Source organism: Chlorocebus sabaeus, chromosome 11 (genome assembly GCF_047675955.1).
Source record: "Chlorocebus sabaeus isolate Y175 chromosome 11, mChlSab1.0.hap1, whole genome shotgun sequence".
In the NCBI taxonomy this organism is placed as follows: Eukaryota; Metazoa; Chordata; class Mammalia; order Primates; family Cercopithecidae; genus Chlorocebus; species Chlorocebus sabaeus.
In genome coordinates this window covers 8,483,971-8,556,059 of record NC_132914.1, presented here as the reverse complement: position 1 = coordinate 8,556,059, position 72,089 = coordinate 8,483,971, and the positions used below count along the sequence as shown (strand labels likewise).

General features: G+C 37.8%; 2 protein-coding genes and 2 pseudogenes across 2 annotated transcripts; 1 reads left to right on the top strand and 3 right to left on the bottom strand.

The window, feature by feature from the left end:
- The first annotated feature begins 19,632 nt into the window (after positions 1–19,632).
- Positions 19,633–21,324, top strand: LOC119622678 (salivary acidic proline-rich phosphoprotein 1/2-like). The gene is made up of 3 exons (XM_037995118.2): positions 19,633–19,696; positions 20,640–20,675; positions 21,035–21,324. Exons 1-3 carry the CDS (start codon positions 19,633–19,635, stop codon positions 21,322–21,324), a joined length of 390 nt encoding a protein of 129 aa, XP_037851046.2.
- A 15,875-nt stretch (positions 21,325–37,199) lies between these two features.
- Positions 37,200–39,865, bottom strand: TAS2R14 (taste 2 receptor member 14). Its single transcript, XM_007967657.3, has one exon. The coding sequence runs from the start codon at positions 38,999–39,001 to the stop codon at positions 38,042–38,044; it is 960 nt and encodes a 319-aa protein (XP_007965848.2). The 5' UTR covers positions 39,002–39,865; the 3' UTR covers positions 37,200–38,041.
- A 6,911-nt stretch (positions 39,866–46,776) lies between these two features.
- Positions 46,777–47,706, bottom strand: LOC140712833 (taste receptor type 2 member 20-like; annotated as a pseudogene).
- Positions 47,707–51,082: 3,376 nt separating this feature from the next.
- LOC103218604 (large ribosomal subunit protein uL30 pseudogene) lies at positions 51,083–51,881 on the bottom strand (annotated as a pseudogene).
- Between the last annotated feature and the right edge of the window lie 20,208 nt (positions 51,882–72,089).

Below are 72,089 nucleotides of genomic sequence, written 5' to 3'. Positions count from 1 at the left end.
AAGTACATATTATGAGACTTATTTACTTTTACGCTTTTTTTTAGCAGTTTTGCACCTGTATCTAATCGCCTACCTTCTCTTTATTTGCTGTGCTGTACTGTTTTTGCTCATGTTGAGGATAATTTTTTAACTTCTTAAAAGAAATGAGAATAAAACATTTAGGTTCACTGAAGCAGTTTGGAGAAGGTAAAAATTATGACATTTTTAAACTTAGTAAAAGTTTTTTATAAATCCATCTGAATTTGATATCTTGTGTATATTTTGATAGTCCATTCAAAATCTTTGAAATTGTTGATTCATTAAAGTTTTTTACTACTACTATAAATTTTTGTTGACCTGTGCTTTTTAAAAACTTGGCAATTTCAATTGAGTTTTTAAATTTTGGAATAAAATTATTTAGAACATTGATTATATAAAGCTCTGCTATTTAGTATTTTCTACATTTCATCAACTTTTCTGCTTCTTGTATTTCTTGATCGATACTATCAGACTTTTGTATTTCCTAATCTTTAAAAGATTTTGGTTGTGCTACCATTGTCTGTTATATTTTGGTTTTCTATTTATTCATTCATTCATTTATTTATTTTCTACTTTTATTTTGGTTGATGTTCAAAAGCATAATTACTGCCCTCCAGACATATTCTAACTTTTCCTTCTGCTGAGTCTATGACTTGGAGAAATTTACTTAACCTTTCTATCCTTTGGTTTTTTGTTTGTTTGTTTAGATTTTGAGACAAGGTCTCACGCTGTCATCCAGGGACTGGAGTGCAGTGGTGGAATCTTGGCTCACTGTAGCCTTGTCCTCACAGGCTCAAGTGATCTTCCCATCTCAGCCTCCCTAGTAGCTGAGACTACAAAGGTGCACCACCATACCCGGCTAATTTTTGTATTGTTTGTAGAGGGTGGGGGGTGGAGGCAGGTCTCACCATATTGCCCAGGCTTGTCTTAAACTCTTGAACTCAAGCATCCACCTTCTTGATCTCCCAGCATTCTGGGATTACAGGCAGGTGCCACCGGACTCTTCCATGCCTCTGATTCTTCGTAAACCAAAGGGAATGAGACTGTTTTTAGGAATAAACATAAAATAAGTAGCACACATAAACCACCTAGAACAGTACCATATACTAAGTAAGCACAAGGTACTTATTAGCTCCTTCTTAACTGCTTCACCTTTCTTTGGATTTTTCTGTTCATTTTCCTTAACTCAAGGTGACTATGTGCCTCATTCATCTAGAAAACTTTTTTTATAATACTTGTACTAATGGATATGAATTCTTAGCTTTAGTTGGTTTTCTCATTTTGATTGTGAAAAGCTTTTTCATTTCTGAGTTCTAAATATTTATCTTTTATGTAGAAATGTTTATCTTTTTCTTAGATATAGAGAATAGCTAAATTTTCAAACTTTTTTTTATTGATTTAACATTTCAGTACCTTTATGCATAATATTTATTCCATGGAGTCTGTTCTTTGTTACAGTGTACACAGTTTAGATGTATAAATGTTTCGTGTGTATTTGAATGTTTGTGTCCAGATTTCTGTCAAGTACAGATTTCTACATAAAAGTATTGAATTAATTTTTGCTAATTTAATTCTTAAAATATTCCATATCATTCTTACTTCTGCTTGATATGGCAGTTTATGAAGTGTGTCTTACATTCTTATTATTTGTGGATTCTTAGTTTCTGCTTGTGAGGTTTTTGCTTTGGCTTTATCTATTTATGTAATGCATTGTTAGGATGTCCAAATTCATGATTATTGCATCTTTTCCATGATTTTTTTTTTTTTTTGAGACGGAAGTTTCACTCTTGTTGCCCAGGTTGGAGTGCAAAGGTATGACTTGGCTTAGTGCCACCTCCATCTCCCAGGTTCAAGTAATTCTCCTGCCTCAGTCTCCCAAGTAGTTGGGATTACAGGCGCACACCACCACGCCCAGCTAATTTTTTTATATTTTTAGTAGAGATGGGGGTTTCACCCATTAGCCAGGCTGGTCTTGAACTCCCAACCTCAGGTGATCTGCCCGCCTCGACCTCCCAAAGTGCTGGAATTACAGGTGTGAGCCAACACACCCAGCCTTCAGTGAATTGTTTTATTCTTACTACTCTGTAATCACCTGTCTTTAACTGTTACTGCTGTTTACTGTTAATTTGTCTGATCTTTTTGTTTGGGTAGCATGTGATTATTAGTTATAATTCAGTTAGATATGACAAATATAAACAAGTATTTGAATATAAGCATGTGGAAGAGTATCTATCTTTCACATAACTAAAAAGTACATGGGAAAGCTTTTGTGGCACAAATTTTCCAAGGGAATAGAGTGATTCTATCACTGACAAATGATAGGATAATAGATATGATAATAGATATTAGGCATAAGTACCAGTCACTGTGCTCATTAGTACATGGTAGATTCTATCCATTTATTTTCTGTCACTGTGGTTTTCTGCTTTAGCTATGCTTCTTAAAAGCAGAACATAGTCGTGTTTTGTTTTCTTATTTATTCTCTGTCCTTTGATAGATCAAGTACATTTATTTAAATTCATGGAAATTTCTGATAACATTGAACTTGCTTTTACTGTCTTATTAAAATTTTGCTAGTTATCACTCTCTTTTTTTCTCTCTTTTTTTGCTTTGAGATTGAATTGATAAGTTCTTTTTATTCATTTCTCCATCTATTCTCTGTTTCTATTTTTATATTACAAATTGTCCCCCAAAATTACTGGCTTAAAACAGCAGTTTATTATTTTTTTCCTCATGATTCTATGTATTGCCTGGGCTTGTTGGGTAGTCTCTCATTGTGGTATTTCATGTAGTTTCCATCAGATGAGGGATGGGACCATGGTCATCCAAAGGCTCAAATGGGATGAACATCTACAATGGTCCAACTCAATGGCTGACAGCTGATGTAGGTTTTCAGTGAGATGCTTAATGGGAGCTGTCCATCAAGAGACCTACAACGGCCCCTCTCTGTGGCTTGGGCTTCCAGCAGTATGATGGCTGAGTTCCACGGGTGAATATTCCAGAGGCAGGAATGCTGCCAGTATCAGAACAGTGGACCTGGAAACAAATTGCATGCCATATGATCAACACAGAGCCATCCAAATTTGAAGGGAGAGGAAACAGACCTCTTTTTTGATAGAAGTGTCCAAAAATTGTGGCCATTTTAAAACCATTGTATTATCTATAATTTTCAGAAAATACCTTATTTTTTCTATTTAATTTACCTAAACATGATAAGATGTAAACTTTTTTAAGGCAAAATTTAATGTCTCCATTCTGTTTCTTTCAGTCATGACTAACTCAGTATACCATTGTACTTGATTATCCCACATATTTTTAAATATTTCACTGTAAGAGTTCACGAACGGGGAAAGAAACACGAAAAGCAGCTCAACAGTCAAAGACAGCTTTATTTTGGAGAATAAACTTGAGAGGGGTTTCTGGCCAATTTTGGTCAGCAGTATTCTCTTACAGACTAAGAGCATTTAAGGATTCATAGTGAGAGAACTTATTACAGGCTTGGAATGTTTCTGTGTCGGGGAGAAGTTTATTGTGGGAATGAAATGTCTCTGGTTGGAGGGGAGGTTATATTGGCACTGACATCTCTCTGGCAGGAAGGGAGGATATCATGGGGATGGCATGTCTCTGGTCGGGAAGGGTTTATCTTATGGTTGGAATGTTTCTGGTCAGAGATGTCATTTGTGGTTTATTATGCTCATGCTGACCTTAGCCATTAGGTTGATTCACTTTGGATTTAGGTGGTTTTTGATCAAGGTGAACTTTAAAATGGCGGTGCTTGTCCAAGATGGCGATACTCCCACTCTGTCAATCCAGGCTCTGTAGTTATTAGAAAGATGAGGGGTGATGTGTTCTTGCTGGCTCTTTCCTGCTGATGAGGGGACCGAGAGTTTTCTGGTCTTGCATTGACTGTAGTATTAACACTGTATGTAGATGTTTTGGGGTAGTTTTCTGGGAAATGGCCATAATCCTGTCAGTTAAAAATCTTTGAAGTAGGTTAATTAGGCAGGGTAAGAACATTAGTCCTAGGCATATTATGAGGAGAGGGCCCAGGAATGGGATGACCCATGGTGTGATTTTGTTCCCAAACCAAGAATCTATTGGGTTGTTTTGGTATTCCCTTAATTTTTTAGCCCTTTCTTTAAGTTTTTCAGCAGTGTCTCTTACTAGGTCTGATTGGTTGAGCTAGAAGCGACATTCCTTACCTAAGGAGAAGACGAGGCACATGTTTGGAAAGATCCATGTGTTAGTTTCTATTAGTAACCATTGTTAAAAGACAAATCATAGTAGGACTGGTTTACTTTATTATACTTGGTTTAATTATTTGTATACAGTGCAGTAAGAATAATTATTTGTTACATAGGCCTTTTAAATTTGATTTGTTGGAACTTTGTTCCATAGAAGGAATCTGAGATAAGACCTTTTTTAAAGCCCAGCCCAGCCATGGATTTGTACCATCAAATACCTATGAGTTGGGTGAATTCCTCTCTTGTTGAGGTTCCAAGATAACTTGGGGTTCCTGGCCTGTCAGAAAGTGACATTCTTTACTTACCACAGGTCGGAAACCCTGTACAGGGACTGTATACACAAAATATGAGGCCAGTTTCCAAGGGCTTTGTTGCCTTTTTAAGTCAAGTTTGATTCCTGAAAGGTAAGCATATGATTCCAGTCAAAGCCTTGGTAAAAATAACCAGTTTTTCCAATTGTGTCCTGTTACAAAAGCAAACAGATTCTTATTGCACTTATGCAAATAACTATATTGCCACAACTTCAAAATGTCAAAAATATTGCTCCTGTCTCCTATTAGTTCAGTTCATGAAGTTAATTCCTGTCCTGCTTGATATTAATGAACATTTTTAGCTCTTCAAGAGTCCTGAACGTTTTTCCTCTATTCTGATGTCACAATCTCTAAAGTTATCAGAAACCTGCACTCAAGAGTACCTGTTAGAGTTTTATAGCTGATTATAAAAGCACCTTCTAAAGAGAACCAAAACAAGACAACAATTATTTGTGGATGACCAAAAGTTTTATGGTAACCATTGTTAAAGTCACAATTGACAAAGATATCTGTTACCTTCATGGCACACAATAATTTTATCATAACAATTGTAATTATTACTGATAATGTACATGAAGATATATCAGAATTATGAGATTCTCCCATAACTTTGGAACACATACCAATAACATATTTATACAAATGTAGCCCAAGGAAAGCCAAACACCATTTTATATTTGACAACACTTCCTGTATAATTTTATACCAATAAGCCAAATTTTACCTTTATATTAGTGTGCTATTAATGTAAAACTCACTTTATTTTTTTAAGGTGGAGTCTCGCACTGTGGCCCAGGCTGGAGTGCAGTGGCACGATTTCAGCTCACTGCAAGCTCCGCCTCATGGGTTCACACCATTCTCCTGCCTCAGCCTCCTGAGTAGCTGGGACTACAGGCACCCACCACCATGCCTGGCTAATTTTTTGTATTAATACAATCTTGTAGATACATTTAACCAATTTTAATTTTTGACCATAAGGTAAGATTTTTATAGACCTTTTTAAACCCTTTATAATTTTTGTTAAAAAGCAAGTTAGTTCTTTAAGAGAAACGCATTGTGTTTTACTTTAATGCTCAGTTTACAGAAAAATTGGATGATACCCCTTCAACTTTAGCTGATATGTGTACACACAGAATTTCCTTTACAAATAACTTTCCAAAACTTGCTTAAACCTTCAAAACAATTCTTTAACCTTTTAATCTAGGTAAAAATCCACATTCTCATGCCTCCTTATAATCTTTTTACCAAAAGTATATGCAAACTGTTTTTTCAATAGTCTTAAATACATGTTACACTGTTAACTTTCAGCAACCTTTACTTTTGTTGGTGAGTTTGGGATTTTAATTATGTACTAGGTATAGAACCTAGAACCCAGACAGAAGTTCAGACAAGGTCTGACTTATTCCAGTGTTTCACTCCATGTGTCTTAGGTCTCACCTGGCTGCAAAGCAGGCCATTTGTACAGCTAAGAGTTAGAGTGGCATTTTATAAAGCATTCAGGAGGCCTACTCACTTTTAAATTGTACAACATTTCTTGCATAAATTCCCTTTTATAACATTTTTCACAACTTTCACAATCTCTAATAGGCCTCAACTTTCTAACTTGTTGTAAACATTTCTTTCTTTAAACAACCAGTTAATTTACTTTAGGATGAGAATTTATCGTATAAGATTCATTTTTATATGAACCTTCTTTCCTTTAATATCAAAGATTATAACAGTGCTTTCCCAGAACAAACTTCCTTTATGTCTGTGGACTAGACTGCCTAAGGCCACAAGATTAGAAGTTAGGGTATTTCACTAAATAGTTCAAGATGTAGCTATCTTTATTAAACCAATATTAATGTTTCATTTATTAAAAAATTACATAAGCAAAGATTATTCTGTTTGGACTGAGTTATAGTTTTGTACCCTCTATGCCAAATTTTGACACCTTATAGTATTTGGCAGAGACAAGTATGAAATTGCTTGATGAATACATGCAAACAAAAATGTATGCTGACACCTCTTAAGACATGTTTAATCATGCCGTACCAGTAAGTTTTAAAGATTTACGTAACGTGGACTGAAAAATCCCACAGCTTTTACTTTTCCCTTAAAAATATTTGATTCAAGGGCTTATTTTTCTTAGGCCAATTAATTAGAGCTTTTTAAATAGACATTGCACGCATAACACGTATATATCCACACACACAACCGGAATAAGATCCAGTAGTTACAAGATTTTTTTATTTTCTAATTTTCCAATTGGATTATTGGCCTTTGGGTGAGGCCTTTTAAGAAGAGGGCTAGGAAGACAATTTCCAGGGCCTAATAAACAAGCATAGCTGAAAGACAAAGACAAATTTTGAGAGGCACTTGTTCACCTCTAATTCCAGGACTTCCAAAAGGAAAACAGAGATTTTTCCCAAAACAGGATTTGTGGGGCCTCTTCTGTTTTCCCAAGGAGTCCCAGGACACCAGAAGTCATTTTAGGGTCTTTCATACATGCGCCAAGAGTGGCAAGACAGAATGGAGAAAAGTAATTCAGTTGACTTGGAAAAAACCTTTTCCAGGAAAACAAGATGTATGAAGAGAAAAACACAAAGGCCTTTTGAATATATTCATAGCTCGGATGTCCATTTTAATTAAGCCGAGCACTCTTTTTCATCAGGGGTGAGAGTGGAGGTTAGAATTATCTAAATATCACGCCAACTTAAAGGATTGGTTTATATTCAGGAATTCCCTGTGATAATGACAGGGATTTTCAGAGAAAGATCCCAGATGTTGTTCGATCTGTGAAAAATCAGACATGGAGGAAGGGACGTGAACACGAGCAATGCCTTCAAACCCAGCCACTTTCTGGAGAGGGAGAATGATAGACGTTGCTTGACTGGTTGGAGTGGTTTTTGTATGGGTAACAGGTGGAGAAGGAGGAGGAGCAGGGTTTGGGGCTGAAGACTTGGGGGCAGGAGGTGCCACAGGGGTGGAGGCGTCCAACGGGTGAGGAGCAAATGCAGGAAGATGAGAATATAGTGGGAGTTCATCTGTAGGGTCAAAAGGGGTTTTAGAAGAAGGGGTTTTGAAGGAAGGAGCTTCAGAGGAAGGGGAAATCCAGGGAGGGTTTTCATTAAGAAGAAGGATTTCATGAGGGGTGAAAGTTGATGAAGGGAGGGTCGGGATGTAAGGTAGAAGAAAGCCTGAATCGAGAGAACTTCTTGCCATTTGGTGTTCTTGATTATAAAGTTGTCAGGGTCCCTGAGAAGTTGAAAGTCAAAGGTGCCATTTTTTGGTCATCAGCTGTCATTACATCTAATTTGTGTTGAGGCCAGGCCATGTTGCAGTAAAAAACCAAATACTTTGGCTTTATGCTTCCTGTAAGACAAGTCTGGTGAGGCTGTGAAGGAGACAGCCCAGTGGAGAGAACATAGGAATGTGGGATTTTGGGGCACCCATGTGGACTGGTAAGAGGAAGTCGAGAATGTCTGTTTTTGTTCCAGGCATCCCCAGACAAAAGACAGAGACCAGGAATCCTCCTCTTTATAAAGAGGATAAACAAGCTGAGAAGAAACTGGGCATCCCCAAGGTTTGTTCCAGCTTAGTCCCTTGTCCTCCAGGGACTGGGACAACAGACCTGACTTTTTTGGGTACCACGAGAAAGCCAGGGGAGGGCAGATCTTACCAGTTGGTTGTATTAGTGTCCAATGTTGGATGTTCTGGTTGGAATTGGCAAAGGGCCTCTTGGACTGGAGCTGCACGAGGAAGGGAGGGAGAAAGAGAGAGAGGGAGAGAGAGAGGGAGAGAGAAAGAGAAAGGGAAGATGAGGGAGGAAGAGGGCAGAGAGTGAAATACCCATTGCAGGCTGTCAGAGGTGGATTTCTGAGACCTGAGGGTTTTGAGGCTCACTGGAGAGTAACCCCAGCCCGAGTCTCATAGTCCCCTTCATGTTAGTGTTGTCCTCCCCAAGCAAATCACTCGAAAAGTGAAGTGAAAGACAAGATGAAGTGGGTGGCCAGAGACTCTCAGGATCCAGTGGGATGAGCAGTTGCTATCTACTGCTTCCTGGGTTGCAAGAGAGCCTCTACCTCTAACTCCCATCCTGGGTTTTGGGACCAAATGTAAGAGTTAAGGAAAGGGAATGAAACACCTAAAGTGGCTCAACAGTCAAAGACAAGTTTATTTCAGAGAATAATCCTAACAGGGATTTCTGGCTGATTCCAATCAGGAGTATTCTCTTTTACAGACTAAGACAATTTAAGGTTTCAAGATGAGGGAACCTATTACAGGCTTGGAATGTTTCTGTGTGGGGGAGAAGTTTATTGCAGGGTTGGAATGTCTCTGGTCAGAGGAGAGGAAATCTTGGGGCTGACATCCCTCCCTCTGGAGGAGAGGTTATCTTGGGGCTGGAATGTCTTTGGTTAGGAGGGGTTTATGTTACAATTGGAATGTTTCTGGTTGGAGATGTCATTTGTGGCTTACAGTCATGCTAACCTTAGCCATTAGGCTGATTTCCTTTGGATTTAGGTGGTTTTTGATCAAGGTGAACTTTAAAATGGTGGTGCTTGTCCAAGAGGGTGCCACTTCTACTCTGTCATCCACTAGCTTATGATAGATTCTACAACTGTTCTAATATTTGAACTGTGTTTCTGTAGGATAATTTTATGCCAAATAGTATAAATCTTGGAAAAAATCGTTAATAAAAATGTTGGAAATTATAGAAGATAATAAATATAACAAAATTGTAGCAGAGGTTTGGACATATTTGACAGATGAGAGATAAATTTTTAAAAACATATCTTAAGTAATATAATAAATATACTTAATACTATATTTGTGCCAAACTTTATAAAGTAAAAAGCATATGCTTCTCTAATAGAATTTAAAGAAAACATAATAAGCAAAATAAAATGGAATTATACAGCTTACTTTTATAAATCAGATTATCCTAACCCTAGGAAATTATTAAAAATGAAATCCAAATACAAATCAAACCATATATATTCTAGAAATATGTATATATAAAAAACATATGAGCAAACAGAAAACTTAAATTTACTGATAATTCTGAAAATAAAATTGTAGTCAGCTGCATACAAAAATTGATGTGATTTGATTTACAAAATAGTCAGAAAACAATTTAGAAATTGATGGTTTTATAATGCAATGAGGAGTATTGAAAATAAGTAAGCAATAAACTCAAATGCTTGAGAGAGCAGAAATAAGAATGATTGAAAATTAAAGTATTAAATGAGTGAGAAGAAATGATTTATAAATTTTGAACTAAAAGTAATAACTTCTTGAAAAATCCAATAAAATTGGCAAAAGACTGAAAATTCTTGAAGAATAAAGGAAAAACATAGATAATCTTCAGAGTAAATAGGTAAAGCCTAAATACGTGTTTTTAAAGATAATACTTTTTCCTACATTCTGAAAATGAAACAAGAGAAACTGAACACAGTTTTTAGAGATATATATGAAGTGACTTATATATAAAATGACTTTAAAATATATTAAACATGTTGTACTACTTAATATTTAAGTAAAATATTATGAAATTTAATAGAGAATTCACTCCTCTCAGAAGTTGCTGGGCTTCACAGAAGTTTCCTCAACTAACAGGAAGTCCTTTAATATGATGATTTATACAAAACATTGGAAAGAAGAGAAATACACCAAGTTCTTGGAAAAAAATGAATAATTTTGATATGACTGCTCTAACAACGGTAATAACTATAAATCTCACTTTAAAAACTAAATAGTTTCAAACAAATTGAAGTGATTTATTAGTTAAATGACCTAACAGACTTTCTTTTAGGAATGTTAAGGAATGTTCATCATTTGTTTTGGATAATGAAGTCAGCAGAGGAAAACAAATATATAAGTAACTGCTAACCTTATGGGTATCTGCAACACACTCAAAAATTATCTAATAAAAAGGTACAAAGAAAAAGCTTATCACTGTTAGAGATAATTAGAAAGTGAATGATCTTATTTAGCATTAGACAAACACATAAAAGAGAAATACGTATTCAAATGGAAGGAGTGAAATTGCCACCACATGCAGATCTGTTTTTCTATCAAGAAAATAACAGAGAATCTACTAAAGTAAAAAAGAAAGGAATAAAAACCATTATAATTAATATAAAATTTAATACAATACCTGATTATTAATTCAATTTCTAAAAAATCTTTGTGATAACACAATAACTAGCTAGTAAATATTAGAAGAACATGATCACGAAGAAACCAAAATCTTCAACTTTTTAAATGCCATTGTGACAGCAACCATCTGATTGTTTTCTTCTAATTTATTTCCACCTCCAATTATAAGAACAGCTTCTTTCCCAGTGATGGCTACCCCTAATGATGTATTCTCTGCACCAGAGGAGTTTGCAGCTCTGGCTGCTGGAAATTCTTGTACTCAGAGAGTGTACATATAAATTTATAAGCCAGGTCTGGAAAATATCTGTGATATGCAAGCTTCGTGTTTCGGTGGATTAGGTTGGCTCTTGTCGTCCTCTTCTATGTAGTTCATTCAATCATTTACTCTACTGTTAATTGAGTAAACATTTATTAAACTACCCTGTGTCCAGGCTTTCTTTTAGGTCATCAGGCTACAATAATAGAAAAGACTAACAATTTTGCTGCTCCGATAAATTATACACTCTATTCTAGGGACAGAACTTAATGAAATCACATTTCATTGTATTCAAAATTTAGTAACACTGACCTTTGGTCATTTTTATCCTTTATCTCTCTACTTGAACTTGATTTTAGATAAGTTTTGACATACTATACTTAGACTAACTTCAAATTCCTTTCCAGTATCAAATCAGCATGTATCTGAAGTTCAATGTTTTTGGCACAAATTGTTCTCGCTAATTCTCTTTTTAATCGCCATTCCTTTTTCCACTCACCAGTCACCCAGAGGCGCATGATCAATTAAAATATACATTTAAAAATCATGCTCACAACATAAAAGTTGGAGATTCATACATTAAAATCAAAATTGTGTACATACTTTGCAATTATAATGAGAAATATTAATGAATTCCCAAAAAAAGTGCAGCTTCCTGATTTTTATATTTATAAACTGATTATATATATTATATACATTTTATAATATATATTATAGATTTATAATAAATCACTGAAAATGTAGTAAAGTAGAAAGAGTGAATGAAATACAGGTTGCGTTTTGATTGTGAGAAATGTCTAACAAATATTTATAAATTGATTCTTATAATTTGAAAACTGTTAGGCATAAAAATTATTATTTTCACATTTAGTAAATACAGTTGACCCTGAAAAACAAGAAGGTTAGAGGCCCTGACCCCATGTGCAGTCAAAACTCCACTACTACTTTTGACTTCCCAAAAACCTGACTAATAACATTCTGTTTACTGGAAGCCTTACCAATAACATAAACAGATTAGCACAAATTTTGTGTATTATCTGTATTACATACTGTATCCTTTTAATAAATAAACTAGAGACAAGAAAACGTTATTAAGAAAGTCATAAGGAAGGAGAATATATTTACAATTCATTCAGTGCAAATGGATCATCGTAAAGGTCTTCATCCTGGCTGCCTTCAGGTTGAGTACGCTGAGGAGGAGGAGGAAAAGAAGGTGTTGGTCTTGCCATCTCAGAGATGGCAGAGGCAGAAGAAAATCTGTGTATAAGTGGACCCATGAGGTGCCAACCCACGTTTTTCTAGGGTCACCTGCGTGTGTCTGCCATGCGTATTTTTCATATGTATTTTAAAATTTTCCAAATAGGTGAAAACTGAAACACTATTTGTATTATTTGTTCCTGGCAAAACTCCTGTATAATAATTAGGTAACCTGTGTAATGGTTTTTATCTGTATAAATATTTTAAACATACATGTAACTAACATTTAATTGCTGTAGATAAGAGCATTTTCTGATAAACATTTGAAATTTATTCAATATCACACATGATAGAAGAATCCAGAAATAAGGACAAAATACCACAAAAGAATTTTTTAACAACATTTATTTTCCAGATTATATGAGATGGTTACAAGAATCATCTATGAATGTGAGGGCTTCCCAGCTTTCAACCACACCTCAGCTGCCACAGCACCGAATCAGAGATTGTGTCCCAGAATAGGATAAATGAGTGGCCTGAAGGGTAAACACTTGCAATAGCCTGGCTAAGCATAAGGACCAATGTGATCTGTATCACCTTAGAATGAAAAATCACTGTAAGAAGAGACAGAAAGTAAATAGCAAATAATAAGAGGAAAAGCATCGTAGATATCATGGCTCTTTTATTGGCCTTGACTCTAGGATCTCTGAATTCCATTGCATTGAGCTTCATATGTCTGAGATATTTCCACAGGGAGATTAACAAGAGAAACATGTAAGGATAGAGGAAAGGGTACAAAGGATCCAACAGTAAATATAATCAGTTTTGAGAAGTTTGTACTTTTAGTAGAGACAGGGTTTCACCAGGTTGGCCAGGCTGATCTGCCCACCTAGGCCTCCAAAGTGCTGGCATTATAGGTGTGAGCCACCATGCCCTGCCCAAAATATTTTCTTATCATATACAGATGTTTGTTTGGGTAGTTGTAAAGATGGTTAACTGGTAGGCTTGAAACTATGTACTTTTGTTATATAAAATCATATTTGTTCGCCTATTAGAGTATAAAAAGGTGTTTGTCACTTAAAATTTCTTGTAGGGTTGCAAAGATAGGTTGAGTTTATTCAATAACCTTGTGAAAAATAACCATCTGATTATGAACTCATGGTCATATTCTCTTTAAGGCGTACAGTAAGAAAAGCCTGGCTGGGTGCGATGGCTCATGCCTAGGTGAGCAGGAGGCCTAGGTGTGGATTGCCTGAGCTAAGGAGTTCACGACCAGCCTGGGCAACATGGTGAAACCCCGTCTCTACTAAAATACAAAAAAATTAGCCGGGTGTGGTGGTGTGTGCCTATAGTCCCAGCTACTCAGGAGGCTGAGGCACGAGAATTGCTTGAACCTGGGAGGCGGAGGTTACAGTGAGCCAAGATCACACCACTGAACTTCAGACTGGGCAACAGAGTGAGACTCCATCTCAAAAAAAAAAAAAGAAAAAAAGAAAGAAAGAAAAGACTGCAGATTCTTACACAGTAAGAGCAGTCTGCCTTGTAAAGTAACTTCAATACACTTGAAAGAAAGTAAACACATGGACCATTTGATGAAGCCATTTGCAACTGTAATATTTGCCATTTTATCCTAAGGGTATTGGAATGCACAGTGCATTGAACACACATACTTATTCCTACCATTTTCCCATGTCCCTATACAATTATAGTAAAGAAATACCCAATGACAAACAGGATAAAATAGGAGATGACAGCAAACAAAAAATGTAACAAAATTGTGGAACTGGGATGACAAATCGAAAATTACCAGTTTGTGAATCAGAAAAAGCCAAAACCAGACATGAAGAGAGGACAATGTTGCAATCAATGTACACAGGAACACCTGAAAAATTGGTGCTTTTGGATTAGTGCATTTTCCTATCCAAAAACTTACATATAGTCAGATTATAGTGTATAATCTTCATCAAAGTTTAGTCTTTCTTCTTCAGCTGAATCCTCTGCATTTCTTGTTATTTGATTTTATGTATTTTGAATTGTTGAATGAATAAGGTTATCTTGTCATTCTCTCTCTCTCTCTCTCTCTTTTGCTCTCTCCCTCTCTCTTCATGGGATTTTCTAACGCTGCTGATAACTATAAAGTATGTGAATTTGGGAACGATACTCATTCATATTGAAATTTTAATTCCTGCATCCGAAGAGTGAACATCATGCAAAAATAATCAAAGGGCTATTGTAAGTATAAAAAAAAACTAAGGTGTCTAAAATGTCACCATACTAGGTACAAAGGGATAACGAATAAATCTTTAGCTAGTCATCCACGTATAGAAATACAATATATGATACAGATAATAATTCAATCACTGAAAAAAGCTTGGTTATTCTACATTGTTTGGGGACAGTGATGTATTCAATTATTTTTAAAAACAAATTTTACACCTCTGGCCTCACAACATGGGCTTCCTTGTAGCATGTGGCGGTTTCTTTAGAGAACCAGTTGGGATTGCAAGGCATTTTTATGATCTAGACTCAAAAGACACAAAGCATCACTTCTGACATATTCTGTTGGTCACGGCCGTAACAAAATTCCAACCAAGTGGAAGGTGGGGGGGAATCACACCTCACCCCTTCCAGAGAGGATGTAAGGTCCCGTCATAAGAAGATAATAAAGATGAAAAATACTGTTGTGACTGTCCTTGGAAAATACAATGTGCCACACATCCCAATTTCCAAGATGTTACATAATAAAAAATCTGCACTTTGAAATAAAAAAACTACGGTTGTAATTTATGGTTTTAAGCAGGAGGAGAAAAATCTTTTTTCTAAGATAAAACATACATGTTTATCTAAACAAAGTGAGTTATTCATTAATCACTTTTTTAAAAAATCCCTCTTTTAAAACTACATAATAACAGGGTGTTGTGCCGACACCCTTTTTTTTTTTTTTTTTTCCCGAGACCGAGTCTTGCTCTGTCGCTCAGGCTGGAGTGCAGTGGCACTATCTCCACTCACTTCAACCTCCATCTCCTGGGTTCAAGCAGTTCTCCTACCTCAGCCTCCCAAGTAGCTGGGATTACAGGTGCAAGCCACCATCCCCAGCTATTTTCTGTTATATTTTTAGCAGAGACGGGGTTTCACCATGTTGGCCATGCTGCTTTCCAACTTCTGACCTCGTCATCCACTCTGCTCAGCCTCCCCTAGTGTAGGGATTACAGACATGAGCCAACCCGCCCAGCTGACAATTTTATAGATAATAAAAATAGCTACTGACATGAGAGCAGTTTCTTATAAAAGCTTGTGGATTCAGCTGTAAAAGTGGCAATCCACTCTGACTCCCCTCTCCACTGCTGAGAGCTTTCTTCTTTCACATATTAAACTTTTGCTCCAGCCTCACCCTTTGTGTCCACACTCCTTAATTTTCTTGGTCATGAGACCATGAGCTCAGATAACATCTTAATAATAATACCAATGACCTGGACCTGTTTTGGTAATACCAGCTCTGGGGCCAGGACACGGGAGACACTCTCAGGCAGAAGACTGAAATCTGTGCAAGTGGTATACAAATTTGTCCCTTCGTGGACAAAACTCAGACCAGTCTATCCCTTGGATTTCTAAAATTTTACATTCATTGTGATGAGAATCAACATTTGGTCTATTTCAAAGCATATGCTCAAATTTTGCCAATGCTAACATGGCTCAGCAGAAAAATGCATGTAGTGTATATTAAGAAAGCACATAGAGTATCTACATTGACAGGGTTTTCATAATCACAAAAAAAGGAATTAATTTGTATGAGTATCTTTATATGAGGTCAAGGAGGAAAACAGTTTACTGGAAGTCTACTTAAATGTTCTTATGATTTAAGACAAACTTACTTACTCAGGAAAAATATATTTCTCGCCTCACTTGTTAAAGTCTTAGGAAAGTTTAACCTTGATAATCTCCTAGTAACAGAACTTATGTTTCTTTTCTGAACCTCATTCCCTCTCATATTGTAGTAATGAAATGAATAAATGAATAGTAAGTAAGTAATGGAGCACAGTAAGCTCTGAGAACTGACTGCCTTCTGTTCCACTTACTACCTTTATAAGAACCTTGGTATGTACCTAAGCCATGTCATCTGTAAAACTAAGGCAATGATAACAATCATATCTCCCTAATATAGTGGTTTTGGTGATTAAGTGGACTATAGTAAATGTTTAAAAAATGTTTTCTATTATAACCAATTTGTCTAGGATGGGTGGAAAGAATAGAAATATGCTAAATTAATTGTGAAATATATAATATATATTTATGGGTCATCAACATCAAATTTAAAAATATAGACGATTGCCATGATAGTGAAACCAAAGTTTTTAAACAAGTCGAAGCAAAGTTAAGTCTCAAAGACTAGTGTGTTTATTTGCTAACTGTATTATCAGAATGCTTAGTTGATACAATGAATACAATAATTCTTCCAATTCACATGAACTGCCAGACAAGTAACTCAATGCAATTCACTCACTGTCAGAGAAATTTATCTCCTCTGCCAATGTTCATCTTTCCTGGCAAACCATCCTTCAGTATTCCAGGCAAACTAGAGCAAGGTGAAGTTGAAGAAGATTCTACTTTCTATTCCATTCAGAGAGCTTCCGGGTCTTCAAAAACAGTGAGACATGTGGGTGTGAAAGAGCTGAGGCAAGAAATTTGGATCTTATCATAAGTCCAGAAGGGAAAACAAGGGATTCGAAGCACCAGGGTGATATGCTCTAATTTGATCACTCTGATTGTTGTGAGGGAACTGATATGGGATGTGCTGGGGGAAGAATGTTACCAAGACCAGGTCGAGGCTGTTAAAGTCCTCCAGGACAGAGCATCGAGGGCTGAACAACCTTCTAGGAAAGTTCATGCAAGTGGTCATATTTGGGATGTATTTTGAAGGCAGAAACAATTAGATCAGCTAATGCTGGAGGGAGTGAGGAGTTTTGAACCACTAGGTAAATACCTGTCAGTAACTGAGAAAATGTTGGGATGTGTTATGAGAGATGAATCCTAAAATTTCATATGTTGAAGACTGACCCTTCAGGGCCTCAGAATATGAACATCCACAGTAGAAGGCAAGTGTGGTGCTGAGGGCTGTCACTCACCTCTAGGTGCCCAAGCTCCTGCAGCAGTCCTGCTTCTCCCTTTCACCCACCCACCCTCACTCACAGACAGTGTCCCTTTCAGCTCTGTTTTTTATTTGTCTGGTGAGAGCATAGCTGATATTTATGCTTTTCGAATACACTAGTCTCTTTTACTGATTGCTGACATAGGAGAAGGTCATAGAAGGGACCTGAGCTGAGCGACCTTTAGGGGCATTTCCTGTTCTTATCCTGTACTCTGCTGCCAAGAAGAAATCTGTATTTCACCAGGCCTGCAGTTTTCTCAGTTGCCCACATCATCAGGCAATATCTGCCTGGCACTCCTCTTTGTTCTTTTTCTCTGACCTTCCTTTTTGACATGATAGTTGACCTGAAGTCAACTAAACAGGATTGCTCATCTCCAGGTCTAATAGAAAACAGTATCTGGTGAAACGAAAGACAATAATCCCAGTAACACATTGGAAGCTGCTTGGCTCAGTAAGTACTCTGTGCCTACGATACAACTCATAAAGCCCAACTAGAACTGATCCACTTCCCACAGGACCAGAGAAGAATTGCCAATTAAGAATGCATTCCCACTTCAAATATGTCTATATTTATTCCAGGGAAAATACCAATCCTCCTGGATCCCTTATGAGAACAATATTGTCTGTAGCAAAATCTAATCTACTAGGAAACTTTCTTGTATTATTATCTGCAACTCTTCAGAAGGGCCAGACCAGACCCTCGTATGCACAGCACAGGATCCACTCATGCACACCTGGCTAGGGGCTTGTCTTTATGATTTTCTGTCACATGGCCTCTCAGCCATGCCTCCAATGAAGCTATCCTCAAACAAAGACTAGCCATGCACAAAAAGTGAAAAATTACACAAGGCCTACACAAGGTCTGAAATGGAAAGTGCAGCTGGTGACACTGACTAGTATATTTTATGAATTGATGCACTGGGAATTTGTAGGTATCACAGAGTAATCAGCAGCTGAGAAGAGGGCTACCAATCCAGGACCCTGCAAGGACATTTTGGAAGCTTAATAGTTTATTGTCCAATTGTAGAGACAAAAATAAAAATAAAAGTAGTGAGGAGTACCATACACCATTACTTAGAAGATGAAATAAAGGACATCTCCCAAAAGACATGTGGGGAGAAAAACAAATACATAGGAAGGAAATTACATATGACAAGGTAGACTCAGAATATAAAATATCAACAAATAAGTGTGAGAAAGAGAATGAGAAAGAATGAATATTAGAATTTTATAGAAAAAATCCTCTGTGTGAAGGAACACTCTGATGAAACAGGTGACATAAATACTGAATAAAAAACAGAAGACCAATCAAGGCATTTGAGGTTTGGATAGGCATTACAAATCATCGAGTTGAATGTATAAATGTGGCCACTTAGTTATCAGTGATGAGGACTACAGCATTTGCTAGAAGAAATAAAGCAGAGGATGAATTCTATAGAATATTCTGGAGAAAGTAGAGGTCTTAGCTATATGACATTGTGTGGCTCACTTAGGGAACCATATATTCAGTTTGTTCAGGTCTAGAAATCCCTTGGTGGTTTCTGTGTTCAGTCTTGCTTTAATAATCCCTAAAGATATTTTTAAAATACAAATTTTTTAGCTTGCCTGTGTTGTACAGCACCAAGGCTTGCCTGAGCATAGTGAGATCCACAGAGTTTGGACAGTTCCTGTAGCCTGAGCAGGCGGCGCGGAAGCTTTCTCTCATCTATGTGTGCCCAGGGGTGTGCTGTCCTCACACATCTCACAGATAAGCAGAGGCCATCTCTATGACATAAAAAATTTAGCTAAATGTGAAAATATCCACACACACACACACACACATTACGAGAGATGGAAATAAGGTATAAAAAGAGTCAGAGATATTGACCATCTTCACTGTCAGCTGCAGGATCACTGCCCAACCCCCACCCCCTGACACACCGACACAAACACACATACACAGAAACAGAAAGCACAGTGGAAATCAGAATAGAGTCTTCCCAAACAGATTGAAAACCAAATGATGTCGAAAGTTCAATTCTGACACTGTGCTGATTGCTTGGACACAGTTCTGTCAAAACATGTATCCAAGTCATAGTTGTACCTTTTAGAAATTAGACACAAACAACGTCCTACCCAACCCTTCCTGCTGGGCTAGAGTCCCAAAAGAAATGAGGGATACACTTGACCTGCAGTAAGCAAAGCAGAACCCAGTCTCTGAGGTGATGAGGCCCACCCAGTAGGGAGCTCAGATGCGCCATTGTTCTGCTTGTCTTTTTAAAGGGAGCTGACACGTTCTCCCAGCACGAAGTTGGGAGTGACTCCAGAGCCTCCTGCAAGATGCTTCTGATTCTGCTGTCAGTGGCCCTGCTGGCCTTCAGCTCAGTTCAGAGCTCAAGTGAAGGTAAGACCAGTTGGGGGAAGATATTGTGACTCTGATTGGGGTTTACGGACAAACGCTATAGAGGGGGAAAGTGGAGGGAAGAGAAGAGGATGAGAAAACAGATGGGGCTGCAAACAGATGGGACTGCAGAGTTCTCATGCCAAGGATCAGAAGACCTGTTGTGCCTTCATTCCTCATCCAGGCCTCATAGTTTATTGATTGCACAAATAAACCCGATAAAGAATTTGTACCGGGGAGTGAGAGAGTGAGATTTGCATTTATAGGGACATGGGACTGCTGTGAAGGACGCGGAGAACGCAAGACAGAGTCAGGGAAGTGCAGCTGTGAGGATCCTGTACTGATCCCGGTAGACAGGGATGATGCTGGCCTTGCTGTACAGTGGCTGAGCATCATGAAGGAGATAAACACATGTCAGAGCTACTGCTGAGACAGAGAAATGGGTAAAACACTTGTCTCTGTCTACACAGAGGTAGAGAATAACCAGAGTGAAACAGTCATTTTCTTCTCTCCTGCATGTAGTATTTCAAGGTGCTGGGAGTGGCACGTGTCAGACTGTATCCAAGTGGTTACTTCTGGTGGCTCCTGTTGAGAAAGCTTGCAAACATAAGCAACATATTTACAGATGAAAGAGGGCAGAAGAATCCCCAAATATGTCATTGAAATACTCAGAGCAGTTTAACTAAATAAGCACTAAGGCTTGAGGAATCATAACAGGACCAACAGGGGCCCTTCTCTGTTGAGTTCCTGGTTGATGCTCAGTGTAGTAACAACCCTGCTTCCCCTTACGTCTTCCTCCACTTCCAGTAGCATCAGACAGTGACTGATGAGGTCACAAAGGGAGATGCACAGGGTGTGATCAGAGGTCCCTTTTCCTCGTAGGACACTATGAGCCCTGAAAGATGCACGAAGTAACTTTTCCCATCATCCTCTACTTCTTTTCTAGATGTCAGCCAGGAAGACGTTCCCTCCATAATATCAGGTAAATTCCAATAAATTCTCAGTAAATTTTGTCTCCATTTTTTCCTGAAGAATTGATGAATTTTCAAGTGTCTTCTTATCAACATTTTCTTCTCAGGAATTGACTAATGTCAGTGCCCCAGAGATATAAGTAGTTTTCTCCCAGCCTTGATTCTGGGGACAATGAACAAAGAAATTTGATTTTTCATCACCCTTATGTGGATGAAGAGGAGGTCTAATCAGGAAGCCTTGGGAATCGGGGAGGTTGGGAGTTGAGACGCAGGTCAGGGAGAGAAGGGCTCTGTGGTGAAGACAGAGAGGTATGAAGACAGGAGGGTTTTCCAGCACTGAGCTCAGCTCTTCTTGTTTCAACTCACACAGATGAGGGAGACTCTGACCAGTTCATAGATGAGGCGCATCAGGGACCACCTTTGGGAGAACAGCTATCTAAACACCCTGCTGGTGATGGAAACGAGGATGATGGCCCTCAGCAGGAACAACCCCATCACGGAGGCCACCACCACCGTCCACCACCTCCCACAGGAGAGCCACAAAACACACAGAAACCAGGAGGCCATCACCATCATCGTCCCTCACCTCCTCCTGGAACACCTCCACCTTCCCAAGGGAGCCGCCCATCAAGACCTCCAAAGGAGCAGTCTCCCCAGTAATCTAGGATTCCACGACAGGTGTGATTCCAGTTTATTCTCCATCAAAGGCTCCAACTGCTACAGTTCTCCAACTTCATTGTGCCAATGAGTCCATTGAAAAGCTGTTAAGATTGCCTTGTCCTGGAACACATTTCTAAAAATTGTTATTCAGATATTCTTGTATAGGGTATCAAGATCCTGTGTTTTACAGAAGCTCTTGAAGGCAATTCTGATTTTGGAAATCACTATGTTCAAATTACATGTCTTAAATAGGGTTGATGATGAGGATGTAGAACCATGTTCTCCTTTTGGCTCTCTATTTTCTTTCCTCAAATTCAAAGACTCCCATTTAAAGTTTTCACCTGGACATGCTTTGCTCAGTCCTGCCTCACATCAGGCTTTCATGTACAGTATTCCCGCTAAATGGTCCTTGAACTTTCAGCTGTTAAATGGTATCTCATTTTTAAAATACTTACATTTAAAGTCATACATCCGTAAGCTAACAAAAACTAATCTCAGTGAACAAAAAGGTACAGAGCTAAATAGTAAGAGCCTAACTCATCTTTCTTCCCTTCTATCCTTCTCAAAACCCCCACCTTTTACTCTTTGGAATCTACTTTTTGAAATATTTATTGCTACATAAATATATATAATGCTTTTATTACAACCACTTATACCATACTCTATATTCAGATTTGTGTCTTACTCAAAGGAAAAATTTATTGTTTAGAAAACATTCACATGAGTTCATTTAGATCTCTTCAGTGTTTGTTGGTTAGTTTGTTTTTACAATTGGATACTATTCTATTGTTTGGTCGTTCCAAAATCTATTTAACCAATCCCTGTCACTGGACATTGAGGCTGGTTTCACATTCTCACTATTACATGATATGTTGCAGTGCCTATCTTTGTAAAAATAGCCCTTACATAACCAACAGCAACAAAGCTTGAACAACATAACAATACTTGTTTCTCTTTCTCATCTAAGCAACAGTTTAAATCACATTACCTGCAATGGCTTAAAGAGTGAACAAAGAAAATATTACTAAGGAGAAGGGGGCTGTAGAAGGGATAGAGGGCAAGAGTAGGGACTTGCATCTCCCTCACTGCAGTACACCAGTGAGGGATTAGACATTTCCTGCCAGGTCAAGTGTTGTCTATAATCTTCCTTGTTTGTTTGTCTTTTTCAGGAAGTGAATAAGAAGAAAATAGTGTTTCAGACACTATGAAACACGGGGTCATGCTCTAACTACAGAATACCAATAAAACAATCAGCTTGCAATTTCTGATGGTGGTGTCTGTTTCTGAGTGTTTGGGACTCTGGAATCTGAGAGCCATGTTCACATTGTACGAACATCCAGGACCCCTTCTCCTTTATGTTTCCAGCAAGCTTCTCCCCTCCTTATCCTTAAGTCATCTGCCTGGGGAAGGAGTTCCACTGTTTCTTTCCTTCTCTGTCTTCTATAGCTCGAATTTAAATTGTACAATTATTTTCAGGTCATTTCCTGATATTCCAGTAAGCTTATGAATGTAAGAAAAACAATACCAGTGAAAGAAAGTCCCAGAAGCTGAGAGAAATTTTAACAAGTTCAAAAGTAACCAATTTTGTTTTCTAGGGAAACGAGTATGGTTCTATGCCTCTATTCCCCAGAAGCCATTAGACCTATTTTCCCCTATTTTATCTTTGATCAGTTCTATCCTTGCCTATTAGTTTACTATTCTTAAGAAAACCTAAATGGATTTCATCGGAGGCAGCATGACTTGAATAAGCAAAGAATTTGGACTCTCTCAGATTGTAGTTTAACAACTCTCTCTTGCTAACTCTGGACTCATAGGAAGCTACTTACATCTGAGAGCCTAAGTTTCCTCTTCTAAATTTTTGAATAATCAAAATGACTCCCCTAAAGGATGAAGACTAAGCAGATCACATACGTGGAAAACTAGTGGATATCGTCATGTCTGCTTCCCACTAATGATTTTAGGAAAGAACAGTGGACATGAAATTGTGAGGAATTAAATGCTCCCAAGTTAAAAATCTTAAGATTTCTTTGTCAAAAAATTTAAGTGCAATAGTCTCTGACATTGGTTTTCTCTAGGCTTTCAAACAAAATAGGAACACATTGCGTATTCATATATTTTTTTAACATTTTCTTTCTTATCAGGCTCTTTGTAAAATTCTAATTAGTTCTTTTTTAAAAAAAATAGTATCTCCTTATGGAAATTTAATTATGACAATTAGAAATGTAGACTTTTGAAATCTAAGAGATTTCTAACATGTTAGTTAATACAGCAAATTATTGCTTGCATAATGTCATTTTTTTCTGTGTACCACCCAAATTAAAATATCTAGAATGAGAAAACAGAGAAACACTCTAATTTATAACAGACAGAAAGTCTAGTTCTTAAGCGACAATAAAAGAAACAAACATCTTATAGTTTCATTAAAAAAGCAGAAAACAATAAAAACTTCAGAAATGAGAGGGAGAAATTAATCACAGATATGTAAAATTTTGAAAAAAATCAGAAAACATGATGTAAAACTCTTCTGATATAAAAATGTCAATGACACTAATATTACTTTAATGTAAGTTATCAAATATGACTCAAGAAGTGTCAGAAAAATTGAACGTAAAATAACCTAAGAGGAATGCATGATGTTGAGAGGAGACTCTCTGCAAGCAACTGTCACTGTCATCTCCAGTGTCAATGAACACAGAAAATTCTTATGCTGAATTTGTTAAGCATAGGAACAGATATCTCTAGTTTGTTTTTTGAAATTATAGCAAAGGCTAAAAACATTCAGAATTCATTCTGTGAGGCTCATTCATGAAAATAAGTAGACCTGCAAAGGAAAAATACTCAGAAGTAAATAAACAAGTCAATCTGTGCAGAAAATAATCCACCATGTTGAAAGAGGATGATAAAGATGGCTCAATATTGGAAAATTGCTACTATCTCAACTGATAGCCTAAGTGCTTTCACTAAGAAGTTCAAAAACAATCAGAACAGAATGATCTCACCACAAAAGCCACCAAATTGACCAACCCACATGTAGTTTGAGCCCAGTTCTCTCCTATTATCCTAGGTGAAGCCTCCTTGCCTCTATCTTTTCCATTCCTACTTGATTTTTCATCTCATTGCCTAATCAAGGATTTTGATTCTGCACATGATCCTTTTGTCTCCTGAATCTTACCTGTATGCTCCATGGGATTATTTCAAGCAGCACAAACTTGCTGAAACAGCTCTCATTTTTACTAAGGGCTCCCTAAGGCTCTTAATTCTTCCTTACTATGACATTATTTGTCTGCCTTCCTTATTGCAAAGTTCTTGAAACATATACCTATAGTATCATGTCATGTCTGCTCCCCAATAATGATTTTAAGAAATAATAGCAGACATTAAATTATGAGGAAATAAATGCTCCAAGTTAAAAATATTAAGATTTCTTTGTCAAAAAACCTAGGTAAAATAGTCTCTGACACTGCTTTTTTCTAGGCTTTCAAACAAAATAGGATCACTTTGTCTCCTCATATGTTTTTTAGCATTTTCTTTCTTACCAGGCTATTTGTAAAAGTCTAATTAGTTCTCTTTTTTCAAAAATAGTTAGTGCCTGCTTGTATGTTGTCTATACTGGTAGATATTTAAAATGGAAATTTAATTATGACAATTAGAAATGCAGGCTTTTCAAATCTAACATCTTAGGAACGTGTTGGTTAATATAGGGAAATATTGCTCACATAATATCAATCTTTGTTTGTGTACCACCCAAATTAAAATATCTAGAATGAGAAAACAGACACAATCTAATTTATAACAGATGGAAAGTCTAGTTCTTAAGCGAAAATAAAAGATACATACATTATGTAATTTTATTAAGTAAAAAAGAAAAAAATAACAAACTTCAAAAATGAGACGGAAAAATTAATCATAGAAGTGTAAAATTTTGAAAAAAATAACAGATGTAAAACTCTTCTGATATAAAAATGTCAATGACATTAATATTACTTTAACATAAGTTATCAAATATGACTCAAGAATTGTCAGAAAAATTGAATATAAAATCCTAAAAGAAATGAATGATGTTCATATAGGAAACTCTCTGCAAGCAACTGTCACTGTCATCTCCAATGTCAATGAACACAGAAAATTCTTTTGCAGCATTTGTTAATCACTTTGAGCAGATAATTCTAGTTTAAATTTTTCTAAATTATAAGAAAGGTAACATTCTTTCAGAATTCCTTCTGTGAGGCTCATCAATGAAAATAAGTAGACCTGCAAAGGAAAAATACTCACAAGTAAATAAATAAGTCAATGCTGTGTGAAAATAATCTACCATGTTGAAAGAGGATGGTGAGAATGGCTCAATATTAGAAAACTGCCACAGTCTCCTCTGATAGCCTAAGTGCTTTCACTAAGAAATTCAAAAAGAATCAGAACAGAATGATCTTACCACAGTAGCTACCAAGTTGACCAACCCACATCCAGCTGGAGCCCAGTTCTCTCCTATTATCTTAAGTGAAACCTCCTTGAGTCTATCTTTTCCCTTCCTACTTGATTTTATATCACATTGCGGAATCAAGGATTTTGATTCTGCACATGATCCTTTTGTCTCCTGAATCTTATCTGTATGCTCCATGGAATTATTTCAATCAGCACAAGCCTGCTGAAGCAACTCCCATTTTTACAAAGGTCTTCCTAAAACTCGTAATATTTCTTTACTATCACATTATTTGCCTGCTATTCTTATTGCAAAATTCTTGAAATATATATTGACGGTATTTCCTCCAAGTTTCCTCACCTCCAAGTTTTCTTCCACGTTCATTATAGAGCCTTTCATACTTTGCACTCCAATCGTGTGACGGTCATCTTTAACCTTCATTCCAGTCAATTCAGGAATCCATTTTCAGTCTTGCATCTCATTTGACCTCTGAGCAATATATCACTCTTGAACATATCTTTCTTCCTGGAACACTTTATCAACATCTCCAGGGATCTCTCACAGTCTCCAAGGGTTTCTTCTGCCTCTGCTGCTTGCCTCCTGTAGCTACAAGTTTATTGTCTTTCAACTCTGTTTCACCTTGGTAAGTAGCATCTATATTCATCTGTGTGATTTTGCCAACTACAAGACATTCTTGACTCTTCCTCATACATCACATTTCATCAGGTCAAACAGACTATGCTATGTTAAAGTTCAACCTTCAAAATACATTTCTATCGCAGCCATTTGTAGCACAATCACCACTGTCTGCCCATCTAAGCAAGCCTCGTTTCTAACTTACCCCAAATTGCAAGTCTATTTTTTTCTCGAGTTAATTCCTCACTGTAACTACTTAATAATCATATTACACATATATGTTTTTTAGTTCATGTCCTCCTTTATTTATTTATTTATTTATTTATTTATTTATTTATTTGAGATGGAGTCTCACTCCATCACCCAGGCTGGATGCGGTGGCACGATCTCGGCTTACTGCAACCTGTGCCTCCTGGATTCAAGTGATTCTCCTGCCTTAGCCTCCCAAGTAGCTGGGATGACAGGCATGTGCCACCACAACAAGATAATTTTTGTATTTTTAACAGAGACAGGTTTCACCATATTAGTCAGGCTGGTCTTGAACTCCTAACCTCAGGTGATACAACCACCTTGGCCTCTCAAAGTGCTGGGATTATAGGCATAAGCCACTGTGCCTGGCCCCCTCTTTTACACCATAAGAACAAAATCCTAATTTTGAATGTGGCCAAGTTCCTTTGGGTGGAGCCCTACCAGTCTCTGAACTGATTTACTGCTGTGTACTTAATTGATCCAGCTATGGCCACATGGCCACACTGGTCTTCCTTGTTGTTGTCTCGTTCTCCTCCTCCCCCTCCTCTTCCTCCTCCTCCTCCTCCTTCAGGCTTTTTAATTGGTTCAGCTTACATGATTCTAACTGAAAAATTAACGTTGAGCAAATATTTCACTCTGTGGATGCCCGAACTGTGGCAACAAGACCAGCTACAGAAAAGAGCAGAGGTTTCCCTGAAAATTTAAATAAAGGGGATAAAGATCCTGAAGGATTTCTTCAAAGATTTGTGACAGCAGATATAACATGGCTTTATCAGTACAATCCTGAAACAAAACACAATCAAAGCAATGGCGATCAAGAGGTGGAAGTGGTCTAGTCAAAGGAAGAGTGGATGAGGAAAGTGCAAAGGTAATGGCAAGAGTTTATTGGGAAGCGCAAGGCATTTTGCTTGTTGACTTTCTGGAGGGCCAAAGAGTGACAACATCTTCTTATTCTGAGACTATTTTGAGAAAGCCAAAACTTTAGTAGACAAATGCCTGGGAAAGCTTCTGCAGAGTACTTCACCATGACAGTGCTCCCGTTCATTTTTGTCATCAAACAGGGCAATTGGTGAGAGTTCTGATAGAAAATCATTAGATATCCACATTGCATCCTAATTTAGATCCTTTGGATGCTTTTTGTTTTGTAATCTCATAACATCTGTAAGGACGCTTATTATTTTTCAGTTAATAATGTAAAAAAGGCATATCAATAGCTGGTATATTGAACAAATTGTATGATAATTTCCTTTATGCTGTTCATTAATGTATAGAATAGGGAAATGGTTGAAAACTGAGTATTTGGTGGTAGAATTGAAACAAACTTACCAAATGACACTTTTATGTTTGCTTTATTCCACAGGTAACAGGAGGTAGAAGGATTAAAGATCTCCCATCCCTGTTGTAGATCTTTGGGGAGAACTAAGATTCAAATATTTATTCAACTGAGTTTTGGCAATGTCTGCACTGTTTGAATATAAAATTAAATGTGTCTTGCTTACTTGCATGAAGACACTTATTCCATATCTCTCTATCACTTCCTTTCCTCTCCTCTGATCTCAGTTCCTTTAAGGATTTGAACTAGGCCTGAGTTATCACTGGGTCAAGTGAGACTAAAGGTCTTACAAACCCTTCCCAAAATATTGTAAAACAGCAAGGATGGTAGGGATTAAAATTGCTTATATGTGCTCAAATCGCTATTCTACTTGGCTCTGTGGGAATTAGAGAAGGAGTGCTGGGGGATAGAGCATGGAGCCACTGTGACATGTGAGTGGAAGAAAAGTAAGAGACTCCAAGGCTTTAGACTCCCTTGACACTAGGAGATGCACTGTAAAAAGGGAAACCCTGGAGCATGAAGTCAAGTAAAAAGAGAATCATTTTTGTTGCTCCAGTCTTTTTTTTTTTTTTTGACTTTGACTTTGACTCGTTCTTTCTATTAGGCTGGAGTACAGAGACACAATCATGGCTCACTTTAGCCTCAATTTCCCAGGTTCAAGCAATCGTCCCAGCTCACCCTCCCAATACACTGGGACTACAGGCACAAACCACAAAGCCAGGATCCTTTTGTAATTTTTTGTAAAGACTGGGACTCACTCTGTTGCCCAAACTGATCTCAAATTCCTGGTGTCAAGGAATCCTCCCATGTCTGCCTTCCAAAGTAGCGGGATTACAGGTGTGAGCCATTGCACCGGGCCTGTAGTCATAGTTTTTACCCCAACCTCATTATCCTGCACTCTGTAAATCTCCCATCAGAAGACAGCAGGCATACCTGGGTACTATAATAGACTGTAATTAAGCCGGTGTTAAACTCTGGTGTTTTTGTAGGGAAAAAAGGATAAAGAAATGCTCAAGTTCAGTTGAGGGTTGAGCAAATGGGGCACAAAAGAGAAAAAAGGATTTAGTGGATAGGGTGCACAAAAGAAAAATAAAGATTTTGTGAAGAAGATGTTCGGGACCCATGCAGTGCACACTATATATGGTTTGATGTTAAATATACTTACAGCTTTATCTCATTACGAGTCATAGAGAATCATCCAGGCAGAAGCTCCAAGTAGAAAAATGTAAGTGGGACAAACTGCCCTGCCATCTGAACCAGCGGGTGGATCTCAATGAAGCATGAGTGCCTCTACCCTCCAATATCCAAAATTTGCCTCGTTGAAATTTTTGTGTATTTTAAACAGAGAAGATGCTGTGTGGGGGGTAAAATAGAAAATGACTCAACATGCTTTACAAAATCAGAAACAATCAACCAATTTCCAAGGAGTTAAACCATCAACATATGACAACCTTGAAAAGATTTGGATATTGAAACGATGAGACTTTCAATCACATTGAAGGAGGTGTTATAGACATCCATTTTTAGGTCAGTGTGTACACTCTCAAAATAAATAGAAAAAAACTTTCGCAGCAGGTAAAAGGAACTATCTAGTATAATGACATAGAAATTTTGATACTGGGGTATGTAACATATAAAATTAAATAAAATGTTATTGGGTGTGATCAGTAACAGACAGAAATGATGGAGGAAAGAGTATTCTTCAGGCTTGATTAATAGCAATTATATACTCTGATAAACACAGGGTGAAATTTTACATACTATTACAAACATGAAAGGCTATAGCAAATAATGTGGTAATGATGAAATCTGAGCTTCAGAAGGGAAGAACAATGAGAATGTTACTAAAAGAGAACTCAAAGATATAATGGCTGAAAATTCTCCAAAACTGCAATGGGCATAAACCTACAGATGCAATAAGCCAGGCAATTGCAAACCAGAATATACCTAAGAAAATCCATGCAAGTGAGACTGTAGTCAAATTTCTGAAAACTAAAACAAATGTTTTGAAAGCAGCAAGAAAGAAATGACACCATAGCTAGAAGAATACACAATATGAATAACAATGGTGTTATTACCAGAGAGCAAAATAACCAGAAGAACGTAACTAAAATATTTAAAGTGCTGAAAGAAAAAATGTGTCAACCAGATATTTATGTCCAATAAAACTACTCATCAATAGTAAAAAGAAAATCCAGGCATTCTTGGAAGACAGAAAAGAAAAAAAAGTCTAAGAGAATTTCTTTCCAACAAATCTATCACATAAAATGGTTCTATGAAGGTCACTAATCATAAAAGAAAAGATAGAAGAGAACATTTTGGAACGTCAGTAATGAATAACAACCACAACAACGACAATACACCAAAAATAAAAACTGGTAATACAAAGTAGGTAAATACAAAATATCTTTCTATCCTTCTCGAGTTTTCTGCATGAGTTTCAAATGGCTCAAATGGCCATTGCTAGCTTTCTAGCATTAAAGATGGAAGAGGACTACGGAATGTGGCAAGATAGTGAGATTTTTCTCTGGAACCTACAGAAAGGAACTCAACCTTGAGACATGGATTTAACCCATTGAGACCCAGTTCAGATTTCTCAGCTGCAAAATTGGAAGACAATAAATTATGTCAAAGCAAAAATGACAACACTTACTGTGAGGTTAAATGCATGTAGAGATATGTTTAATATGATTCTATTACAAACAGGAGTGGTTAAGAAGACAAAGAAGCAATTTTTCCATATTTCACCTAATAGGGTAAAATGTGCACACCACTAGATTGTGAAAAACTATGTTTTTCATAGCTACATAACACAGAGCAACCACTAACAATGCTATATAGAGAGTCATGCAAAAAATTTACAGATCAAGTAAAATGGAATCAAAAACATTTTAAGGCATCCACAGGAGATCGGGAAAAAGAAAACAATCAAAAGTAGTATAAATACGAAAAAACACAAATGGCTTACAAATACCAACAATTACATTAAATGGAAATGGTTATTTTTTTTTATTTTTTTTTTTTTTGAGACGGAGTCTTGCTCTGTTGCCCGGGCTGGAGTGCAATGGCCGGATCTCAGCTCACTGCAACCTCTGCCTCCCGGGTTTACGCCCTTCTCCTGCCTCAGCCTCCTAAGTGACTGGGACTACAGGCGCCCGCCACCTCGCCCGGCTAGTTTTTTTGTATTTTTAGTAGAGACAGGGTTTCACCGTGTTAGCCAGGTTGGTCTCGATCTCCTGACCTCGTGATCCGCCCGTCTCGGCCTCCCAAAGTGCTGGGATTACAGGCTTGAGCCACCGCGCCCGGCCAGAAATGGTTATTAAAAGTAGATTTCTGCCATTTCAGTTTCTGACTTATACTACTGCATAGATATATACTTTAAAGTACAAATATTTGCATTACATCTAATTTTATATGAATTCATTTGCACCCTCATGTGACTATCTGGAAGAAGCCTGGGTAACTCTCTCCACCCTGCACTGAACCAAACCAGGTCTAGGAGAGTAAGATGCCCATCCAGTGTGTGCTATGAAGGATAATGACCTCCCAGAGACACACACTTCCTCATTCCCAGAACCAGTGAATATGTTAACTTACATGACAAAGGGGGATTACATTTGCTAATCAGTTGACCTGAATGTTGAGAGATTTTCCTGGATTACCTAGGTGGACCCAATGTAGTCACATGGTCCTTAAATGTGGAAGAAAGAGGTATTTTATTCTTCCCTAGAAACTCTAGCATGAAACTTAGCCTTTCCATATGGATGTAAGACAGTATGACACATTTCTGAATTTTAAGTTACAAAGTCACTTACTTTGTGGTAATGTGTTATTGCAGCATAGGAAAACTAATAAACTTTCCACAGATTAATTTCATGTTTTTGATGGCCCTGTAAAGTGTTAATGAGAGTTCGTAAAGTATCAGGGACCAATAAAATTACCATGCTTATTAACACAAGGCAGCTAAGTGACATATTCCCGACAAAATAAAAACCACTCTCAAAATTCAATTCCAATGAGCAATTATTGAGTCCCTATTAAATGGGGAACAGCTAAAAAATGTTCCTCCCCAGTGCTTTTTCAATTCCCTCCACTCAGCCAGGATCAATGCCTCAGCTAGGCACATCCGGTGCTTCTCTGGATTTCTACAATTCTTCAATCTCCTAGAATTTAGTGGTGGCTTTGCTTTATTTCTTAACTAATTTATTTTGTATATATTTCATTCTTCACTGTGTCCTGTGCTTATGTGGTGGCCTTGTTCCAAAACTCAAGAAAAATGGAATCAAACCTTTGAAATGCTCCCCTACATCAGTATCTGTAGGATTCTCACTTCCTTCTTAGAAAGTGATGGATAGAAGGCAGATACTCATGGTTACTAAAATAGTTGCTTCAGTGAGAACACATGGACACAGAAAAGGGAACAACACACACTGGGGCCTATGGGGAGTGTGGAGGTATGGATAGCATCAGGATAAATAGCTAATGCATGCAGAGCTTAATATCTTGGTGATGGGCTGACAGGTGCAGCAAACCACCATGACCTAGGTAACAAACTGGCACATGCTGCACATATACAGTGAAACTTAAAATAAAATTAAATTAAGAATAGTTGCTTCACCTTCTTAACAACAGCAACAGCAACAGGGAGAAAAAAGATTGTCTTTAACATCTGTATTCAATTTTATAGCTGATATTAACATTGGTGAGATTGAAGCTTTGAATTCTTTTTTGAAGGATTAAAATTCACATTGAAAATGGTGTGAAATCTCTAGTAAGCTATGCGGGTTGAAAAGGATGAAAATCACAAACAGGTGTTGAGATGGACTCTGTTGCCTGTGGAGTAGCTGGGTTGATCTGCAATTAAGAAACAGTTTGATTCACTTGCAGTAAGATTCATTCACCATGTGTCTAAGCATTCTGCTATCTGTCTCCAGTAGGATTAGTAAATGTAGAATTCCCCTGAATCTGTGAAAATAAATTCCTCCTTTTCTTAACTACCAAGGTGTTCTGCCATGGCTGATATCCTGCCAGTGGAAATGGAGTGCAGATATACTCTCTGAGAAGGATTTGGTTAAAGGCTTGGTCAGCTCACAGTCAGAACTTCCTAAGAGTAGCAGGTGAACTGGACCTGTCCTCATAAGTTACTACCATATTCTCTTTTCTCCCCAAGTGTGGACTCAGCTATGTGAACATGATGACTGGGTAAGAAGGGTATAAAATGGGGGCAGAATTTCAGAGTTCTACTTATTAAATCTGTCCTGGAATGTCTCCCAAGACAAACCAAAAGACCAAGAATAAAGTAACATACAAAAATAACTGGTTGTACCTGGTATTCCAGTCATGGGCTCTTCAGAATAAACAGTAGTGACATGTATGAGAAGTCAGAGAATAAATTTCTTTTTTAAAGGGTAAAACCTCCAAGGAAATTGCTCTTCACTTTAAAAATCAAAGAACCTCCCTGTGTTGATATGTGTCACAGTCAGCATCATCTCTAAAAAGGAAGGTGTGGAAACAGGTGGGGCCAGGACACTAGCAAAAAGGACCAGATTAATTTGGGCCATGAAGCTGCTGCTTGCTTGTTTATTCAAACATGAGAATTTCTCTAACGACCCGATGGATTATAAAGGAAAACAGACATAATCTAACATTTAACATCTATTCTATACTGAGAAGTGAGAATCCTACAGATACTGATGTAGGGTAGCATTTCAAAGGGAGTATGTTCTGCCAAGTAAAAACTAGTGGATTAGCAAAAATTTAAAGTCATACAAGCAGCCTCACTTTAATAGGACCTTTGAAAATCAATACAGAATAATTTCTGGATTTCCCCATCTATTATACAATCTGCAATCCCACTATGCATTTAGACCAGTGCTGGAATATAGTTAGCTCTTATCTGTAGATATAAGAATCAGATTATTTAGAAATTGACTTCTGTAGGAATTTCCAAGTCTTCTTTTCAGAAAAAAATCTCAGATATCCCCCAAACTACTGAAGTTTGTGTTGGGGGATGACCATTTGGGAAAGTGGAAGATAGAAAAAAAAATAAAGGCTTAAGTTTAAAAAGTGGGTAGAAATAGGGCCAATGCTAGTTCATGAAACTTGTTAATACCTTTTTCTTGTGTTTAGAATAAATAGAGTCTTGGAAGGGGTCTATGCAGAAGGAGGACCTCAGAGTTCAAGCTTTATTTGTTTCATGGACCATTTACATCTGACAAAAAGCAACATGTCAATCTTGTTTGGATGCTCATTTAAATAAGCCTTCAACTGTTCAACAAAATGTAAGAAAGATGTGTTTCAGATAATCAGGGAAAACTGAGTATCGAGTAGCTTTTGCTAAAAAATAAAGTTAGAGAAAAATGAAAGATACCTTCAAACTCTTTATGTATTTTATTATAATATTGTGTTTCTATGTCTGCTGACTAAAAAGCATAAAGGTTTTTTTGTTTGTTTGTTTGTTTGTTTGTTTGTTTTTTATTTTTAGAAGGAGTGTTGCTCTTTTTCCAAGGCTGGAGTGCAGTGGAGCAATGTTGGCTCACTGCAGACTCTCCCTCTTTAGTTCAAGCAATTCTCCTACCTCAGTCTCCCAAGTAGCTGGGATTACAGGCATGCACCACAACACACAGCTAGTTTTTGTATTTCTAGTAGAGATGAGGTTTCGTCATGTTAGCGAGGCTGGCCTAGAACTCCTGACCTCAAGTGATCCGCCCGCCTCAACCTCCTAAATTGCTGAGATTACAGGCATGAGGCACCAAGCCCCACCACGATTTTCTTACAATACAGGGAGATTTGCTTTGGTGGTTCTAAAGATGGATAAGTAATAGACTTGAAACCTTGTACATTTTGTTATAGAAAACTATATTTGTCAGCTTATTAAAATATAAAATATTATTTGTCAATTAAAATTGTTTCCAGGGTTGCAAAGACAGGTTCAGTTTACTCAATAAACTTGTGGAGCTGTTGGCCGGTTAGCTTAGCTGGTTAGAGCGTGGGGCTAATAAACTTGTGGAAATAGCCATTTGATTATGAACTCACGGTCTTGTTATTTTTATGCAGCCAATGAAGAAAAGATAGCAAATGCTTCTGTTGAAATTAGGAATGTAGATAATAACAATCTGCCTTGTAAAGTAACTTAAATAAATATAAAATGAAAGAGAAAACAAATAAACAAAAGGTCTATTTGTAGACTCTGTTTTAAACTGTAATAGGAATGTGTTTCTTTATCCTTAGGGTATTGAAATGCACAGTGCATTGAACACACGGACTGATTTCTGCTCTTCCCAATGTCCCAATAAACTTGTGATGAAGAAACAAAAAAGAAATTAATACCCAAGAACAAGGAAAATGAAAGAGAAATTACATTAAACCACAAATTTAGATAAAATTGTGGAATTGGAATGATGAATTGAAAATTAACAGAGTTTATGAATCAGCAAAACCAAACCCAGACGGGAAGAGAAAACAGTGGTGCAATCAATGTACACGTGAATACCTGGAAAATTGGCTCTATTTTAACGCTGTATTTTCCTATCTGGAAATTTACATGTATTCAGATTGACAAATTAAACTGTGAGGCAGTGTATAATCTGCATCAAAGTTTGATCATTCTTCAGCTGAATCCTGTGCAGTTCTTGTTATTTGATGCTAGGAATTTAAACTGTTTCAATAAATAAGGTAATTCTCGCTCGCTCTCTTTTACTCTCCCTCACCTCCCACCTCCACCGTATTTCCTAACTATGCTGATACCTATTAAATGTACGGCTTTGTGAAAGTCACCCAATCATATTAAGATACTATTTTTTCCTCTGAAAAGTTATCAATGCAAAAAAATCCTCAAAACTATTGTAAGGACTAAAAGGACTAAGGCATCTGAAATATTGCCATGATCAGTAGAAAAGAATGATAAATGAATTTTTTGATATGTAGTTATGCATGTAAAGAAATAATATGATACAGATAGTGATTTGATCACTGAAAAAAACTTGGTTTTTCCAAATTTTAGAGGGACAATTAGGTATGCAATCATTTTAAAAACAAATTTTAGATCTCTGTTTCACAGCATGGGCTTCCTCAAAGCCTGTGGCAGATTCTATAAAGAACGAGCTAGAGTTGCATGGCATTTTTATGATATAGACTCAAAAGTCACAAAATATCACTTCTGACATACGCTATTGGTCATGGCAGGGGTTCAATCCGGTGAAGTCACACCTCACCCCTTCAAGAGAGGATGTCAAAGTCCCACTGTAGGAATAAAACGTTAAATGAAGGATACTGTTTGACCATCCTTGGAAAATGCAATGTGCCACACCTCCCAATTTCCACAATGCTAAATATGCACAAATGTTTATTTTGAAATCAAAAAATATGGTAATAATTTATGGTTCTTTTCTTTTCTTTCTTCCTTTTTTTTTTTTTGGACGGACAGTCTCGCTCTATCGCCCAGGCTGGAGTGCAGTGGATCTGCTTTCTGTCACTATAGATTAATTTCCATATTCTAGAATGGTGTGTAAATGGAATCATACATCATTGTGTCTTCTCTGTGCCCACAGATGCCTGTTTCTTCCTATTCTTATAAAGACACCTGTCCTATTGTATTAGGGCCTCACTGTATGGCCTAATTTAACCTTAACTGCCTACTTAAAAGTCTTATATCCAAATATAGTCACATTGAGATTGTAGGCTTCAACACATGGATTTTGGAGACAAACAAGTCAGTCCATAACACTCTTTCTGAAGCAGATTGGTTAGTAGCATTTTCAGTAAGGAGGTATGCTTAGTAAACAGCCCGTGTCTTTTTTTAAGGGGAGAGGGGAATGTTATTATTTAATTCAAATCCCAGAACAAATTTTTAGCAAAGAATTCAGGATTATAGTTACATTTCTTAGCCTTTGAAAAAATGAATCATCTTCTGGCATACAATTCTTTGACACAATTTTTCTTGTTATTCAAACTGGGATTATTTTCCCCTTTTGGAGATTACCTCTCATTACCTTGCCTACTTTCTGAATTCCAATTTGCCTCTAAGGTTGTAATTTTCTCTCTCTCTCTGTCTCTCTCTCTCTCTCTCTCTCTGTGTGTGTGTGTGTGTGTATGAATACATATATTGTATTTTATTAAATCTAGAATGCATAGACTAGAAGATATATCATTGTTTTGTGTACCACCATTAACAAGTATTATTTTAATTGGTCAGAGGAGAGCGAAAGTATGATCATCTTAATAAACAGCAAAAATAATTGATAGTTTTTAACAGAGATTTTATTATAATACTACACACAGGAATGTAGGAAACAAATATTCTCCCTGAAGATTATTTTTAAAAGAATTTATCTCAAAGCTAGAGTCAGTATTATGTTTACTGTTAAAACACTAGAAAACACTCCATTTGCAAAGATAGTAGTTACGATCACAATTACTTAACACTTTGAATGTTCAAACCATTTCATTATGCAACTGATCCCCAAAAAAAGAATTACAAGTAGTGAAATGGAAAAGTAAAATAATCATTATGAATCACTATATGCAGATGATATAATTTTCTATCTGCAAAGACAAGAGAATGAGCAAAGCAAATGTGATAATTTAGTAAGGCAGCTGACTTCTAATTCAACAAACAAAGCAAATTACTTTTTTGCATACATGTTAATCAGGTACTAAATATTATACAAAAATTAAAAACATTTAATATAGGTACTAAAATTCCATATTCTTTTATGTACTTTATCTACCAGATTGAGATGTAAGGTTAAGCAGTCTATTTTTAGTAACTGTGTCACATACATACATACACATGTATCTTATACATTATAGGTTTCTCATTTAAAAATCTCAAAAAACATTAATGATTGATACAAAACCTATATTATCTGTTTGTATAAGAACTCTTTATAGTATTCACATTCTTCTTTGTATGGTAATATACATACTTTCATATATCCTAATTTGTGATATGTTTGGATGGTGTTGATTCCAAACATACCTTTGTAAAATTCACAAAGTTATACACAATGAAACAATCTTGAGGAAGTATAAATTTATATAATATACAAGAATTTCTTATGAACTATTTTTTTCTAACATATTCAAGATGATTCCCTAAATTCTTTGTGACCTGAGGGCTCCCCATCTTTAAACCTGTACCTCAGCCACCATAGCACTGACAGAGAGGCCTGTCTCAGCTTCTTGTTTCCAAGAATCAGAACACATGAGTGACCTGAAGGATAAGCCAGTCCCATCATCTCAGAAAGAATAATAATTTGATTTTCCTTCATCCGTTCAGTGATCCAAATTGACATGAAAAAAGTCAGAAAGAAAATGGCATAGAGTAGGAGGAAAGTGATCACAGTTTGCATAACTCCTCTGTGGGCCTTGGTGCTGACGTCTCTGTATCCTTTGACAGTGTGCTGCATCTTCTTGCGATGTTTCCACAGGGAGAAGGTGAGCAGAAGAAAAGTTGCCAGGGACAAAGTAAAGGGAATTAAAATGAACACAGTGCTGGTTAATGCAATAGCATTGGAAAATCGTATAAAGTTACATGAAGCAGAACTGCAAGTCATGTTTCCTCTGTATCCATTGATATTGGCATTTATATGAATGTTTATCAGTAAAATATTTAAAAACAAGAGGACCAAAGTCACAAGAAGCAGCACTAAAACCACCTTTTTAACTCTCCACTTTAGGTAGAGAAAAATAGAGTTAGAAAAATTGGCTATCTTGAGAAAATAAAAAGTACCTAGGATTGTAGCTAACCAGACACTAAAATGATTGGTCACTGTCCAGATATTAGAAAGCATTCTTAACAGTTTTTCAGTGGCAAATAAAGCTGGGAAAAACACAGATACACACCAGCTTCCAAATATTGACCAAACCAGACTAACTCTAGAGATTGCCAAAGCAATGAGAATCTGATCAACTAAAGAGATATTTCTTCTCTTGACCCAGTCAATGCAGTTCACCAGTACTATGAAACTATTTCCTAAATTTCCAATTATAAATTCCACAATTAAAATGAATGTAAATATGCTCTTTATGACACCATCCATTGCCTGTAAGAGAATGCCCCAATGTCTAATATCACTGCTGAAGACTTCTTAATGCATTCATCTAAAATGCTATGTATATCTGATTCTTGAAAATTCAATAATATATTCCCTTTAAAAAGGGAATGTTAAACCAGCAAACATCCAGATTTGCTAATGGCTGGGTTTAAAGCTCTCGTCATAAAAATCTCTGTATTTCCCCAGACAACTCAGCTGAGCTTCATCCAGATGCCGTGTGCCTCACACACAGTAGGCTGAAGTCTTTTGTAGCTGGTGAGAAAGGAAACACTGAATTCTCATTTGCAAACATGCAAATAAAGACATATTTATTTTCATTGGTTTGTGTTTTTTTTTTTTTTTTGTCTTATCTACATACTTCAGTCTGTCAAATTGAGTTCTGGGGAAGTATCTTTACAAAAATTGGTATATGAAACTTTCTAAGCACTGAGGATTTTTACATCAGAGTTTGGGTGGATAAAAATGGGGAGATGGTGGTTAAAGTGTACAGAGCCTCAATTAGACCAAAGGAAGAAGTTTTGTTTTGCTTTTTTGAGATCTATTGAATAGCATTGTGAATATGGTTAATATTAGTGTATTGTACATTACAAAATTGCTGAAAAAGTAACTTTCAAATGTTTTGTTATCATAAAAAAGTTACCTGACATTTGTTATGTTAATATATTATCATTTGAATATGTTAATTAGTTTCATTTAATTATTCCATATAGTATTCATAAATCGTAACAACACCTGATACCTCATAAATGTATGCAAGTAAAATATGTCAATTTACTATAAAAATAAAGAAAGAAAAAATCGGATGGCTTTTTAAAGTTAAGTCTGTAAAGAGACTTATTCATAGTTATCCAAAGCTCCTCCTACAAAGTGGCAGAGTTTTCTAATAATCTTGTTGAAGACATTATCCCTAGAATGCTGGGTACCAAGAATAATACTTTTCTATTATTTTACTTTTTACAAGTACATGAACACCAAACATGTGCGCACACATGTGCACGTGCGCGCACACACACACATACATTTATTTGGGATCTAAATCTTTTTCTCTCTTCACTTTAGTAATTCAGGCTTTTTATTTTCAGCATTTATTATGCATCTAGTTCATGTTTAGTACTGTGATAGTTTTTTTTTGTTTTTTTTTTTTTTGAGACGGAGTCTCACTCTGTTGCCCAGGCTGGAGTGCAGTGGCCAGATCTCAGCTCACTGCAAGCTCTGCCTCCCGGGTTTACGCCATTCTCCTGCCTCAGCCTCCCAAGCAGCTGGGACTACAGGCGCCCGCCACCTCGCCCGGCTAGTTTTTTTTGTATTTCTTAGTAGAGACGTTTTCCACCGTGTTAGCCAGGATAGTCTCGATCTCCTGACCTCGTGATCCGCCCGTCTCGGCCTCCCAAAGTGCTGGGATTACAGGCTTGAGCCACCGCGCCCAGCAGTACTGTGACAGTTTTAAACACATTTAAAAAGACTTGCAAGTTTATATTAAATAGTATTAAACGTAAATATTCTGGAGACTTTGGAAATATTTTTTCTGTACATGTGGGAAGGGGTGGAAATCTGCCTGTTGTCTCATAAAGCAGTCACTGTGTTTGAATGAGTTCATCCACATAGCAAGAATCCTTATTCTGTGCCTCTCCCCTGCCCAGTAGGGCACATTGCTTCATCAGCACCTAATACCTTCAGATCTTTTTCACATGTACTCACTCTCCCAGCAAGCTTGCTCCATGATCCTCACTACAGGGACCAATGTAGATAAAGGATGACATACTGTCTAGCCAAGATGGGGAAATCAGCAACCTGATACAGTCATTCTTCTTCAATAGCTAAAAAAGTAAGTAAAATGAGCAAAGCACCAATGAAACAAATTCAGCAACAACTACCGAAGAAAGTAGAAAAATACGCCTCATAAACGTCAAAGATGACAGAGAAAGAAGTAAGGTGTTCCACTGTGAAGAACTGATGCCTCACCTTCAGTCCCCTGAAGCAATGCTGAGCAAAAATAAAATAAAATAAAACCAAAATATCTTGAAAACTACTGTATATTTAGTCAAGAGCGCTATTGAAAAGGCAAACTCAGCTATCATGGGCAAATATTAAGGAAAAAATCCCAAGGCTAGAAGTACAAACATACTATCCATGTAGAGACAAGAAGGTTACCCTAGCCTTGCCATATCCAGGTAATAAAGATGAGGTTGGGAAAAAAGACAAAGGGAAAGACAAACTACCATGGTGGGTGGGGGTTGTGTGGTGGGTTCTGCTGAGACTTCATGGATACTTTGAAAAGAGAGCAGAGTTCAAGTCTCCAGTGACAGCTACAAGAATCCCAGAGGGTCTCACCCAAAAGCCCTCAGCACTTGCATCATTCATGCTGGGTTGAAAACACTAGGTTTTCATTGGAACAACAGCTCTTAAGGAAAGGCAATCTTGTTCAGAAAAAGAGTGGTAAAAATAATAATTCCGACACACTACATCCAGAAATTAGAATAACAAGTCAGTTCCTCAGAGAAGAGCAGTGTCTTAATACATTTCAGTGTCGAAGTTACATTTAGGTATATACAGAACCGATTAATGTGTTTCATTTTAACTTTTTTATGCATCAAAATTTCTGTGCTAACTGTATCAAATGCAGAGTAGAAACTCGGTTGAACAACCATCATCCTGTCCACATATTTCTCTACTGAGATTATTATATCTATAATGAAAATTCCCTATGTGTCAATCAACACCTATATTGCTGATTTTTCTTCTCACTTTATTTTTTATTTTTAAATTTATTTTGGGAGTGCATGAGATAATTTATTACTTTTAAATGGCAAAAACTGCAATTACTTTTGCACCAACCTTGTATATTAACAAAATTCATAAATATCAAATCCATGTAATTCAGATATCCTTTTTCTTAAACATTTCTCTCTCCTTTACATTACAAACATTTGAATAATTCCAGCTATTTTTAAATACATTACTGTAAACTGTAGTCACCCTACAGATCTACCAAACACTAGGTCTTATGTCTTTTATTAAACTTTACATTTGTACCCCTTAATGAGTCTCTCCACATACCCTTCCCCCTTATCCTTCCTGGCCTATATTGCTTTTAAATTTTAGATGCCAGGTCACTGTGACTCTCATTTAGCAGAGATTAAGGTAAAAATATTGAAACTTCCTTCATCTACCTAGCTTTTTGGTAGTATTCCTTTTTTTTTTTTTTTTTTTTTGAGGCGGAGTCTCGCTCTGTCGCCCAGGCTGGAGGGCAGTGGCGCGATCTCTGCTCACTGCAAGCTCCGCCTCCCGGATTCACGCCGTTCTCCTGCCTCAGCCTCCCGAGTAGCTGGGACTATATGCGCCGGCCATCATGGCGGCTAATTTTTTTGTATTTTTAGTAGAGACGGATTTCACCGTGTTAGTCAGGATGATCTCAATCTCCTGACCTCGTGATCCACCTGCCTCAGCCTCTCAAAGTGCTGGGATTACAGGCGTGAGCCACCGCGCCCGACCGGTAGTATTCCTTTTAAATGTAACTTTGACTACTCAAGAAAAAAAACTTTACATAATGTGATCTATGTCAATATATATAAGTGGATAAAAATATACATATAGTCACCAATCTGACTAGCATACAATGCCATATCATCTCACACCAGTCAGAATGGCAAGTATTAAAAGGTCAAGATACAACAGATGCTGGCGAGGCTGTGGAGAAATAGGAATGCTTTTACACTGTTGGTGGGAATGCAAATTAGTTCTACCATTATGGAAGACAGTGTGGGGATTCCCTAAGGATCTAGAACCAGAAATACAATTTGACCCATCAAACCCATTACTGTGTATATACCCAAAGAAATATAAATCATTCTGTTATAAAGATACATGCACATGTATGTTTATCGCAACACTATTCACAATATCAGAGACATGGAATCAACCCAAGTGCCCTTCAATGATAGACTGGATAAAGAAAATGTGGTACATATACACCATAGAATACTATGCAGCCATAAAAAGGAATAAGATCACGTCCTTTGCAGGGACATGGATGAAGCTGGAAGCCATGATCCTCAGCAAACTAACATAGGAACAGAAAACCAAAGACCGCATGTTCTCACTCATAAGTGGGAGCTGAACAATGAGAACTCCTGAACACAGGGAGGGGAACAACGTACACTGGGACCTGTCGGTAGTTGGAGGGAGAACATCAGGATACAAAGCTAAAGCATGCGAGGCTTAATACCTAGTGGATAGGGTGATAGGTGCAGCAAATGACCATTGGCACATGTATACCTACGTAACAAACCTGCACCTTCTGCACATGTATCCCAGAACTTAAGATTAAAATATATGTATATTTTATATATATAAACATTAACTGACCAGAGTATAGCTGCTGGTAAATACAGTAAGAACAATACCACTGCGTCACTGTTTTATGTCAGGGCTATGTCACATCTACTGTTAGTTTAATTGATATTTTGCAAAACGTCATGCTAGTTCAATATATTAATTATATTACACTAAGTAGTACCCATTAGCAGAAAGTAGGAAGTTCCCTAAACATAGTAAAATACTGTAACAATGAACAGAAATAAAATATCAGAAGAAGAGAGATAAACCTCAGCAGATTCAGGAACCTAAAACACCGGTGATGCTTTTAGGGGTACAGTGGTCCTGGTCCACATGTCAAGACATCATTTTTAAAGTAAATGGAATGTTTCTCTATATATACTTATCACTAAAGAAGAGGGACAGTATTTTGGGGGCCTATTTGGATTTGGGAGGCAACATAGACCACATTTGAGGATATTGCTCTGATGTACTGACAGAATTTTCTTAAGGGCTACTGGTCTCAAATGAAACCCAGAACAAAAGAGGGCTCTACAACAGATATAGGCTCTGGCCCAAGCTCCTCTGCCCATTGTGCCAGATGAGTCAGCAGAATCCAAAGCTGCTAGAGGTATGCATAGTGGGCATCATAGCACTCTGTACATATCTCTGTTAAGCTCATAGAAGAGAGGAGAGCAAACTCCTAGGGAATTACAGTAAGACCATCCCCTCTTCAGCAGAGGAGTGCCCTCTGTCTCTAAAACAAAAACAGCAGGTGCAGAACATTAATCCAAGCATAGAGCCCCTCTAAGTACAAGCTGCTCTAAGCATAAGACCTTGTGCAACTGCACGTGCCATATGATTGTAAAGCCAGCCATGACCGGAGGACATGAGCACATCTGAATGGCACAAGGAGTGAAGGAGAACCGTCCCCCGTTCCCCCGGTCAGTACCTTTCTTGACCCAGATCATCCTTCCATTTGGGACTTGAATGGATCACCACACTGTGGGCATGAGGTCTGACTTTCATAACCTCCACCTAGGGACTGGATGATGGAAGGCAGAATAGCAGAGATGGTAGTTTTACCTTAGGGAAACCCTGGTCAAGGGGAAATAGAAGACAGATGACAGCTGAGCAGATACATTCGACCTACTCTTTCTCTTCCATGGAATAATGCTGGCTGTAGTTTCCCCTTGCAGCCCTTCTGGAAAGTACTGGGAGCCAAGTGCACACATCTGATGACCACCATGCTATCTCTCTCACCTCACTGTGAAGTGGACACCAGCAGTGTCATAACATACATCACCATACGTAGGTTCACATCTGCTCTTGCCTCAATTTCCACATGTCCTTACTATTGCTGTCCTGGACTTACCTTCCAATTAAATATCATCACTTTAATATCAGACATTGGCTCTAGTTCTAGAAACAAAACCTGAGGTTAAGATATTCATTCAGTTCTATAATTATAATTCATTCACATTTTTGTGAGTCTATAATATGGCAATTAAAGTATTCATTTAGAAAGGATACTAAAACTATATGCAAATAACATTGTAGTAAGATGTTTGGTAATTGAATTTTCTAAAATCAAACATCATTACTGTTTACACAACAACCAGCTAGAAAATATCATAATACACACATATCATTCACAATAAAAATACATGCATATATACAAAAATCTTTAATATGCTTTCTAAAACGTACTGTAATAGGTGCCATCTGATTTTCATGTTCTACCTTGTCTCCACGTCATACATCTGATATAGCTTCATCAAGTCTATATTATGGTGCTATTTCCCCTAAAATTGTGGAATAGCCACACTTTGGGTCTAAGAAATGCTTCTTCTTGGATAAGCCTACAATCGTAACCTGAAAGCAGAATAGGAAAATTCATGCTACTATAGATTTTGTGATGACTTTCATTTTCATTGGTTCACCATCACAATATACTTAATTTATGCATATATTCACCAGTTTACTTGTTCATCAGAATGTCAGTTTTGACCACTTATTCTATGTGCTGTCTTTTAGGTCCAGGGAGTCAACAGTAAGCAAGATCTGTATGATCTCTGGTTTTTTTGAACCAGGAAAAATGTGTGATAAACAAATAACTAAATCACATGTAGAGATGATTTATCTCAATGTTTAGATAACATTATAAAAATTTAATAGCACCAAGAATTAATACAGTCATGTAGAATTTATTTGTGGAACAAGGTTATACACTTCCTTCCTATAATAGAAGTTGCTGTCACTGAATATGTCAACACACTTTCTCTCATTTCATCACCTAAAACAAGATTATAATAAAATACATATTTAAGAGATTTTCTATCAGCAATACTTAGATTTCATACACATCATTTTAACATTTGCAGAAAATGTCCTTTCATTATGTTCCATTATTTGTATACCATTTTTACACTGAAAAATTTTTAAGGTGGGGAAGATTTGAGTTCTTTTACGTAAAGTTTAAAAACAATTTTAAATGTGGAAGATAAAAGAGATAATTGACAAGTCAGAGGCTCTGAAGTGGTTTAGAATAAAAACTGAAATATTCAACATCAGGTCTCAACTTCAAAAAATATTTTTTTGATTTAAAAACTGGAATAAATGACATATTTAACTGCATATTGAGATTTATGACAGCACTGAAGAAGTCATAATTGTTTCTTCATCCTTATTATGTAAATGATTTTTTTCTCAACTGTTCACATACTTATATCTAATTTCATTTTCCTCAGTATTGTTTATATTAGACATACACAAAATGTATTCTAAATAGATTTGTCACCCTTGAATTTTATGGTGTGAATCGTTTTCTAACAATAATTCTGTTCACCTTAAACTAAACATAAAATTATAATTCATGATTAAATAAAAACTACCCCAAAGATAAAACCTCATTATTGATTTAGAATTGTATGCCCTTATTATCCAAAAATTAGATGTTCAATGACATTCAAGCACACTGTGGTACATATGTATGGTACAAATCACAATGGAAAGGAGCAATGATTTCCTGAGATAAGCTGTCAGTTCTTAAAAATTATAAATCAAGATCATAAATTTTTCAAATAAAACATGATGACATGAAATATATATGTGAAATACACAAGATTTCATAATTCTGAGGAACTTATTACCATATTTTGTGTAATTTGGCAGTTTGGAAAAAATTTGATTAACATTATGTTATTGTACCTGTTTCTTAAGTGTTTTATACACATATACACGCACATACATACATACATACCTTTTATGATAACTTTAGGCAAAAGGCTTTTCTAGATCTTTGGAAATTACTCAAACACATACTCTACGGAAAAACGAGTAAAAAGTATAAAATGTCCCAGACACCATCAGTTTGTTTTCTCCTAGAAAACACAGGATTTCCCAAAGGTGAATCCAGGAAGTTGAGAGTTTCTGTTCTTTCACTCAGCACATAATCTGACCAAAATAAAAAATAATAATAACAAAGAAGGAAAGGACTTTTTTAGCTTCTTACTTCTCCAAATTAGGATGAATGAGTGGAATGAAGGATGTATGATTCCAATAGCATGGCAGAGCATGACGACAGGTTTATCGTGCAGCCTCCTAGGTTTCCAAAGCGAAATGATAGGAACAGAGGAAACTGCACATAAAAGCTTTGCAAACACAGTCTGCAAACTGCGCACACACAGTTTGCAAAGCTTTTATGTGGACCTTGGTGCTGGGATCTTGAGCTCCTTTGCCATGAAGCTGCATCTTCTTGAGATGTTTACTCAGAGAAGACATTAACAGCAGAAAATATGTCAGGGACATGGTAAAAGGTATTAAGTTTGCAAGCATGGATATAGTCAAGTTTGAAAGATGTATCGTGTCCCTCGATTTGATCTTCCAAGTCACTTTTCCTTCATATTCTTTTTTCCACACATTCATATACATGTTTACCAACACAAGATGACAAACCAACAATAGCAAAGGCCCCAGCATTATCACTGGAATGACACTCTTAGGTCTCTTTTTAGGTGCAGAAAAACAAGGTTGGAGAAATTGGCAATCTTGAGCAAATAAAATATGCTGAGGCTACTAGCAAGCCAGATGCCGAAATGGTTGATTACTGTCCAGACATTATAAACAGTAATTCTTAATTCTAAACTCTATGAAGCTGGATTAAATACCGTTGAATACCAATGTGACAATACTATCCAGAGGAAACCAACTCTGGAGACTGACAGAACAGTGAGAATTTGATCAGCTGAGGGGATCTTTTGTCTCTTGGCCCAGCCAATAAAATGTATCAGTGCTATGAACTCATTGGTAAAATTTCCAATAACAAATAGGACCACTACAGTAATTGAAACAGCAATGTGTAGAAAAGTTATCATATCTGAACAGAAAAAAAAGAAAGAAAAAAATACAAGCTTGATATAACCAATTGTGATTTCTTCAATAGCTTGACCTTAAAAGTTGTATACACCTGATTTCTGAATGTGCCATAACATTCTTTTTATTTATTTTATTTATTTATTTATTTTTTGAGACGGAGTCTTCCTCTCTCGCCCAGGCTGGAGTGCGCAGTAGTGCGATCTCAGCTCACTGCAAGCTCCGCCTCCCGGGTTCACGCCATTCTCCTGCCTCAGCCTCCCGAGTAGCTGGGACTACAGGCGCCCGCCACCACGCCCAGCTAATTTTTTGTATTTTTCGTAATGACGGGGTTTCACCGTGTTAGCCAGGATGGTCTCGATCTCCTGACTTCGTGATCCACCCGCCTCGGCCTCCCAAAGTGCTCGGATTATGGGCGTGAGCCACCGCGCCCAACAACATTCTTTTTACTTTTAAACACCGTGACCGATGTCAAACAAAAAAGCACCAGCTTATGCTAATGGATGAATTTGATGCTGTCTTTATGGAAAACATTCTTATTTTCAAAACAGCTCAAATTAGCTTATTCATTCCATGTCTGTTCTTGTAACAGGATGGAATTATGTGTACTAAAGTTGAAGTGAAACCTAAGTATTCATTTGGCAGCATGCAAATAAAGACATATCTTCTTTCATTGTTTTGCGATGTTTTGCTTGTTTAACAATACATAATTTGTGTTCAGCAGCTTCAGTTGTTAATAGGGAAATTTTACCACCCAGTACATAGTTCATACTGTAAATATCTAAATTGTTAAAAAGAGCTTATTCATAAATAGGATCATCACCAATAATGGATTGACTTTTATACAAAATTTAAATCCATAGAATCCAAACTTTTTTTTAATCAAAATTATCCAAAGGTTTCTTGAGAAATACAGGAAGGTCAATCTACCTTAAAATCTGGTTGCTGCTAACCAATACTTTTGGATGAATTTATTGTTACCAAGTTCATAAACACACAAACACACACACATGTACACATGCACATGCACACATACATACACAAACACACACTCTTACACCCCTCAGGGATGGAAGGAGTTATTTTCTTGGAAAATGAGTTTCCAGGAGGTCATCCTGGTGAAGTTAGTCCTATTTTCCCACTCAGCATTTTCACCCCATACGAAAATATGTATCAAACATATCTCTCATGCTTCGGTCCTTAGTAAAGTTACTCTCAAGTCTATCTGATGTTTAAGTATTTATTACTTCATTAAAATATTTATCAATTTTGTAAATGTTCGTGAGTATCACACCCTTTGATATTTAGTCTTACAGTATCCTCCCACCACAGGCAAGGTAACTATCTTACCCCTGGATTCTCAGTTCACTCACATAATTTATTTTAATGAACAGAATATTGGTAGAAGTTACACAGGGATTTGAGATGGTTTCTACGTCGGGTTACCTTGCTCTTTTCCATTTATCAAGAGAACATCACCTGGCTACTACACTGTTCCCAGAAGGAGAAAAGAAACTAATGGAGTCAGATTGCCCCTGCCTGATCTGGCCTAAACTGGCGAAACTTTAGCTCCAAGATGCAGAACTCGGCCCATCAAACCACCAGAGCCATCTACCAAATCCAGCTTAGAAAAACTGAACCCAAAAGACATGTGAGAGATCAATATCCAATGTAGTTTTGGAGGAGTTCCTCTAGCAAAACAAACAAACAAACAAACAAACAAACAAACATACCAACTAATTAACTAATATAGGTACTCTGCTAAACCAAGAGTGTGGGAAATACGTCCACTCTTGTTGTGTCAGAAATTCAGGAACCAAAAGAAGAACAGATGAAGAATGGCAAAGTTTTGACATGTGAGGTAGGTAATAAAGCTAGTAGCAAACCTTTGGAAAGTTCTTGGTACTGCAGGTAAAACATTCTCTTATTTCCACAGGTTGTAGCTAAAATAAAGTTCCTACTTCAGCTCTCTTAGAGTTGTATGTGAATGCATATAAATGGTGGTTTTTTTTCCTAGGTATATGATGAGCAGCGTAATTAACCATTTTTATGGAATATTTCTCCTAATTAATTCTTAAAACTTTTTTTATTATATTTTAACTTCTGGGGTACATGTGCAGAACGTGCAGCTTTGTTACATAGGTATACATACGCCATGGTGGTTTGCTGTACCCATCAACCTGTCACCTACGTTAGGTATTTCTCCTAATGCTACCCATACCCTAGCCACGGATCCCCCAACAGGCCCTAGTGTGTAATGTTCCCCTCTCTGTGTCCACGTGTTCCCATTGTTCAACTCCCACTTATGAGTGAGAACATGCAGTATTTGGTTTTCTGTTCTTGTGATAATTTGCTGAGAATGATGGTTTCCAGCTTCATACATGTCTCTGCAAAGGATATAAACTCATCCTTTTTTATGGCTGCATAGTATTCCACAGTGTATATGTGCCACATTTTCTTTATCCAGTCTATTATTGATGGACATTTGGGTTGGTTCCAAGTCTTTGCTGTTGTGAATAGTGCCGCAATAAACATATGTGTGCATGTGTCTTCATAGCAAAATGATTTATAAACCTTGGGGTATGTACCCAGTAATCTCATTACTGGGTCAAATGGTATTTCTAGTTCTAGATCCTTGAGGAATCCCCACACTGTCTTCCGCAATGGTTGAACTAATTTATACCCCACCAACAGTGTAGAAGTGTCCCTATTTCTCCACATCCTCTCCAGCATCTGTTGTTTCCTGACTTTTTAATGGTCACCATTCTAGCTGGCGTGAGATGATATCTCATTGTTGTTTTGATGTGCATTTCTCTAATGACCAGGAGATGGCTGAGATGACAGGGTTTTCTAAATATACAATCATGTCATCAGCAAATAGAGACAATTTGACCTCCTCTCTTTCTATTTGAATACCCTTTATTTATTTCTCTTGCCTGATTGCCCTGGCCAGAACTTCCATTACTATGTTGAATAAGAGTGCTGAGAGAGGGCATACTTGTCTTGTACTGGTTTTCAAAGGAAATGCTTCCAGGTTTTGCCCATTCACTATGATATTGGCTGTGGGTTTTTCGTAAATAGCTCTTACTATCTTGAGGTACATTCCGTCGATACCTAGTTTATTGAGAGTTTTTAGCATGAAGGGTGTTGAATGTTGTCAAAGGCCTTTTCTGCATCTATTGAGATAAACATGCAGTTTTTGTCATTGGTTCTGTTTATGTGATGGATTACGTTTATTGATCTGTGTATATTGAACCAGCCTTGCATCCCAGGTATGAAGCCAACCTGATCGTGGTGGATAAGCTTTTTGATGTGCTGCTAGATTCGGTTTCCCAGTATTTTTTTTTTTTTTTTTTTTTTTTTGAGAGCAGGTACTATTTATTAACTGACCAGCTTAGAAAAATAATCATGGTAGACACCTTAGTTCATTCTTCTAATAAGCCTGTTGATCTGGTCTTCCCTGTTGCCAGCATCTCCACCTTCTACAAAATGGGTGGTCTTTTTCTTCATTCCACCTCATGGAGAACATAATTTGAAGGGCCACAGGAAGTTATTTGCCTCTTTGAAGCATTTTCCAACAGTATAGATCTCATGAATCAGATCCTCCATGCAGATGATGCCATATTTACCAAGATATCGAGCAATCAAAGCGTTATCTGTCAAAGCAATTCGCTTCTTATTGATTTCGCCATAACCACGCTTGTAGATTAGTTCATTTACCGACTTCAGATTGGGGTACCCCCATGCAATATGTGGCTCTACAATCCTCAGCATGTTAATCGAAGCCTTGTTGAGCTTCACAAAGGTTCCATTGAAGATTGCGAAGAAGCTGCAATACCCTTCGGACCTTTGGGCTCATGCCAATGATACCTCTGATCCTGATGACAAATGCCAATTTGGGTTCTGCAGGTACATAGACGTTGCCAGCTTTTCTTGCCATCCTCGCCATTCAAATTTCAGTTCTGTACATCTGCCTATATTCCTTGTGATAGTGCTTCACTTTTTCATAGATAAGCTTCCTCCTTGCCTTTCAAAGTGTCTTTTGGGCAAACTTCTTTCTCAGGTGCTTGACCTTCAGCTCTGAGAAATTCCTTTGCTTTTTCTTAAGGGTTTCTGGCACAGCAAGAACCTTCTTCTTCTTCTTCTCTTCTACACCCTCCATGGTTCCAGCCGGAAGAAGAGTTGTTTCCCAGTGTTTTATTGAGGATTTTTGAAATGATGTTCATCAAGGATATTGGCCTGAAATTCTCTTTTTTTATTGTGTCTCTGCCAGGTTTGGGTATCAGGATGACGCTGGCCTCATAAAATGAGTTAGGAAGGATTTCCTCTTTTTCTATTGTTTGGAATAGTTTCAGAAGGAATGGTACCAGTTCCTTTTTGTACCTCTGGTAGAATTCGACTGTGAATCCATCTGGTCCTGGACTTTTTGGGGTTGGTACTGGATTCTTTGATTTTTGAAGGGATTTTTAAATTCTAAAAATCAAGCCAAACATGACCTCCAACAAATAGTACTGTCTGTTTGGTTTCTTTCTTTCTTTTTTAATTTTCATTTGAACATGTACAAAGACTCTGTATTTATACAGTACATAAACTTTATTACATATACCAATAGCATAATTAGCAAGCCAAATTCTTTCAAATACTTACTTACATTCTCAGCTACTATGACTAAATCTGGATTATTTTATTATAGCAGCCAAAGTAGCATGACAAATAAAAAAAAAACCCAAAGATTGCACTAAACAAGTTTTATACCTTAAAGCATTTACTTTTCCCTGCTTTTTCTCTAATAGAGAGCCAAAAAATGTATAGCAGAAAAATATTTTGTCAGACACACGTGTGCACCTATTGATCACAAATTGTGATATTTGAATGGTAACAATATGAGTATAATTATTTTACTTAGGGATAAATTTAGGGATAATTATTTTATATATTTAATATCTCTGATCATATAGTTTGTTGGAAATTTACTAATTTCTGCCACTTCAACATGTGCATTGTAAATAATTAAATTGGAAATAAGAACAAAAGGTGCCTAGCAACATATAGATATACAAAATTTGATTTTAGATTTGGGGGTACAGGCGAAGCTTTGTTACATATAGATAAACATGTGTCATGGGAGTTTGTTGTACATGTTATTACAAGTATTAAGCTCAGTACCCAATAGTTATCTTTTCTGCTACTTTCCCTCTTCCCACCTTCCTCCATCAAGTAGACCACAGTATCTGTTATTTCCTTCTTTGTGTTCATAAGCTCTTATCATTTAGCTCCCAGTTATAAGTGAGAACATGTGTTATTTGATTGTCTGTTTCTGCATTCATTTGATAAGGATGATAGCCTCCAGCTGCATCCATGTTCCCACAAAAGACACAATCTCATTCTTTCTTATGGGCTGCGTAATATTCAATGGTGTATATATACCACTTTTTTTTAATCCAGTCTGTCATTGATGGCCATTTAGGTTGATTCCATGTCTTTGCTATTGTGAACAATGCTGCAATGAATATTCAAATGCATGCAGCTTTATGGTAGAACGCTTCATGTTTCTCTGGGTATATACCAAGTAATAGGATTGCTAGGTTGAATAGTAGTTCTGCTTTGAGCTCTTTCAGAAATCGCCATACTGCTTTCCAAAATGGTTGAACTAATTTACACCCCCATCAACAGTGTATAAGGGTTTTCTTTTCTTCACAACCTCACCAGTATGTTATTTTTTAACTTTTTTTCCAAATGTTATTGGGGATCACGTGGTGTTTGGTTATATGAGTAAGTTCTTTGGTGCTGATATGTGAGATTTTGATGCACTCATCACTCTAACAGTATACACCGCACCCTATTGTAGTCTTTCATCCTTGTCCCCCTCCCACACTTCCCCTCAAGTCGCCAAAGTCCATTGTATCATTCTTATGCCTTTGCATTCTCATATCTTAGCTCCCACATATCAGTGAGAATATACAATGTTTGATTTTCCATTCCTGAGTTGCTTCACTTGGAATAATAGTCTCCAGTCTCATCCAGGTCAGTGCAAATGCTGTTAATTCATTTCTTTGTATCGCTGAGTGGTATTCCATTACATATATACATATATATAGGATTATATATTTGGTATCTATCTATCTATCTATATCTATAGCTATCTATCTATATCTACCTATATCTATATATCTATATCTATATCTATATCAGTTTCTTTATCCACTTGTTGACTGATGGGCATTTGGCTGGTTCTATGATTTTGCATTCCAAATTGTGCTGCTATAAACATGCATGTGCAAGTATCTTTCTTGTATAATTACTTTTTTTCCCCCTGGGTAGATACCCAGTAGTGGGAATCCTGCATGCCACTCTGTGCTGTTTAACTGTGTCATTTAGCCCATTTACATTCAAGATTAATATTGATAGGTGTGGATTTGATCCTGTCATTGTGCTGTTAGCTTGTTATTATGTTTGCTTGTTTGTGTGGTTGCTTTAACGTGACACTGGTCTCTGTGTTTAAGGGTGTTGTTTTTATTAGCTGGTAGTGGTCTTTCTTTTCTATACTAAGTGCCCCTTTCAAGATCTCTTGTAAGGCAGATCTGGTGGTAATACAGTCCCTCAACATTTGCTTATCTGAAAAAAATCTTCCTTTTCCTTCACTTAAAAAGCTTAATTTGGTTGGATATGAAATTCTTGGTTGAAGATTTTTTTCTTTAAGAGTGTTGAATGTAGGCCTCCAATCCCTTCTGATTTGTAAGAATTCAGCTGACAGATCTGCTGTTAACCTGATGGAAATCCCTTTGTAGGTGACCTGCCCTTTCTCTCTGGCTGTCTTTAACATTCTTTCTTTTATTTCCATGTTGGAAAATCTAATGATTATGTATCTTGGAGATGATCTTGTGTAGAATCTTTCATGAGTTCTCTGTATTTCCTGAATATGTCTGTTGGCCTCTCTAGCAAGGTTGGGAAAGAGTTCGTGAATGATATTCTGAAATACACTTTTCAAGTTGTTGGCTTTCTGGCTGTCCCTTTCAGGGATTCCAGTGATTTATAGATTTAACCTCTTTTCATAATCCCATACTTCTCAGGGGTTTTGTTCACTCCTTTTTATTATTTTTTCTTTATTTTTGCCTGACTGTCTTATTTCACAGACCCAGTCTTCAAGTTCTGAAATTCTTTCCTCAGATTGGTATATTCTGCTGATAATCCTTGTGATTGCATTGAGTAATTCTTGTATTGTATTATTCAGCTCTGTCAGACCCATTACATTCTTATACTGGCTATTTCATCCTTCAGCTCCTATATCACATTTTTGTGATTCTTATTTGCCTTGGATTGGGTTTTGTCTTCCTCCTGAATCTCGATCATCTTCCTTTCTGTCATAGTCTGAATTCTATTTCTGTCATTCTAGCCAGTTCAGCCTTGTTAAGAACTCTTGTCGGAGAACTGGTACAGTCTTTTGGAGGAAATATGATATTCTGGCCATTTGAGTTACCAGAATGACTGCAATGGTTCTTTCTCTTCTCTGTATGTGGGTGTTTCTTTAACTGCAGTGTATACTGAGTACAGTAAATAGACTTCCTTTCTGGATGTTTTTGCCAGGGAGAGGCATTGTATAGGGTGTCTATCTGAAGCTGACTCTGTGTCTCTGGCTTCAGAGGGTGTTATGTTAGTGAGGCATTTTTGGTGTTGAAGCTTTGGGGTGTAATCCAGCAGGTGACACTGCAGCTTATTGGTCAGTCGATAGACTCTTGCTCAATTATGTGGTTCCCCTATGTTTCCTCACAGTTGCAGCCATGTTCCCTCTCAGTGTTCTGAAGATGTAGGTTCCTTGTGCCCTTCAGTCCTGGCTACATTTCAAAACTTAGCATCCCTGAGCAGCCAACTGCAGTTCTGGTGCAATCTCAGTGTTTATGTTCCTTTCCCAGCTTAGAGGCAGCACTGGAAGAGATCTTAGTAGTGGTTGTGGCCAAGAGTCAACCCTTGGGGGCTCCAGCCCAGAGAGATGCAGGTCAGCAATCGCTCAGTGCAGTCAGTCCAAGATGGAGGGTTTGTGCTGTGGGCCCGAGTCAGGGGTTCCCTGTCTGATGACCAGCATTGGGAGGTGTGGGAGTTGTGGGACCCATGGGAGTCTAACTGGGCTTCTCTCATTGGGTTGACTACATCTTGTTGGAGGTATGAATAAGGCACTTAAGAACTTTGCTCCTTCATTAGTCCAAGAGTGGCAAGAGCAGTTCCACTGTGGAGGCAATGGCATAGAGGGTTTCACTTGCTCCTGGAGGCTCTGTCCAAGATTAGCATTAAGAATTTAAATTCACACTTCTAGCACGTATTTTCTTTTTAAAATTAATTTAAAGAAAAGCTTATAATTTTAGCTTGTATTTCTTACTGCTGCAATGCACTATTCTTCTTTGTTAAGGAAAACCACAATAATTATAATACCATTGTATCTATGCACATATGTAGTTTCGGCTTAATTTTTTATTTATTATTTTACTTTATTTTCTGATTTTTAAATATTTTTACTATTGTGGAGCATAACACAGTTATGGAAAGTAATAAAACCTAAATGCACAGTTAGAGAAAACAATTACAAATGTATCTCCCATGTTTACCACACCTTGGCCAAAAAATAAAATTTGCCAAAAATCCAGACACTCCCCATATATACCTTCTTGTTGATATCATTTCCCTTTAGTTTTCTTCCTTCCAACTATTCCAATTGTTATGATAATCACTCATACATTTCATTTTAAAGTTTTACCACACGTGTAATAAATTACAATGTATTAAAAATATATTTTTGAAAACTTCATATAAATTGACTTAAATTGAATGTTTTTTCGATATTAGTAATTCTTCTCACATCTGTGAATATTATCTATTTAGCTCAAATTTGTTCATTTTCTTTGCTACGTAAATTCTTTGTAAACATGTCACTCTGGTTTGCTTTTTGATTCCTGTATAGTACTCTACTGTATAAGTATGCCATAATTTATTTATCATTTTATCACTGAAGGACATTTGGGAGACTTCTCAACTTAGCTATCAAAACACAGTGAGATGCACTTTTTTCATATGTATTCGAGTAGGAGTACAAATATTAGGTCTTATGAGGTGATCCTCCGTCATAATCAGATAATGTCATACTCAGACAAAGAAATTCTTTCAGTTGATAATCCTAAGAGAAGTGTCTGAAAATTTTCAGTGCTTCATGTCCTTTTCAAAATTAGAAACACCAGAATAATTTTTGAACTTTTATATTTATATAAAATATTATTGAACAACATTTTACAAAACCCTTTAATTCACATTTGAAATGCAACTTTAGTTTAAAAATTACATATTACTCTTTTTTCATTCTATGACTCTGATTTCATATACATTTCTTAAGAATAAATTATATATTTTATATACTTATTCATATTACATTATTAACTTTCCTAATCTTTTTTTCTTGAAGTTTCAAATTCTCTTTTGTTACCAGCAAGTAGAGTTATACCAGAGATATTTTTTCAATCAAACATTATGTCAAATAACTTTGTGAAAATATGATTAGTTATCAGCATATCATAAGGGAAAATTAGATTGTTTAGATTGTTTAACAACCCTTGAAAGAACTCATGAAAAAAGTGTTAAAATATTAAAATGATTATACATTTAATATGGGCATCATAGGAAAATACAAATTCTACCGTTACTAGTATGGAAAAAAATGATTGGTAGTTAACTTCCCATGTCTGAGCAAACACACGTTAAAAAAGGGCAAGCCTAATATCAATGGTCATGATTCCCTTTAAGGTCTTGATCTTAAACTCCATGCGATCCTGATTTCCGAATGTACAGTAAAATTCTTGGTTCTTCTAAATTAAATTCTGGGACCAATGCCAAACAGGAAAGCACTGGGGCATACTAATGGATGAGTTCAATGCTGTCTTTATGGAAAACATGTAATTTTCAAAACAGCTCAAATTAACTACTATTTAAATAGTGTCTCGTCTTGCTATAGGTTGACATTTTTTCATAATAATTTTGAAGTAAAAGCTGATTTCTCATTCGCCAGGATGCAAATGAAGACATATTCTCTTTCATTGTTTTGCAATATTTTCCTTGTGTAGCCATAATTTGTGTTCGGCAATATCACTTGCTATGGAAATTTTTAAACCCAATACATAGATCATATATTGGATGTCTAAATTTCTGAAGGAAGCTTGATCATAACTTGCATCATGACTGCTGTTAATTTATTTTTCTCAATACCAGATACATGTAAACAGAATCTAAATTTTTCCTATTAAAAGCATTCAACATTTTATTGAGAAGACATATACACCCATACACATATATACACACCCCACATGAATGGAAATAGTTTTTGTCCTACAGTTTCCAAAATGAAAAATAAATTTTAGGGATGTCATGCAGGTTGAAATGGCCCCATTTTCCCACTCAGAATTTTCAGCCCATTTTCAACATTTATCGAACTGATCTCTCATCCTTAGGCCTTTAAGGAATTCATTCTCTTAAGTCAATTTGATATTCAAATATTAATTATTTAATTACATATTCAGCACTTCTGTAAATATTCCTTGCACACTTAAAAAAAGGTGTTTTTGATTGAAGAGTAGTGACTTCTCTGTATATGATTATTTGGATATTTTTCTTTCTTCATTTTAACTTTTTTTAAAATTATTTAATGGTTTAAGACTAACAGATGTTAAAATCAGTCTCCCATGTTGGGTTTTGTTCATTTTAAGTTTTGACAGTATAATTGTTTCTAAGAAGGATCTTAGAGTCAGACTGCCAGGACAGGAAATCAGGTTCTCTGCTTCATATAGGTACGATCAGAGAATCTATTTTATAACAACTATCAGCCTTAGGATAGCCATCTGTTAAATGCAGATGATAATAATACCCTCTTTGGATAGTCTTTATGAAGAGTTAGTACACACTTGTATAACTAATTTCAATTTCACCTGTCTGGTTCAGACAGGAAACAAGGACTGCTAGTTTTTTATTTGATTATGTTACTTGATATGTAGAAGTTACCTGTGAAAACTTCCACTTTTGAATAGATACAGTAGGTTCCAGAAAGCAAGATGTCCTTCTGCAACAACAAGGATAAGGTAAATAAAAGGCCAAAATTGTGTGTGTATTCATCAAAGAGCTTGCAAGCAATAAGGACCACCTAAACTGAAATCCAGCACAAGGAGAGTCTTTATATGTGAAGAGCAATTTATAAAGCAATCCTTATCACATCACAGAAAGCTTTTTCTGCAGAAAATGTAAAACTACTCCAAAAATACGCCTGGAAATGCCAAGTGATTAGGCCAATAAAATAATTTTTTAAAATACAAATTTGGAGGATTAGTTTCTAATTTCAAAGTTTACCACAAGTTTACTGGATTAAATCAAGACACTGGGGTAACTGCATCATAAGAGACAAAAGAACAATGAAACACAATTGAGAGTCCAGAAATTAGTAATGACATTCATGGTCGGCTGATTTTTAAAATCACACCATTGCAATTCAACAGGAATTAATCGTTTTTCTCAACGAATGAGTTGAGAAAATACCCACACGCATAAAGATGAATTTAGGCTACTGCCAATGCCCACATGGAAGCTGGCAGCCTTGGGCCAGCCTGCACCCCATCCTAGTCCAAGAGCCCATACCTTGCCACACTGCTGGTGCTGGCATGTGTTAACAAGCTTGCATTACACTGTCACTATTCAATGAAGAGCTTTGGCTGGTACCACCCTTCAGAGTGCTGTGGCCAGCAATTCAGGAACACAATGGCCCTTCCAGCACAGCAGATTCCCAATGTTGAGGGGCTAAAGAACAAAGTTCAGGGTCCAAAACTAGACCCCAGAGTTAGAGTTAGAAACCTTGGCCCTCCTAAAATCTACCAGAAACAAACTCATTTGATGGAATACACAGTGAAAGCCCAAAGTGCATCAAAGAAGATAAAAACAGAAAAAAAAAAAAAGATCCAAAGAATGGCAACTTCAAAGACTGAAGAATATCAGCCCACAGAGATGAGAAAGAACCAGCACAATAACTGTGGCAACTCAAAAAGCCTCCAGATGACCACACTAGTTCCTTCCCAGGCTGAAAAGGCAGAAATATGATTCAGAACATGGATAGGAACAAAGATAATGAGATTCAGGAGAAAGTCAAACCACAATCCAAAGATTCTGAGGAATGCCATAAAATGATACAGAAGACACAAGACAAAATGGTCATTTTAAGAAAAATTCCAACTGATCTGATAGAGTTGAAAACATCACTTCAAGAATTTCAGAATACAAATGCAAGTGTTAACAGAATCAACAAAGCTGGGGAAAGAATCTCAGCGCTCAAGACCAGCTCTCTGAAATTAGTCAGGGAAAAAATAAAGAAAAATAATAAAGAAGAATGCACAAAACCTCCAAGAAATAAAAGATTTTGTTAAGAGACTAAATACATGACTCATTGAAATCCATGAAATACAGGAATAATAGAAGGCAAACAACTTGGAAATCCCATTTCAGGATATAGTCCATAAAATTTTCCTCAACCTTGCTACAGAGGCCAGCATTCAAATTCAGGAAATGCTAAGAACCCCTACGAAATACTACACAAGAAGACTATACCCAAGACACATAGTCATCAGATTCTCCAAGGTGAAAATGAAAGAAAAAATGCCATAGGCAGCTAGAGAGAAAGGGCAGGTCACCTACAAAGGGGACAGCATTGAGCTAACAGGGGACCTGTTAGCAGAAACTCTACAATCAGGAAGAGATAGGGGATCATATTCAGAAATATTTTGAAAAAGAATGTCCAATCAAGAATTTCATGTCCAGCCAATCTAAACTTCATAAGTGAAGTAGAAATAGGATCTTTTTCAGACAAACAAATGCTAAGGAATTTCATTACCATCAGACCTGTCTCACAAGAGGTCCTGAATGGATTGCTAATCATAGAAAGGAAAGACCATTATCGGCCACAACAAAATCACACTTAAGGACATAGACCAGTATCCTATAAAGTAACCACAGAAACCAGTCTGCATGATAAGCAGCTAACAACATGATGAAAGGATCAAATTCCCACATATGAATACTAACCTTGAATGTAAACAGGTTAAACCCCTGAATTAAAAGGCACAGAGTGGCAAGTTGGATAAAGAAGCAAGATGCAATGGTATGGTGTCTTCAAGAGACTCACTTACAGGCAATGATACCCATAAGTTCAAATTTAAAAGACTGAGAGAAATCTACCACGAAAATGGAAAATAGAAGCAGGGTTGCTATTCTAACTTTTCTTTTTTTTTTTTTTTCCTTGTTTTTTGTTTGTTTGTTTGTTTGTTTTGAGTCAGGGTCTCACTCTGTTGCCCAGCCATAGTGCAGTGGTGCAATCTCAGTCTACTGCCACCTCTACCTCCTGGTTTCAAGAAATCCTCCCAACTCAGCCTTACAAGTACCTGGGACCACAGGTGTGCACCACCATGACTGGCTAATTTTTGTATTTTTTTCATTGATAGAGACAGAATTTGGCCATGTTGCTTAGGCTGGTCTCAAACTCCTGGGGTCAAGTGATCCACCACCTCAGCTCCTAAAGTACTGGTATTACAAGTCTGAGCCATGGCATCTGACCTTGATCATCTAATTTCATACAAAACTGTCTTTAACCAGCAAAGATCAAGAAAGAAACAGAAGGGCATTACATAATTGAAAAAGGCTCAATTCAGCAGGAAGACATGACTATTCTAAATGTATATGCACCCAACCCAGATTCATAAAGCAAATTCTCACAGACCTATTAAAAAATTAAGGAAACCACACAATAATAGTAAGAGATTTCAACACCCCACCAACAGCATTAGACAGAACATCAATGCAGAAAACTAACAAAGGTATTCAGGGCCTGAAATAGACATTTAACCAAATGAACCTAATAGACATCCACAAAACAGTTCACCCCAAAACAACAGAATACACATTCTTCTCATCTGCACATGACATATAATCTAAAATCAACCACACGATCTAACATAAAACAATTTCTAGCAAATATGAAACAGAGAAAATCATACCAACCACATTCTTGGACCACAGCACAATAAAAATGTAAATAAATACTAAGAAAATACCTTAAAACCATATAATTACATAGAAATTAAACAACCTTCCCTGAATGACTTTTAGGTACATATTGAAATTAAGGCAGAAATCAATAAATTCTTTGAACATAATGAGAACAAAGATACAACATACCAGAATCTCTGGGATATGGATAAGGCAGTGTTAAGAGGAAAGTCTGTAGCACTAAACAAGTCTACTTAATGTCTAAATATTTCACATTTCATTAAAATAGCCAACATTTTTGTAAATATTCCTGAGAATCACAAGCTCTCCTTACAGGAAAATTCAATGAACAGCACTGGATCTCAAAATGCCATTCCAATAAATAAAATACAGTATCTCAACTACAGGTACACCCTTGTAATCCATGAATTAATTTTTATTTTGCTTATAATGTAGAAATGGGGCTCTGAGCCTTCAAATCAAACTGCCTCATTACCCAAGTGAAGCCTGCCAACCAAAAGAAGCCCAGGACCGGACAGATTCACAGCTGAATTCTACCAAACATATAACAAAGCACTGTACGATTTATACAGAACCTATTCTAAGAAATTGAGGAAAAGAGACTCCTCCCTAACTCATTCTATAAAGCCAGCAGCACCCTAATACCAAAACTTTGCAGAGACACAACAAAAAAAAGAAAACTTCAAACCAATATCCTTAATAAACACAGATGAAAAAGTACTCAACAAAATACTAGCAAACTGAATCCAGAAGCACATCAAAAAGCTAATCCACCATAATCAATTAGGCTTTATCACTAAGATACAAGGTTGTTTCAGCATATGCAGATCAATACGTGTGATTCATCACATAAGCAGAACTAATGAACAAAAACCACATTATCATCTTGATAGACTCAGAAAAGGCTTTCAATAAATTCAACATCTCTTCATATTAAAAACTCTCAACAAACTAGGAATGGGAAGTATATACTTCATAATAATAAGAGCCACCTATGACAAACATGGCCACATCATATCGAATAAGCAAAACTGGAAGTATTCCCCTGGAAGATAGGAACTAGACAGGGATATCTTCTCTCACCACTCTTAATCAATAGTACTGGAAGTCCTGGCCAAAGCAATCAGGCAAGAGAAAGACATAAAAGTCATCTAAATAGGAAGAGAAGAAGTCAAACTATCCTTGTTTGCAGACAATATAATTCAATACCTAGAAATTCCAACAGTCTCTGCCCAAAATCTCCTTGATCTTATAAACAAACTCAGCAAATTCTCAGGAAACAAAGTCAATGTACAAAAATTAGTAGCATTCCTATATATCAACAACATCCAGGCAGAGACAAATAAAGAAGGCAATACCTTTCACAATAGCTGCAAAGGAAAACAATATCTAGGAATACAGCTGACCAAGGAGGTGAAATATCTCTACAAAGAGTATTACAAAACATTGCTCACAGAAATCAAATATGACACAAATAAATGGAAAAACATTCCGAGCTCATGGATAGAAAGAATCAATACTGCTAAAATGCCCATATTGCCCAAAGTAATTTATAGATTCAATGCTATTTTTGACAAACTACCAATGACATTCTTCACCAAAGTAGAAAAAACTATTTTAAAGTTCATATGGAATTAAACAAAGGGGCCAAACAGCCATGGCAATCCCAAGGAAAAAGAACAAAGCTGGAGACACATTACCTAACTTTGAACCATACTACAAGGCTACAGTAACCAAAACAGCATGGCACTGTTACAAAAACAGGCACATAGACCAAGGAAACAGAATAGAGAGCCCAGAAATAATGCCACCCACCTACAACCATCTGATCTTCAACAAAGTTAAGAAAAACAAGCAATGGGGAGAGACTCCCTATTCAATAAATAATGCTGAGATAACTGGCTAGTCACATGCAGAAGACTGAAACTGGACACCTTCATTATATATATACAAAAATCAAAGCAAGCTGGATTAAATACTAAAGTGTAAAACCTAAAACTGTAAAAAGAAAAAAAAAAAAACACCTGAAAAATAACCTAGGAAATACCATTCTGGACATAGGACCTGGCAAACAGTTTATGACAAAGATGCCAAAAGCAGTTGCGACAAAACCAGAAACTAACAAATGGAATACTTAATTAAACTAAAGAGCTTCTGCACAAGAAAAGAAATTATCAACAGAGTAAACAGACAACCTGAAGAATGGGCAAAAATATTTTGCTAACTATGTATCTGACAAAGTCCTAATATCCAGACTCTATAAGGAACTTGATTTTGCAAGCAAAAAACAAACACCCCCATTTAAAAGTGAATAAAGGACATGGACAATTTTCACGTGAAGACATACACACAGCCAACAAGCATATGAAAAGATGCTGAATATGAACTAATCATTAAAGAAATGCAAATCAAAACCACAAAGAGATACCCTCTCACACCCCCCAGAATGGCTATTACTAAAAACAAAACAAAACAAAACAAACAACAAAAACAACAACAAAAAAACACACTCTGTCAAGGTTGTGCGTTTATACTGCTGGTGGGAATGTAAGACAGAAACAGAAAACCAAGTACCACATGTTCACTTGTAAGTGGGAGCTAAACATTAAATACATGTGGACACAAAGAAGGGAACTACAGACAACAGGCCCTACATGAAGACAGAGGGCAGGAGGGGGTGAGGATCAAAAAGCACCTATCAGGTACTCTGCTTATCACCCGAGTGATGAAATAATCTATACTCCAAGTTTCCATGCCGTGAAATTTATTTATATAGCAAACCTGCACATATACCTCTGAACCTAAAATAAAATCTAAAAAAATTAAAAACTGCAGAGGGAAGTGAGATTTCTCTTTAAACAAGGCAGTATTGGAGACCTCAATGACTTAGTGATTTAGTGATATTTGAGGAGTGGTAACGTTTAGTGTTGATATCTGAGAAAGAGCATTCCAAGAAGAAAGAACACAAGTATGAAATCCCTGAGGTAATGCTTGGCATATTCAAGAAGTGACACAAAGGCCACTGTTGCTCGCATGGGAGGAGCCAGGCATTTTAGGACAGACAGGCAGACAAAATCAGATCACTCAGATGATTATAGGACTTCATAAGGATTTTGGCCTTACTCTGAATGAGTTGAGAAGCCACTGAAAAATCTGGAGCAGAAGAATGGCATGATCAAATTTGCATTTAACAGGCTCTCTCTGGCTGCTACCTTGAGAATACATCAGGGGAACGTGAAGAACTAGAAAAAATAATTAGGAGTTGATGGCAATTATCCTGGCAAGAAATGGAGAAGTTTAGACGGGTATGGCAGAAGTGATGACAAGGGATTCGATTATGTATGTTTTTGAAGACACAGTCTCTCAAATTTGCTGAGATGAGATGTGAAAGAGAGAAAATGTTTATGTTTTTCGTCTAAGCATCTGAAAGTCTGAAGTGTTCATTAACAAAACGAAAGACTGTAGGAGAAACAGATTTGGGGATGGAAGGAAAGATGAGTAATTTGGTTTAGACAAGTTAGTTCAAGTTCTTGTCAGACATCCAAATGAAGATGTCAAGTACACTATTAGAGAGAAGATTCCATGAAAGATAAAACCAGAACATTTTCAGAAGTCACAGGAAGATTTTTTTTTTTTCACGAAGGATTAGGCAGAACTTTTATGTAAGAAAAAAGTGATAAAGAAACAGACAAACTCAAACATATTAAAATTTAGGGAATAAAAAGAAAATAGAGTGGGCCGGGCGTGGTGGCTCATGCCTGTAATCCCACCATCTTGGGAGGCTGAGGCGGACAATCACCTGAGGTCAGGAGGTTGAGACCAGCCTGGCCAACATGGCAAAACCCCATCTTTTTGTTGTTTGTTTGTTTGTTTGTTTGCTTTTTGAGATGGAGTCTCGCATTGTCGCTTGGGCTGGGGTACAGTGGCAAGATCTTGGCTCACTGCAACCTCCACCTCCTGGGTTCAAGCAATTCTCTTGCCTCAGCCTCCCAAGTAGCTGGGATTACAGGTGCCTGCCACCACGCTCAGCTAATTTTTTTGTATTTTTAGTAGAGACAGGGTTTCACCATGTTGTCCAGGCTGGTCTGGAACTCCTGACCTCGTGATCCGCCCACCTTGGCCTCCCAAAGTGCTGGGATTACAGGCATGAGCCACCGTGCCAGGCCTAAAACCCCATATTTACTAAAAATTCAAAAATTAGCTGGGTGTGGTGGTGGATGCCTATAATCCCAGTTACTTGGGAGGCTGACACAGGAGAATCACTTGAACCCGGGAGGCGGAGGTTGCAGTAAGCAGAGATGGCGCCACTGCACTCCAGCTGGGCTACAGAGCAAGACAGCGTCTCCAAAACAACAACAACAGCAACAACAAACCCCTCAGATATCCAGATAGGAGGATACAGATCTGTCCACTGTCATAAATTCTTTACCATGCTACAAGAGGGGAACTGACATTTTGGTGAATCTTTGTAAATCATCAATTTATCTATCACACTTTTATTTCACCGGTAGCATTTACAAAGCTAAGCCCTACAATTCCATTTGAACTTACCCTTAAAAAGAACAGACCTTTAAAACTTACTACACTCACTCTGGGGAAGAAATAAATATGAACTTTTAGCAAATAAAATACATCATTTTACCTTGCCTCTTTGGAAATAGTATTTTTATCTTTCAAGCTGTACTGACAAAATGTATCTTACAGTCAGTGAAAAACTGAAACTCAAATAAGCGGACAAGCCTTTTCAAGGTAATAAACTCAGGGAGAGGCAGTGTTGACTCCAACATAGACCTTTGTAAGTGTCATGGCAGGCCATTCTATCCCTCGGGACACCCATCCTGTTCAGTAAAGTACTCAGTAAAGTACCTAGGAGGCACTGGCACTGCTCTTTGTCCTCCTGTGTGCCTTAAGTGCATTTTCATATTCAGGTTCTTGCACATCCTCTCTGGGGTGGGTTTTCCTTGTCCTTTGGGACAGTTTTTCTCTCTTCACAAGTCTGAGACAATCTAGAGAGCAGAAATCATTTCTGCCTTTTCCTCTCAATGTCAGCATCCCATTGGCAGACCATCAATGTGTCTCCGAGGAATAAAAACCCCGGCTGGAGGAACAGTTTTAATGACATAGCTTTAACGACATTACGTTGTATTGTCCATTAATTTTAATGTCCTAAAATTTTAATAACCCTAAGGGGTCACCATTTTAGATGAAACTATACCAGGAGATTCCTCTAAGGCCAAGAGCATCCAGCTGCTCCCCTGAGAGACTCTACCCCCTACCTCAGGCTGTCCTGGGGGATGAGATGACCCTGGGGCTGATACTCACTAGACCCTCCAATAGACATGGCCACAGTGGGTATCCTGGGTCATCCCCAGACAGTTCTAAAATGCCAGGACTAGGAAAAGACAGGAGGGTGGCTGAGGACACAACACCCTGTAAAGTTTTCACGGGGGGACCTCAACCTAAAGACATTTTGGTAATATGTACACTTAGGAAAGATGAAAAGAGGTACAAAGATTTTTTTTTTACAGTAGAGTGTCAGATGATTTATTCTCTGCTTTCCTCTCATATAAAATGTTTGGAAACAGAAAAATATTTTGGCCAAAGTGGCTCACACCTGTAATCCCAGCGCTTTAGGAGGCCGAGGCGGGCGATCAATTAAGGTCAGCAGTTCGAAACCAACCTAGCCAACATGCCAAAACCATGTCTCTACAAAAAATACAAAAATTAGCTGGATGTGGTGGTGGACGCCTATAAGCCCAGTTACTTGGGAGGCTGAGGCAGGAGAATCGCTTGAACCCGGGAGTCAGAGGTTGCAGTGAGCTGAGACTACACCATTGCACTCCAGCCTGGTGACAGGGCGAGACTCTGTCTAAAAAAAATATATATATATAAAAAATATACATTCAAAATTATTACATGTAGATAGTATTGGAAGTCATGGGACTGACTGTAGGTAAAAACAAGAGAAGGCAGGGAAAGTTTTTATATTTATATTTATATATAATTATATACAATTAATATACATAATTATAATATATAAATATATAATATAGGCTGGGCACGGTGGCTCACACCTGTAATCCCAGCAATTTGGGAGGCCAAGGTGGGCAGATCAATGAGGTCGGGAGTTCGAGATTAGCCTGACCAACATAGAGAAACCCCATCTCTACTAAAAATACAAAATTAGCTAGGTGTGGTGGTGTGTGCCTGTAATCCCAGCTACTCAGGAGACTGAGGCAGGAAAATCACTTGAACCCTGGAGGTGGAGGTTGCGGTGAGCCCAGATAGCGTCATTGCACTCCAACCTGGGTGACGAAATAAATAAACTCCGTCTCAAAAAAATAAATAAATAAAATAAAAAATATATATTTATGTCTAAATATATAATTATAATACACAAATGTATATATAAATATACATTTATTATAAATTTATTAATATATAAAATATGTTTATTTCTGAGACAGGGTCTGGCTCTGTCACCCAGGCTGGAGTGCAGTGGCACTATCATAGGTCATTGGAGCCTTGCACAGATGGCTCAAGCGATGCCCCCACCTCAGCCTCCTGAGTGGCTAGGATTGCACGCACACACCACCATGCCTAGCTAATTTTAAAATTCTTTGTAGAGACAGGGTCTTCCTTTTTTGCCTAAGCTGGTCTTGAACTCCTGGGCTCAAGTGATCTTCCTGCCTCAGCCTTCCAATGTGTTAGACGTGGGCCACTGCATCTGGTCTAATGCATTTTTTAATTTGCGAGTTTATATTATTTAATATTTTTAGGTACTGAATGTGTTGAACAACCAACTTGCAGAATTCCCGAACAATGGATGGTCAGCTCTCATGTCCTGGTTCAAATCGCGCCAGCACACCACGGCTAGAAACCTTTCAGCCAACTTCCACTTATGTCTCCCGGGGCAGGACAATGTCACTTGGCCAATCCCCACTAAGGGGGACTCTGGAAAGGCAAGAAACTATTCTGTTCTCTATAATGGAACCTGACCAGGGAGAAGGCAGCTGGGAGGGCCAGCTGGGCCCTCCAACCAGCAGTGTCCACCATTGACCACCTGCCCTAGAGCTACACCGTGCTGGGCATTTGGGGCACTGTTATGAGCAAGAGTTTCCATTTTTCTTCTCAGGGACCCTCATGCCAGTGGCAAGAGACAATGTTTTTGTTTTTGTTTTTGTTTTTTTGAGACAGAGTTTTGTTCTTGTCACTCAGGCTGGAGTGCAATGGTGTAATCTCGGCTGACTGCAACCTCTGCCTCTTGGATTCAAGCAATTCTCCTGCCTCAGCCTTCTGAGTAGCTGGGATTACAGGTATGCACCACCACGCCTAGCTAATTTTTGTATTTTTAGTAGAGATGGGGTTTCACCATGTTGGCCAGGCTGGTCTGGAACTCCTGAGCCACTGTGCCCAGCCAAGAGGGAGATTTTAAATCAGTAAGTATAACTGTGATGAATGCCAGAAAGAAGAGTGTGTGTGATGGGGAGGGGACCTAAGTTATTGTCTCATATTTTAACACTTTCATAGGCAATAACTAAAAACTTAGAAGCTTAAAACAACACACACCTTTAAGCCAATTTTGGCAAGCTAGGAGTTGAGCACATTTTAGCGGGTCCTGTGCTTGGGATCTCACGCTAAGCAGCTGGGCTGCATCCTCATCTGAGGCTCCACCAGGGCAGAATCCATTTCCAGGTCCGCTGAGGTTACTGGCAGAATTCATCTCCTCGGACCCGCTTGGCAAGGGCCCAGCTTTTTGCTTCCTTGCCTACGGGGCCCCTCCAAAGGTCCTTTCTCAGCACAGCATCTCCCTCCAGCAGCGCCTGCAGGCGGAACCTCTCTCTCTAGTGTGCGAAGGTGATGCACTGTGACAGTGACATCCCATTGCTTTTGCCAGGCTCTGTGGGTTAGAAGCCAGTCACTGGTTTTGCTCATACCCAAGGTCAGGAAGACTATTCAAGGGCATAGGTCATTGGGGGGTCAGTCACTTTAGGGTGTGGCTGCCACCACTGAACTTGGTGAGACTTTAAGGGTTGGTAGGAGCTGGCCAGGTACAGGGGTGAGGGTGTGTCAGGCAGGGGTGAGGGCATGGAGGGGGATGCAGAGGCCTGCACCCTGGAATGTCCTTTCACTCTCTGAGGTTTTGTTCTCCTGATCCCTGAGTACATCCCAGAACACGGTGGGGCCCTAGCAGGGGAGAGGTAGGGAAGCATGTGTTGTTCATCCGGGGACCTTGTTAGGCAAATCAGATTAGGGGCCAGGCTTTCAGTGGTGGGTGCGAGTGTGGGGGTGATGAGTGTGCAGGTGCGTGTGGGAAGAGCGATGGGGATGGGGTCAGCCCGGCCACCATGAAGACCTTAACTGTGCATCCACCCACCCCAGCAGCCTCCCTGAGAGAGTGCCTTCGGGGTGCAGGTACTGTTTTGCACATGGAAGTGAATCAGAGTGGGACACGGCCTTGCCTTAGAGAGGTCACACTTCTTCTTCTTGCTTTTTTTTTTTTTTTTTTTTTTTAATTTGCGACAGAGTCTCGCTCTGTTGCCCAGGCTGGAGTGCAGTGGTGTGACCTTGGCTCACTGTAACCTCTGCCTCCCAGGTTCAAGCAATTTTCCTGCCTCAGCCTCCTGAGTAGGGTAGCTGGGATGATAGGCATTACCATGCCTGGCTAATTGTTGTATTTTAGTTTCACCATATTGGCCGGACTGGTCCCAGTCTCCTGGCCTCAAGCCATCTGCCCGCCTCAGCCTCCCAAAGTGCTGTGACTACAGGCGTAAGCCACCACACCGGGCAAGAGGTCACACTTCATGCCGAGTGGGAGGCAGCCACTCAGACAGCACCCCAGCTGGTGCTGGGAATGTAGGGTGCTCAGCATCCTAGGAAGGCAGAGGGCTGCTGAGAGGTTCAGGGAGGAAGGACTGGAGGAGGATTTGAGATTTTCACCTGAGCAGCTGGGTGGATGAAGGGGCTGTTTACAGAGAATCACAAGAATGTGGATGAGCAGGTTAGGGCACTAGTAAAGCACTCTGTTTTGGCCCGCAGAAAATCTGAGATGCTTCCCTGTGTCCAGCTGGGGCTTTGGGAAAGGTCAGGGCTGGGCATCTGACTGGGATGGATGCCTCTGGCAGGCAGCAGAGCATGTGGATGGTTTGTGAAGCCCAGAAGGGCATGAGATTTCCTGTAGCAGTGCCCACTGCAAATGGAAGGGCATTTGGCCTGAGCCCAGACATATACAAGTGGGGCAGAGAAGGGGGTGGGTCCCTGGGACCCACAGAGGAGCAACTATGGAGGTACAGGAACACCAAGGGTGTGGGGTCACATGATGCAGGAAGCTCAAATAAGATGAGGAAAGAGGTTTTAAAGACGATCAAGGCTGGGGACAGTGGATCATGCCTGTAATCCCAACACTTTGGGAGGCTCAGACGAGAGGATAGCTTGAGGCCAGGAGTTTGAGACCAGCCTGGGCAACATAGGGAGACCCCATTTCTATAAACAAATAAATACCATTGGTACTTGGCATTTCAGGCGGGGAACAGCAAACACATGAAAGCTCTGAGGCAGGAAAGGTAAGTGATTGGTGCTCGCTCCTGGTTCCTTTATCAGACCTTAAAGAGATGCAGAGACATTTCAGGTACTCCTTGGCCAAGCTCCTTCAGGGAAGGCCTAAGTTCGTTTCTACTTCCCATCTATTAATTTTTTTTTTTGGAGACAGAGTCTCACTCTGTCGCCCAGGCTGGAGTGCATGCAGTGGCACAATCTCAGCTCACTGCAACCTCCACTTCCCAGGTTCAAATGATTCTCCTGCCTCAGCCTCCCCAGTAGCTGGCACCACAGGTACGCACCACCACGATCGGCTAAGTTTTTGTATTTTTAGTAGAGACGGGGTTTCATCTTGTTGGCCAGGCTGGTTTCGAACTCCTGGCCTCAAGTGATCCACCTGCCTCGGCCCCACAAAGTGCTGGGATTACAGGCGCGAGTAACTGCGCCCGGCCCTACTTCACTCCTAACGCCCACCATACGTGCTTCCAAATGTTTGCTGAATGACAAGGTGAACGAGTGAATGGGACTACGTGACTTCGGGCAGCAGGCAATCCTATTCCTTGGACCTCAGTTTCCCTTTTTGTAAAGCAAGCCTGTCTCTCGCTCTCTGACCTAAAAGCCTGAATTCTAGGCTTGAGATGAGCGCGTCCTGTAGAGCAGACTCCAAGTGGACGTTGAGCTGGGTCTTCTACGAGGCCAGGATCTGGCCAGCTCTTGGGTCCGGTGCTCCCGCGGGACCCCGCACGCCCAGTCCCAGCGCCGCCTCGCCCCGCCC

Coding starts and splice junctions, on each gene's coding strand:
- LOC119622678 (XM_037995118.2), top strand. CDS start 19,633: ATGCTTCTGATTCTGCTGTCAGTGGCCCTGCTGGCCTTCAGCTCAGTT. Junction 19,697..20,639: donor AGTTCAGAGCTCAAGTGAAG/GTAAGACCAGTT, acceptor CTTCTTTTCTAG/ATGTCAGCCAGGAAGACGTT. Junction 20,676..21,034: donor CGTTCCCTCCATAATATCAG/GTAAATTCCAAT, acceptor CAACTCACACAG/ATGAGGGAGACTCTGACCAG.
- TAS2R14 (XM_007967657.3), bottom strand. CDS start 39,001: ATGGATGGTGTCATAAAGAGCATATTTACATTCATTTTAATTGTGGAA.